Genomic DNA, 64,134 nt, shown 5'->3' on the forward strand with positions numbered 1-64,134 from the left:
CGCCGCGCACCTCACCCCCTTGGATTGGTTAGTTTGACAGATCATCTCGCCTTAACTCTGTGCTTACTCGGAGGGTAGTCGATAATGGCTTGCAACGCTTGCAACCGCACCGCGCGCCGCGAGAGTGTCCCATACTCCCCGATACTCCTGATAGTCCTGATGCGATTACTGCCCACTCCCGCTGATTACGCCATAGACATTACGCCTCGGTAATGTCGGCTGCTGCATAAATGCTGTAGCGTGGCGGAGTGTTAGCTACGGTCTTTGGTTTATCTGGGGAAAATGCTCTCATATGTACATAATTCCAAATGTTTGTGTGAAGAGCTTGGATGTTTTTTTTTCGAGGAAATGTGAGTGAGGTGGAAAATAATAATGATTCCTCTGACCTAGCCGGATGACGCTCGAGTCTCCACGCGCCTCAGAATTCAGAAAAATTATCACTGAAAATAATAAGCAAGTCACCGTTTTCAACCGGTATTTTAGTGACAAAATCCTGTATGCGAGATTCAAAAATCGCCCTCCTGATGGTTTTAGTCTTGAATAAAATGAATGAATGAATGGTTTGTAAAAAAAAACAATAGTAATTTTTGTTTATTTATTTACTTATTTTATTTATTGTGGGGCATCAACAGCAATACAAGAAAAACAAATGCTTATGTTAAAAAATACAATACAATGCAAGCCAATAAAAGATGTCATCACAAGAATACAATTAATGGCTTAATACTAGGTGGAAGGAAAAGTGAATAAATAGCAAGAGAAGCTAAAAACCAGAAACTAACAACTAGCACGCGTAAAACGGTGAGTGTATTGAATGTGTGAGAGGTATTCACGATGTGTCATGTGTGTTTGCATGTGTGAGTGGATGATGGGTAGTGTAGATAAATGTAGCAATACTGCATACATATATTAGTTAAGTTAGCTGTCGGTCTATCTTGCATTAATAAAAGTCGCATACGGTTCTTTAGTGATGTGCACTTTGTGCAGTCGAACAGAGATCTGAATCACTAGTAAATTTAGTATTATAAAGCTTTAATATACGAGATTTATTGTATGAACTTTTGAGCATATTTAGTGCGAACTTTATTCAGACTAAAAGAGCCAGCGTTCTGAGTGACGTGGGTTCTGATTGATGGCACCGAGAGTTTTATTTCCGCCAAGAGTAAAGAGCCAATATCTAAACGCGCTGAAATAATATCAAAGAGTATTTACACAGATATCCAGTAAAAGTCGCCTGTCTTCAAGACTTCTGGAACATGCGGTAGCGAATGCACCTACTTCTATGTCAATCAGTATCCCAACTCTTAAGTAATGAAAGTTAAGATGTCGAAGGAAAGAACGCAGAATTTTTTAAATCATTGATAATTAATTATAGCAACCGTCTAAGAAACACTTACAGATGGCTACACACAGCAGAGCTACTCAACTCGTGCGTGTAAGGATCTATTATTTTTTTACGTTGCTGATGCAGAGAACATGAACAAGTGAGATATCTTTCTACGTTTGCGACTTTCAGAGATTTTCTTGACGTTTCAGGCAATCATTTGAATAATGTAACTGAATGAAGGGTTAGTGTAATCTGCAGCGATGTTTCCAGTGTCAGGTCCTGCGTGATGCAGTTACTGCCGGTTACTGCACTCGGGCGCATCGCCATCGAGAGCTCGCCTTCACTTATCGAGTAGGTAAAACTTATCAATTAATTTTTTGAGCAAATTCTAGTTTTACATCAAAAAGGATTTTTCTAATTTACACATACGTTAAAGTAGAGTTTTTTGAAAATATATTATTTAATTTTTTTTATACAGGTACTAATATTTATGACACACAAATTAATTGAATATAGCGAACACCTCTTAGGGACGCCGAACGTCTTGCCGTGAACATTGCCTCGTCTTTTACATGCAAAATAAATGACGATCTCGTTGTCGACTTGCGGATCCCCAATAAAACTAATTAACTAACACAGATTCTTAGCAGTGAAACGATACAAAAAGTTGAATTTTCTGTTTTGATGTTATTTTTTTTCGTAACTTATCTGCCGATCGTTCCCCTGCCCGTGCGCACTGGCCATGTAGACTTAAAGACTAGTGGCAAGTCGCTCATGCTTCGTGGCGGTCGACACGCCACTCGTCACTGGTTCGCACTCGATACAGCGTGTGGATTCCATACGCATGCGAATAATGATGTATCCAGTTATATTATCTGATCATACTAATTAGTATAGGATAATCATTTTTGTTAAAAAATGTTATTAATCAAAGAGTAATTACTTTTTTTAATCTGGCCAAGCAGCAATGTATGCCGTTCAACTTAATCTTGACACGACATAAACGTCAGTGTAATAACTAGGCTTGGGACTTTTGGATGCTCGCTATGGTTCTGGCATCCTACGCAGAGTCGCCATTATGTTAAAAAATTTTTTTCGAAGTCAAAAGTCAAAGCCTGGAAATAAAACATGTTAGATGTCATGATCTATACGTATACCATATAACAATATGCAATTAATTTTATCACAAATCTATTACACACGTGTCGAAGTTCACACTTGAAGCGATATGCATAATATATACTACATATATACGTACGCTACGATTTACTTTTACTATGCATCCTCTTTGATACTTGTGTTTTGTTTGACAGACTACTGACATCTATTTCAAATAAAAATAAAAAACACTTGAGTAATAAGTTGTCAGTTCAGATGAAATATCGTTTACGCAATTTGTAACAAAATTTTAAAAATGAATAATTACCACGTCACCACGTAGGCCACGTCTTTTGCCTTTTGGCTAGTCTGTGGTCAAGAGTAAGCCCATCTATAATAAAAAAAAAAAAAAAAAAAAAAAAAAATTTACGACTTGCGAAATTAAATCCTGGTTAGGAGCCGTATCAGGAATTAAAATATGATGAAAGAAAAGTCTAGTATATTTTGCTCTCCTTATGTGATGTTTCATTTCCAAAGCCGGAAAAAGAAGTATTTGCATTATGCTAACCATATTAAAAAGTGTATCCTATCAAAAAAACTGTGGTGAATATAGCTTATTATTTAGATTGGATAGAGATATTTAATTGTTGTTAGATATTTTATTTCCAGGCTTTTGAATTTGACTTCGAAAAATTTTTTTTAACATAATGGCGACTCTGCGGATACACCAAGAACCATAGCAAAGCATCAAAAGTCCCAAGCCTAGAAATAACGTTTAGGTAGGTACGCTAATTGATGTGGACATACATTGCTTGCTGAATTATTATGTATTTACGAAAAAAAAATATGTCATCTATTAAAAAACCCATGCAGTGAGGCTCCTTAGGTCCGATACTAAACGTTATTGAAAAGTTTTAACGCCATGGGATACACACGCTATGTATATAAAAGAGCGATAGATATTGATATTTCTGTGGTCGAAGCTACACTAATTGTGATTGTGACCTTGGCTGGGCTGTTCTCTGCTTGCGAGGTGTGGATCGACGTGGGCGGAGACGGGCGAGATTTCCCCGGAGACTCCCGCGAGCAGATAATTCTGGCCAAGATTATATATCATGTATCCTCTGTTTGGCTTCCGTCTCATGTGACACACTGCGACGCCGTAAAATACAGATACAAATATCAGATTTGGCAGATTACAAGGAATACTAAGATAAATGAAGACCCAACAAGGGTTTCAGATGAATTAAATTAATAGTTATCTGAAACAACCATGAACTCCCTATTTCTAAACTTATAATAGATATCTAATCAGACTGTGAATCCAGCTGAGGTGGTTTTATTGTACAATTTCTTACTAATGGTTACTTTACCTACATGGCGCAGCCGGTAGGACTCTGAACCGGCGCCCTCGATTTAACTTAAAAGATTTCTCCACCACCAGTCCACCGTGGTGGGCTTGATCGCTTTTTCTTTAGTGTATGGTATCTATTTCAGTTTAAAAAGATTCTGCCAGACCGACCGGAGACCGCTCATGGGTCATTCTACGAGACAGCGATATTTGTCTTATTCCTCTGTCCTTTTTTATTTTTGAAATTTGACCAATAAGGACATAACTCTTGTGAAAATAGATTTATTTTTAGACATAACTATGGTTTGGCCCATATTTTTGTGAACTAATTCATAAAATAAATTCATTTAACTTTTTGGTCCAGAGGAATAAGAAATTTAGGCCCAGAGGAATAAGATAAGTCAGGATAGAGTTAACAAAGATGTTAAAACCGTATATTTATAAATTATATATTGTACTTTTGATCACAAAACTATCAAAAAAGTATTCTAGAATATTTTTATATTTATTTTTATTAATAACATTCAGAATGTAAATACACTAGGTGCTAAAAAGATCTAAATTTTTTTATTAATATTTTTAAAAAGATCTAAGTTTTTTTTATTAAGGTACTTTAAAATATAGGAAATCACTTGATAACTACTCTTCTTTTTGAAAGTCAGTTAAGAAAAACAAGAAAAATTTTGAAAATTCTTATTCCATTGTCCAAAATCCATAGGAATAAGGGACAGAGGAATAAGAAATTATCGAAAAAAAAACCAATGATTCATAATGTGTATATACAACGCAGCTGTCGTTAATAATATCAATAGATAGTACGTAAAGCAATTAATTAAGCAAAAAAGTACATTTTTAAAAGTTACACAAATCCCAAAAAATCGAACAGAGTAATAAGAATGATACCTGAACCACGGACAGAGGAATAAGATATTTACCTTCGTAATTCCGGAGCCACGTGCAACAGCCGACACTTCCACCTCGTACCACGTTCCGAGCGCGACTGATTATTCCCCGCGCGGGGGAAGTTTGTCTACAATCTTCAATACGTTTACGATACAGGCGAATAAAACCCGCACCAGAGAAATAAGAATTTTGTCGCGGACATCTCTTATTTCCTAAATTTTAAATACAAAATTATAGATAAAAAATACTTGTTAAATTTTAGTAATTTAGTAACTAATAATGTATCCATGTACTCAATCAAAATATTCGTTAAGTTGACTGAATTGAAGTTATCATCACATGTTTAGAGAAAAATGGAGAACGGACACGACAGAGTAGTAAGAATAACGGATATATTTTTTTAATATAAAAAATTACAATGACCTTATACTAAAGCTAATCGATGTCCCAGTCGACTAGAGATATAAAGTATCTCTGAAAAAAAAAAAAAAACAGGATTTAAAACTAAAGTTTTCAGTGAAATAAGCCTCCGGACATTGAAAATTAGGGTCTCGGAGAATCAGCCTCATAAACTCCGCACCCTTCACACACAACCAAAGCAAATAATTATGTTGCTGTCAACACTATTTATTTAAATTAAGAGTTGCGTAACCGACACAAATTGCTAATAGCAACCAAAGCCATATATAATTCCGTATAGACAGATAATAGATGAGATAGGTCCCGTGTGGTGACGGGTTAAGAATTTCACCACCCCCTTTCTTCCCGTGGGTGTCGTAGAAGTCGACTGTGGGATATGGGTTAAATTGTGGCGTAGGCGAGAGGCTGGCAATCTGTCACTGCAATGTCACAATTTGGATTTCTTTCAACCCCTTTTTGCCAAGAGTGGCACTGAATGAAACTTAGTAGTTCATGTGCTCTGCCTCCCCCTTTATGGGATACAGGCGTGATTATACGTATGTATAGACAGATAAAGTCTAAGAAAAAAACGTACCTCAGCTCAGTACCATACAGAAACAGGTACGGTGGCCTAGATGGCATAACACCTTTGGGGTACGCTCAGCTGGATGATGATGATGATGATGATGATGGAGTCCGACCGATTTCGGCCATGGCGACCACTTCGACCCCTAAATAATGTTCCGACGCTCATGCGCCCGAAGATGGCTGATGTAGCCTATCTTTGCGGCGAAACTCCGTCCACATTGAGGACACGTAAGTACGCCGTGAGTGTAATTATAGGATATGGCAGCGGGTGGGCGGGCCTTGAGCTGGTCGCGTCTAGTATCGAGGTCAACTTTACGTTGATCCTCGAAATTCCGCACTTTATTAAATATCAACCTGCGCCATTCTGGTCGTTGTGCTGCCAAATGCTCCCATTGAGAGGGCTCTATGCCACAACTCTTCAAGTGACGCTTTTGGACATCCTTGAACCGAAGGAGTTGTCCGCCATGCTTTCGCTTGCCCTCCTCCAGTTCAGAGTAAAATATTCGTTTTGCCACTCTCTCCTCCGGCATACGCGATACGTGACCACAATAACGAAGCTGCCGACGCATTAAATAGGCCTCAATGCCACCAACATTGGCCCGTCGCAAGACTTCGGTGTTGCGCACTCTGTCGGACCATCTGATCTTCATGATGGAACGGAGACATTTCAGGTGGAAACGATCCAGAGTTCGTATATGGCGACGGTATACACACCACGCCTCGGAGGAATATAGGAGGTTCAGCTGGATGGCGCTAATATTCATATTTGACATTTTAAAACCTATCAAGCTAAGAATATAGACCAAATTGTCAAAACTGAGGTTCAAAAGTTTTAAGCCTGTGTCAAGAGATGGCAGTCTGTGCACTGTGATTACACATTTTACTTCGACAGTAACTCTCTATAATACTCGATCCTATTTGTAGCAACTAATAGACTCCGCAACTTAAACACACAAGTCCAGAAACTTTGAATAACCGCTCGCTTTCATTTCGCTCGCGATCGCCGCGTGTGATGTCACTGTCACGACCTTCATCAAATGGCGGGAATACAAAATTAATATAAAACAAAAATGAAATGTCCGCTGCGGCCTGCATACAGAATCATACTCGTAAGTGTTAACGTATAGACAGATTCATCAATTAAATATACCTAAAAAAAAGTCTAATATAATGCATACATACATATAATCACGCCTATATCCCATAAAGGCGTAGGCAGAGCACATGAACTACTAAGGTTCAGTGCCACTCTTGACAAAAAGGGGTTGAAAGAAAACCAAATTGTGACATTGCAGTGACAGGTTGCCAGCCTCTCCCCTCCGCAACAATTTAACCCATATCCCACAGTCGACTGTGGGATATGGAATTAAATTGTTGCGGAGGGAGAGAGGAGGGGACGTGGGTGTCGTAGAAGTCGACTTCTACGACACCCACGGGAAGAAAGGGGTGGTGAAATTCTTAACCCGTCAGACGGGATATAATGTAAAATAGATTACTATTTTAGTCATTAGTTTAATCGTCACCTACTTAGGTAATAATGTATTTTTCCTCTCACTAGCTCGGAAACACGTGTATATATATATATATATATCCTTTAATACCAGCGGGTAAAAACACATTTTATCCACTAGTGGGTAAAGTGATTTGACCTTGAATAAAGTCAAATTAACTGCTTTAAAATTGATAAAAGTAGGGGAATCTAGTAATAAAGATGATTTACCACCTGTGGAACTACTGGAAGCAGTGATAAACGCATTTTTTGCGTTGTAGTTTCCTCGCTGTAGTGAGGAAAAGTTTTGTGTTACACTCGGGTGCAAATGTATTTTACTTCTTGTGTGTTAAAAAACTCGCAAGTTCAGGATTCTATTCTCGAACCACTCGCTTCGCTCGTGGTTCAACTATGGAATCCTTTCACTTGCTCGTTTTTCAATTCCACACTCGGCGTTAAAATACAACTTTGCCCCTTGTATAACAAATAACTATAATTTTTTCATCTGTTCATAAAGTCAGAACTTCAAAGAATAAATGAACTGAATTTTAATAACTTAATTTTACTTATAGTTTGACCAAGTAAACCATGCTTCATTTTGTTTTTTGAAACGTGTGTAGAGTTCGATCATAAAATGTAAGCGAACTCTTCGAATTTCTGCTCGTAGTGAAGGCATCTATAGTTACACGTACGAACATGTACGCCGCCCTTAGTTAAGTAGGGGCCAAATTTGGCGCGCAAATAAAAATAAAATGAGCTGCCTCGTTATCCGACACACGGTAATCCAATCTAGCTGATTCGCACTGACCCCTTTTGCGTCCGAGGGACGTAACACAACGTGCACTCGGGAAATATTGCTGCTAGGCAATATTGCCTGGCAAGTGGCAAGGTTACATTGCCGGACGACAGATCGCGCATGAGAAGAAGCGAAACGATTGTCGAGTTCGGTTCTTGTGGTGGTGTGTTATATTTATTTTTACATTGGTCTGGTTGATAATATTGAAGTGCTGCATAACGAACCTAAAGTGAAGTAAGAAAATATTGCCGGTAGGTGCAATATTATTTGTCACCTGCAGTGTTTGGGAAATACTAAACAATGGTAGGTTGCTTTAATGATTTATTTAAGTACCCACAGCGGGTAATAATGACTAATCGAATGTAGGTATTAATGCTAATGAAATGTTCATTACATATACACTGACCTCCTCAAGTTTAACAATCAAAATGAAACTAGAGGAAGGGAAATATTGCCAAAACTGTACCAAATCTTTAATTTACTTGATGATACGATTATAATTATAGTTTTTGCACCAGATTCTAATTATATGACTCTCGCCATCAAAGAAATTATAATCACACATTAACAGAATATTGCTGCTGCAAATGAAACATGGTAGCACATCACTGGCAAGGACGCTGTATTTATTTTTCACGAGATATCAACGAATGTAGCGCGAGACCGAGCAATTTAATGCAATGTGTATGTGTAAGGTGGTTCCGGACCACATGCAAATATGAGTAGGCCAGGGGCGCGTTATATGTATGTACCTACAGAGAGTTGATGGAGGTCATTTCATGGAAACGATATTTAAATATTATTATATTTTAACCTTTTAACTAAGCTGCTGAAAAAAATGTACCAACGTCGTCGAACTAGCCTAACATAAGTCCGTTTTCACATTATCCGATCCGATTTGGGATGTAGGACCGATATCCCATACATTGAAGCCACCATCTTGGATTTTTGCCTTTGAAATCCATCCGACATCCGATATCGGATCGGATAATGTGAAAACGAACTAACACTGCTGTTGTTCACACAATGTAATAAATTAATAATTGTCAATTTGCGGAAGATACTCAAATCTAATTAAATCAACATGCATCAATCAATCGTATCATATTAAAATATTGTAAATGAAATTTCGATCGCATAACTGATTCGTTATCCATCTCTGCATCTTACTATAGGTACTATTTGGTTATTACTTAACTAAAATATTAAAAGAGTAAATCCTACAAGCCGGCAAATAAATGGTGGAAGATGTTTAATACAAACAAGAAACGAGATACAACGCCCGCATTCCTATAAAAATGTCGGAGCGAATAACGAATATCATTCGTAAAAAGTTATACCAGAGAAATGAACTCGTAAAGCCCTTAGGAACTAATTCACGCGCATACGTCTCTCTTATTACGAGTGCGTGGATTCAATTTATCCGACAATATCTGGGTCTTTACTCCAGCCCGGCACCCGAAGCCGTGCCGACGGGGACTTTTCAATGCGAGATTCAGGGCGTGACGCGTGACACACGGCGGAGATACAGCCTGGCAAGAGTACAAAATAATAGGGGCGCCACCGTCTATGTAAACCGTTTTGCACGTGGAATTTCGAGAGATTTCGTGTTGCTTTGATAAAAAAAGTTCCGTTTATACTCTCTTTTACCGAGCTGTACTATTCGCTGAGTGCACGACCAGTTGGTACAGAAAGGGGATGTACAATTGTAGATATTGTACTTAACAGTGTCTGATACCCTCGTGATGCCTTCAGGTCCTTAAAATATTAGGTACTACTTACATTATTCAAGTTCCCTCAAATAAAATATTATACTTAGTATCTGGACAGCACCGTGTGTGACGCTCTTAAAGGTGGCTCACACTCCGCGCACATCAACACATCCGATGGAATGGAACGACAGACTTCCTACGACTTCGCCGAACGTACGCACACCCGCTCCTATCTGCGCCCCGGTGCGACCGTGTCACCTTCGCAAGAAGATCAGTTTTGCGTTGGCGCGGCGCTACTAAGATTGCCAACGCGCGCCGCCATTGCGTTTTTACGCGTTCCTTGACTTTCCTAATGCGCTCCGGAACATGCAAAGTTTCAATGAAAAATTACTGGCACATTTAATAACATTGAAATAATACTGCTTTGAAATTAGCATTCGTTATTTGTTTTACAGGTAGTTTAAGTGTAAATTGTGGCGGATAACAATGGGATTGTGTCGAGACCGCTGTATGGCAGCGAGGTGTTTTATTTTAATTAACGTTGTGTTACTTCCGAGCTAGTTTCACGGAATACTTTAATGCAGCTACGTGGGTTGGCGCTCGTAACTATTCATTTTTCTTAGCGAAACTCATTTTTATCAACAAAAAAACTGGGCAAGAGAGAATGGTGGGTTATTTTAAAATTTATTAAATTTTGTCGTGTTCGGCGATATAAAGTACTTCACCATAATAAGAATAACAAAATAGTTAGTTATTTGTTTTACAAGGGGGCAAAGTAGTTGTTTAACCGCACGTGCTAATATTGATACCCGAGCAAGCGAAAGATTCCAATATTGAACCGCGAGCGTAGCGAGTGGTTCAAAAGTGGAATCTTGAGCGTTGCGAGGGTATCAAGGCACGAAGGTTAAACAAACTTTGCCACCGAGTGAAACACAAAATTTTTCACCACACCAACACGAACAAAATACTGACTATAAAACATCAAAATAAATGAAATCTATCAATTTAATCAATATTTATGATTCAAAATCATCATTTATAGGTAAAATCTAGCAGCCAGATTAAGACATCGAGTTAAAATTTGTATGAAATTACTTTGCCCCCTTGTGAATAAAATGCAATTTTGCTATCTGTTTTCGAATAGCAAGGAAAGCCTTTACCAGTACTTTGCCAGTTGGTGTGGTGAAAATATTTTTGTGGCCTGTTTTTGTGAGATGTTATTCCCGGTGACTGTATATACAGGGTGTAAACCTAATACGGGCGAACCTCTTAACGGTGGTGAGTATAGGACATAAACAATGGAATTAGATAACTTTTACTTAAAATTGAAATATTTTTTTTATCCATACAAATTAATTCGGCCCGCAACGTAATGCAAACACACTCGCGTTAAACGCTCGTTGACAGAGTTGTCATTGATTGTCATAGCAACCACGTTTATAGTACATTGCTGCTGGAAATTTTTTCAAAAATTAATTATGGGCTGAAAATTAAGAGTAACTCAAAAACACCTCTTAATTAATGATAACAATATTGAATTATATATGTACCTGGTTTCATTTATCGCCCTTATTACGTTTACGCACTGTATAAGTACTATAAGTAGGTACCTAATTATTTATTGGAAATGTTTCCTAACTGTACAAGGAGTTGAACACGCCAAGTTTTCTTGCAAAGTGTCTCTTCTGATATGAAGCTTTATTTAGGTACATACATACATACATACTTATTGCTTAGTTAGATTATGCAAAATTGCCAAAGCGTGATCAGATCAGAGTAGATGAGTTTTGTGTTATCTTATCCAAACTGTGTAGTGTGTACTTAAGTATATTACTAAAATGTAGATTGGTAAACCGATATGCTACACTAACGAAAAGAGTCTTCTTTTCAGCCTGAATTCGTCTAGCTAGGAATATACACGTAGGTATAACGTATAAGCGAACATGTACCCATAGGTACATACGAGTATTAGGTATTTAAATTCTACATGGTATATTCTTTTGAAACGCGTCGCCGGGCTCGCAAAACGCCCGCCACAGATAAACTTAATTAAAAACGAAAAGCGGTGCAATATTTTTTCACTAGTCTCGTAATTTGAGCACGTAAAAGAACAAAATGGCGGAAAGTGACGAAAAACGAAATGCAATTAAACATCGCCTGAGCTTTCCGAGCGTTTTGGAAATTCTATTCGTACTGTTATTTAAAAAACATTATATTTCACTTAACAGTTTTGATCATTTTAAACCATAATACTGTAACTTAAAGCCTATTTTAGATTCTTTCTACGACTAAAATATTGCTTTGTAGAAGTTAGTTGACGTTGTGAGGTAACATTTGAGTTTTAGAAAGGTAAAGAGATTAAACTCATTTTAAATGTTTTACTTGCTTTTCAAATAATTCTAGTTTACGAACATGATTAGTTTTGAAAGGCTTAAAAAGTCTGCTGAATCTCAGATCTAAATGTAAAAGTATTCGCGATTAACTACTATCTATAGGTACCTAGAGTATTCGTACATACTTATATGTATACAGGGTGGGGCCTGTAACAAAAGCAAAAAATTAAACTGTAGGCTGTACTCCTTAAACTGACCAACATTTCTTCAGCGACTTTTAAAAATTATGAAGTCTTTAATCTTCTTATTTTTCATACAAAAAAAATATTAGCTTCAATGGACGCCATTATTGTTGTCATTGACGTTGTCAGTCACACTTTAGACTTAACAGAATTCGCAATACATTACCTCTTAGGAAAAACTTTCAACGGTGATAAATAACAAAATACAAGTTATTTTTAAAAGTGGCTGAACAAATGTTGGTCTGTGTAAGGAGTACAGCTTACAGTTAAATTTTTTGCTTTTGTTACAGGCCCCACCCGGTATGAATTTAGAGTATACAGAATTCTTTGATCACGACCTAACTGATAGCGTACCTTAGAGCTAAAAAATTCACGAAATGCCACCTCACTAAGTCACCACACAGTATTGCAGTGTGGCCAACTTCGTTGTTGCTGCAAATGTCAGAAACAATGTTTCTTCCCGGTAAATGTGTTTCCCATTGAATATAACATAGAATCGGCCTCTAGATGTCGCTACAAAACCTTTGTACATATCTTTTGGTATGTTTCTAAATACTTTTTAATTGGGAACAACTGTCAGGTATTATTAGAGCTCCGCATTTGTAGCGATATTTCAACTGTCAGCAAAAGCCGCGTTCCCGGCGCGAAGCCTCCTAACTAATTGAATCAAAACAAATTAGTGCCGGCGCCACGCCGCGAGAATACGAGCATTTTTGACGTTTCTCAACTTTCTCATAACTATGGTTAAAGACGGAATGTAGGTAGGAAATAGGTTTAGGATTTCTTATTCTTACGCGATACATATTTATAGAGGCTTATTGAACGCGCGTATTGATGTCGGAAATAATTCGTCACAGGCAAACAAGCAGACGGTTCCCCTGATACAATCGTAAGCAGTTTCCGTAGCCTATGGATGCTTGTAACTCCAGGTATTAAATAGTCGATGCCGACCCTACAGTCCTTACCCTCCTCGAAGCCTTACTGTAGTAGATATTAGGTAAACAATCATAAACACATCTCGTCGTAATCAGCTTATTGAGTGGGTTCAATAAGGCCTGCAGCGTGTGCTCCGCCGGACAAACACTCGCAGCCAGGGATGGACACTACTTATTCCAATAACTTTTCATATGAACATTCATTCGATAAAAAATGATTCAAGATTTTTTCATTAACGAGTAATTCATTTCTGATTAACATTTGGACGTTTTTTAAATGACGAATAGTTGATGAATGAAAAATATTTAAACTTTTTTTGGGTTTTCTGGTCGGTATTTCTATAATAATGATTTACTGCAAAGGAAAAATTAAAGATGCATTATGTGAAGTACAAATCTTGTCTCGTTCCTTCAGTCGTAAGTCTTTCTTTGAGTTATAGTTTAGTGTTTTTTCTCGGAATTTAGAAGTTAATCCATTAAATATTTATTAGCACAATTATCCCATGAATAATAAATACTTTATTTAAACACGAACATTAATTCGATAATTTTATTAGTTATTCGAATAAGTTTATCCCCTCTCTAGGCGTGGACAAACACTCGGGCAAACAGCACGCACAAATATTAGCGGATAACTCGAGTGGCTCAGAAACACTCCACACGGAGAAGGAAATATACTTTTCTATTTTCTATGTACATACAACCAAATCTGACGTGTAATGTATATGTGCAATATCAATAAATATGAATATGAATATAACTATGGAAAAATGGAATAAGTTTTTCAATCTGTTGTTATCAGTTGTTGTTGGTGAATGTCGCAGGAGTCCGCTGGATGCGGGTGGCGCAGGATAGGTCATTGTGGCAATCTTTGGGGGAGGCCTATGTTACGATAGTACTCTTTATTATACTGCGCCTATGTCCAGCAGTGGACGTCTTCCGGCTGATATGACGATGATGATGATCTGTTGTGTAGTCGCAACTCTAGGGTACATCCGATATCAGATATACCTGAGTGGCTGAGGTGATTATACTCGAAATTATTGCAGTCTTTAAGTTAGTCACAGAAAAGGGTAAGGGTCTCGAACCTAATCATGAAATGCGAATCGAGCTCCGATTTTACAGATCAGAAAATAGTGGATCTCTGATGTAGGTATGAAAAAGCTATTAGCGCTAAACCTCACGAACACACGGAAAATCCAAATCTCGATGTTTCTCACCGTCTGTCTCAACAAATGCTTACAAATGCACGCCGGGACTCGAACCCGGCATTAGGGCGCGATGCCGCCCATTCAAGAGAGGTGTTTCATCAAAGTCGATTTGCAAAGTGATCGGGTGCGGCCATGGTGACGATAAGCTTTAGTAAGAAGACGATACGTATTTACTACGAGCAGAAGATTTCACCGATGGTAAACAAATTACCATCGTTTATGGACACCTGTGACAGCACGAGTTTAATTAAGTAATATTAATGGGTATTTAGGATGGAAAAATACTCTCTTGAATGTTCGGATCGGAAGTCGTAGATATAGCTTCGAAAATACAAGGGCTACAGTTTCTTGCACAGTTTACCATAGTCATGTTAACTGACTAATTGCAAAAACAAATTTACTTAGGGTCACTTAAGAGTAGATATTAGGTACATACTTACTTGTGTTTGTAGTTGCTAGTAAGTTACACTCAGTAAAACTGTAATTGTATACCTCTCATTATATTTTTATTCCTGATTCCCTCGTAGCACCGCTACGAATGCTACGCCGTAGCTCGTAGCAAATTATAATACCACTCGCATTCTTAACACTTTCGAAACCGGGCTCTACGCGGCGCTACGACATTTTCGCTACATACGGGGAAACCCATGTAATCGGCTACGCTTCTACGAGCGGTGTACCCGACAGTCGGGTTCTTGGTAGCGAAAGTGTTAAACAGTGATCTAATCGCACATTCGAAAGTGCCATCGGCAAATATATCTAAAACATAAAACTGTTCCGCCCCGCTCACCGCTCCGCTCCACTCTGCCCTCGCCCGTAAGAGTCCGAGCACTTTATCAACATCAGGGCGACGCCATTCGTCTCCGATCCGAAGATAAAACACAAACTCCACACCTACACACACACACACACACAGCTATTACACGTGGCTACTTGTACTAAAACTGGCATGAAGTAGAGAGCCCCTTTACCATAAGTATATGTGACGTTTCGAGAAAAACGACGATTATAAGAATAGATTTTTATCTATTCTAGAAATTATTGTTTGGCTACTCGTTTGATTTGTGGCGAACGATACGAAAATATCTCCCTAACACTCTTCCATATTAGAGCGAGAAAGACATTGTTGTTACGATCGCTTGGACCATTAGCGATTGGTATCTTGGGTAAGTTGGGTAAGGGTTGAGTAAACACTCTGATAAGGTAGAATTTAAAAATTAAATGATACGTACGTTTGGCAAATTAAGTATAGCTAATACCGTAAAATTAAAGAAGTTGGTGCAGAAACATTTCTTATGTAAAAATTTACAAACACTTTCTGATCCTATTACCTACATTTATTTTACAACGTTACAAAACTTGACCCTGAATAATTAGCGTTGGAATAGCGAGTGTGTGTTTTAAAATGCTTAATCGCTTGAAACTATAAAAGTTGTTACTAAAAATGAAACTTTTGTCAAAAAAAGAACATTATTAACACCTCCCTAGTCACCTAGCGTTTGCGCAGCGTCACAAAGCTACCGCTGAATAATTGGCACGTGTTGTCTCCGCGATGTCGCCGCCTCGTCGCTAATTAGTTGCTAGTTAACTCCTCGTTATGAAGGTCGACTATACAGCCACTGAGATAAGAAAATGTGCCATGCAGAAAAATATCAGTACACCTTATATAACAAAGTTCCTTGACGCGTCTGTCTGTGAAAAAATATGACATTTTAAAAATGAAGCTGTAAAATGATACTAATGATGCTCAGCAGTGGGTGATAAAGGGCTGAGGTAATAGATGATGTAATTACGAGTAAATAAACATAATATTTGCTTTCTGATAACGGGAGAACGCTGTGTGCTTTGACGAAGGTTGCCGGAGTTCAAACTGCGGAGTGTTACGTTACGGTGCAACGCGCATACAACAAACCTGAAGTTGCAGGCGCCAAGATAAACGGCTAAGGAAGGAAAGTGAGAAAAGAAAAAGTGGAACACGTCTATCACCTTTATTTAACAAGTTCTGGAACTCGTAAAAAGCATATTTTGCATGGGATTTTATACCGGTACTAAATTATTCCGCATGCATGCTACTGGCATAAATAACAAATAGTTGAGTTCGTGCAGTGTTGCCCCCAGCCTTAAACCTATAAAACAAATGCAGCTAGTGTGCCCCCGGCCTTACACTGGTAAAACAAAATGCAGCTAGTGTGCCCCCGGCCCGACACAAGTACAACGGATGCAGGTAGTTGCGTGCACGAGGATAAACATGTTGTCGCGTCGTTATTGCTAAAGCGTCGACAACTACACCGAACTACACACTGCACAGAACCGATACGACTTAACACAAGGGGTTATTCGGAATTCATGTAATATTATTGGTCTAACCATGACTATACAGTTTCATTATCACGTTTCTATTGCAGTCGACTTTTTGCTACCAATGGGAACCCGGCTCCGCTAGGCATCTGTGTACTACCTGGATCTGATTTAACGTACAGGAGAAACTATGCCTGATTAAGATGTTTGTCACTGAAAAGCGATTGGGAAATTATTTATTTCAGGGAAGACCGGGGTTTTGCATCGGTGACGTCCGGATTGAAACTGCGCGCTCTTCATATATCTACACCATTAGATTTCAATTTCGGATTATGCGACGTTCTTGCCAATGTCACTTCTTCCTATTCGCAATTCTGGTCAATCTGAATTCTTCGCAATTAGTATTTCACCTCATTCGCTATTGTGCACAGTCATTACTTGTGAACAGTGGCGATTCTTCCTGTTCGCAATTTTGCACATTCTGAATTACACACAATAGTTTTTGACCTCATACGCTATTGTGTGCAGTCATTATTTGTGTACAGTAGCGATTCTTCCTGTTTGCAATTCTGCACAATCTAAGTTCCACACGATAGGTTTTTCGCTTCATTCGCTACTGTGCACAGCCGTTATCTGTGTACAGAATAGTTTCTTTCTATTCGCAATTCTACGCAATCCGAATTCAACGCAATAGGTATTTCGCCTCATTGGTTATTGTGCACAGTCATTATTTGTATACAGTATAGTTTCTTCCTATTTGCAATTCTACGCAATTCGAATTCCACACAATAGGTATTTCGCCTCATGCGATATTGTGCACAGTCACTACTTGTGTACAATATAGTTTCTTCCTATTCGCAATTCTACGCAATCTGAATTCGACCCAATAGTATTTCACCTCATTCGATTTTATGCACAGTCATTACTTGTGTACAATCTCGTTCTGCATAATCTCAGATTCCTCAATCCCCGCAAACACGCACACATAGAAAAGCAGAAATCTCCTAACATGAGCTATACGTCGTTGAGAAGTTTCGTTCTGATCTATTATCAGCAGTTCTACTTCATCAAATGTCAGAATGTGAACTATTATGACATGACAAATACGAACGTTTCCCGAAAAGTACGAAGGAAACGCTTTTCACACTACATCTGTAATTATTTAGTAAACATTGGCCTATACCTCTAGCCAGCAAAGGTTTGATTTTAACATTTTGTTTACAAGATATTGATACGGTGACTGGTTAGATTTATTTTATTTTGAAATTGGGTGTCAAAATTGAATACAGTGCTTGTAACAACGCCATCTGTAGCATGACACCTAAATATTATTTTTGCTGAGTGTGTACCGCCTAGTAGTTAACACATTCACTGCCAGACAAAAAATGGCGCACTACGTCTGAAACCGGTCGCACTTTTTAATCGCCCGCTTGTATGGCGAGGACCCGCTCAGCGGGTTCTCCGGCATCTAAGGAAACTTTACGAGTGCCTACCAGACGGGTTCTTGGTGTTGAATGTGTTAATATTAATAATGCTATATGGAGCTTTGCCTACGCTAGTGCGTCGCGAAGGTACTTTCTGCGTTTCTGTGTGTGCGTGTTTGCGGGAATTGAGGAAGCTGAGATTGTGCATAACGAGGTTGTACACAAGTAATGACTGTGCATGAAATCGAATGAAGTGAAAGACTATTGGTTGGAATTCAGATTGCGTAGAATTGTGAATAGGAAGAAACTATACTGTACACAAATAATGACTGTGCACAATAGCGCATGAGGCGAAATACCTACTGGGTGAAATTCGAATTGCGTAGAATTGCGATAGGAAGAAACTACACTGTATACAAATAATGACTGTGCACAATAACGAATGAGGTGAAATACCTGTTGCGTCGAATTCGGATTGTGTAGAATTGCGAATAGGAAGAAACTATTCTGTACACAAATAATGGCTGTCGCTACAGCGAATGAGGCGAAATACCTATTGTGTGGAACTTAGATTGTGCAGAATTGCGAACAGGAAGAATCGCTACTGTATACAAATAATGACTGCACACAATAGCGTATGAGGTCAAAAACTATTGTGTGTAATTCAGATTGTGCAGAATTGCGAACAGGAAGAATCTCCACTGTTCACAAGTAATAACTGTGCATAACAGCGAATGAGGTGAAATACTAATTGCGTAGAATTCAGATTGTCCAGAATTGCGAATAGGAAGAAGTGACATTGGCAAGAACGTCGCATAATCCTCAATTTCAACGCTTTTCGGAATGTAGCCCCATCACATACGCCTTTCCTGTTCTAAGCATAACACAAATACACAGCAAACTAAAAAGAGCGTAACCGCATTCCGCATTGAAGTTTTATACGACATTCTCCATTGAGACCCAGTGATATTAGTCGTAGTATTTACGTATGGAAAGTTTTAGCGCTGGCTGTCACAATGTAATGAAATATGGGGTGGAAGTGTTACGGCGGCGACCCGTTGTTTGTGTTGCGGCTTGCGGCGCCGGGCGCCGGCGGCCGCGGCCGGCCGACGCGGCGGTGCACGGCTTGTGCCGGCCCCTGTGCTCACGAGGATTTTACACCAACTCAAATATACAGGTAATGTTTAACTGTACTGTAGTTTCAAAAAGGACGTGATTCACTGTTCACTCTGGTAGTAGCATTGCACCGAAGAGAAGTTGCCAAACTAGTGAATGTTCTGATGGTCGGTTCTCGGTATTGCTCTGCGCACATTTATTGCTAAAATTTAGAGTCAACTTCTTTTGGCATTTGATGATTGATAATAAAGGCCAGTTTATAACTCAAAGATAAGATATTGTGTAATATACCTCGTAGTATTAAAGACAATTTTCTCATAAAATTGATCAGTAATTTACGGAAATTGTTAGAATGTTCTGCAACTTGTACATTGCTACCTGGGAGCAGTCCGGCTGTTTTAATGGGTATATGTACTATTTCAGCACTTTTCATTTTTCGTGTAGAGAAAACGCAATCGGCAGTCAACACTAAAGAGCGATGTCATCTAAACAAAAATTGGGTCATAATCAAAATGATATTTCGTACTTGTAAAAGCTTTTAACATTCACATTTCGAAACAAATAACTCCGAGGTTTCTTTGACAACGATCCGAATAATATTTAAACCCCCATCAGGGCGCCGGCTCCGTGGCCCCGGGCGGGGCGCATCAACTTCTCCCATAATCTGATCCAAAGACAATATCCAAGAAAAACTTACGGCGCTTTTTATGAAAGCTCGCCGCCGTGCGGGGCGGGGGCGGGGAGGCGGCGGCGGCCCGGAAACTATCAATTTATGTCGCTTTTGCTGGCGCGCCCGCTTTTTGCTGCGCGCAGATAAATATGAGCATAGTGGCGCGTTGGCGGCGCGACGCGGGCGGTGAGGTTTCAAAGTGAGCCACGTTCTGCTAGAGAATAACTATTTGATTTAGATAAACGTGTGTTTAATCTGTGGATAACATATTCAGAGTGTTAGAAACAGTAACATTATAATATGTATGATGACTGTTAAAGTACTTAGTTAAGCTACCTTCAACTTTTACATTTAGTGCACTGGTCCTATATATTATTATATCACTGCTGTGCAAGAAGCGGTTACAGCAAGAAAAGAGAAACGAGTTGGCGAGCAGCGGTACTCGAGTGTGTAAGGTCCGATGTCCGATAATTCGATCGTTTGGCGATAGGCAATGCGGCTGTATGAATTGTCCGCTGGGTTGTAACTTGTACTCGCAACACTAGTAGATCTCTCAGCACAAGTTCTTTCCACCAAGTGACCATAGCTTAGCGAGTACCTACGGTTGAGCAAACATTATAGGTTAAACTTTCCTGGATTTCTAAACGGCTTGGTGACCTCTGGCAACTGTGTTCGTTTATAATAATACTGACGTGAAAGCTAATCTCTGTTCAAATGCGTGAGCTCTCATTACTACTCATACAATGGCGTCGTTATGCAGTATGAAAGCCGTTGAACAACCAGAAATGAGAACAAATGCAGGAGCCATTATCGATTGTTTTTAATCAGGGCTGGCACCACAAGTATCAACTTGATTTTTCTGAAGCACTTTATGAACTTTTTTTTTTTTTTTTTTTTGTATCGGCCGAGTTGCTTCTGATTCGTGCCACCACTTGGGTGTTGCTCGGTTCGTGTGTCTTGTGCTCGTTACGATTTCTTGACGCGCACTCTCTATAGTCACCACTATGCGAGCATATACCGAGGTATTGTGTGATCAAGGCATACTTGGTTCCCTGTAGAATGGGATCCATGATCACCCTCGAGTCCCTCGACGTAAAAACGGGGCATTAGAGAGGACGACGACGGGGGGGGGGGGGGGGGGGGGGGTTAGAGGTGGACCGCTATCTATGTGTAGCTCTTAAACAGCAGAATCTATAGATTTTTGAGGCTGTAATTTTTTAGAATTGTTTCATCTGGTTGCATAACAAACGAGGTATTATAATTATCTATCTTCCATGTTGATCCAACAGAACCAGTTGCGTTTTGTTCGTTCAGTTCGTTCGCTACAGAGCGTTAAGGATTGTAATCTTGGCTAGACTCGCTGTTTATTTGAGTTATGATTTTTTTTTGTTTAACTATTTTGAATGATTGTCATGTAGACACCCCTAGCGCCCGGCACCTAATTCAGCGCTCGCTCGGCGCTCGCGAACAAGCAAACAAGCCGCCATTGCGTACATAATGTACGGCTGATTATGTGCGTTTAGCCGCCGCGCCGCTCTGCTCGCGATATTCCGACCAATTATCCCACGTGTCACACATTTCGGACAACAACATTTGATGTCATACTGGATACTAAATATGTCCAACGTGTTAAACAAGGGTATTTTAGAATACGTTGTCCACATTTTGGTTGAAAATTTGTAAACATTTCAGATGTCACGTAGCTGCGCGAGCGATAACACTTCATTAGTTTATGAAAAGGTTTTTGCGCTTATTTATTTTATAAAACACCTAGGTAATAGTTTAATTTTGTCTAAATTCGCTCTGTAATCTTAGGTTTAGAGATTCTTTAATCACTCATAAGATCATAAAATTCACTAAAAACTACTAATGACAGTGTATGATTATTACTCAATATTTAAATGATTAGATATTTATGACGCTGTCGTGATATATTTATATTCGTGACAACTGGCATCAAGTAGAAGGTGCTATAAAATCAACGAACCTACAACACAGCACTCACAGCAATAAATATTATCAAACATTTCCCGCATATCGCCTCTCACGATATATTATTATAACCCGTTGCGCCTAATTTGATGGCTTCCTTACGTTCCCTTTGTCGGGATCTAACAGCCCGTGAGACGTCAACTCGCGAACACGAATCAAATATTGATGGCCCGCGCTACAGGCCATGCGAACTGCGTTATGGGCCGCGGGCTTTGCGAAGAGAACATTAAAAGCTAGATGTAGGTCAAACTTGAGTTTTTTGAGTGGTGTTTATTTCGAAAACCAAAAGAACAGGAGTTAGTGCGTTTTCACATTATCCGATCCGATATCGGATGTCGGACCGATATCCCATACATTACAGGCGCCATCTTGGATTTTTTCTATTGCAATCCTTCCGACATCCGATATCGGATCGGATAGTGTGAAAACGGCCTTAGTGTGTTTAAATAATTTTATTCAAAATTTCAATACAGGAAGGTGCCTTACCCCGATTAGTCCGGTTGTCCTCGTCTATATGGATTCCAATTCTAATATCCTTAGCGGTGCGCGTAGCACTTGAAAGCCTAATTTTATTATAAAATGTTAAACAGGTATTTTTAGGTTCCTATTAAAGCGTTCTCGTGGTAAATTTTATATTCGCTTGCATTTCGCATACCTAATAATTCTCGTCATGACGATTACCTAATTTACTTGTCAGGTGTCAATCTGTCACTATATATTAGCGTCATGTCGCGGTGCCAGTCCTTAGATTAATAAATTAGGCCTACCTAGGCCTTACAGAAAACCAGCGTTGCGGAGTGTGCCATGTGGCCCATACCGTGACACCTAGCTGAGTAAGGACCATTTAGCGCAACTTATAATTTTTTGTTTGTAACTAGTTTTAGTTTTAGATAGTTATTGATATGTATTTTGTGCTAATAAATGATTTTTCTTTCTTTCTTTCTCTTTCTTTCTAAATTGAGAAAAGGTTAGTGCGGAAGGACGGTTTGGCGCAGTAGCGTCATGCAGGAAAACAAGATTGTAGTCATCATCCTCCTTGCGTTATCCCGGCATTTTGCCGCGGCTCATGGGAGCCTGGGGTCCGCTATGACAACTAATCCCAAGATTTGGCGTAGGCACTAGTTTTACGAAAGCGACAGCCATTGACCGTCCAACCTAAAAGGCTTTGTTATCCTTTGTAACAAGGCCTTATTGGAATTAGTCCGGTTTCCTCACAATGTTTTCCTTCACCGAAAATCAGCTGGCAAATATCAAATGACATTTTTCACATAAGTTCCGAAAAACTCATCGGTACGAGCCGGGGTTCGAACCCGCGACCTCCGGATTGAAAGTCGCATGCTCTTGCCGCTAGGCCACCAGCGCTTAAAACAAGATTGTAGTGTTCTTTATTTATTTATGTAATCTAAACTCGTGGTAGCTCGTCTTTTTCATTTTTTTAGCTCTAAATAGTTAAACCTTTTCCCCAGTTATCTGTCGGCTAGCCCGGCCTCAGGCCTAGCTTTATTAAGCCCAGAATCTATCGGCCGCCCGGAAAGCCTGCCAAAGCGCACCTATCTCTGTTTTTTCCTGTTTGCTTCCACAAACTTCAGTTGTGTTGACATTGCATTGGCGAACAAGGATTTCGGGGGAAATATGCTTTTGTAAAAGCAGCGCATTGTCTGTGTACATTTAATTGGTTTGATTTTGGACGTATGAAGTTTACACGCGTATCATACAGAGCCAGAGTCGTCATTTTTTTATGGGACGAGTGTTAGCAAAGCTCAATGTTTAGGCAATAGTACATTGTGCCACAAGGAGAGGAAGCTGAATATTACTAACGAGAGACGGCCTGCCGGAGCGATTTAAAGACTCGAGTTAGTAATATTCATACTCCCCGAGTTACATACAATGTTTTTCATCACACTCGCAATGTAAAAAATATGTAAATAGATGTAAAAAACTTAAGTACGGTACAAGAAATTTCATTATTCCCTTGGGAGAACGATTTTTCTATAACTCACGCTCCGTCTGCGTGCAGTAGCACATTTAAAGTGCGGGTGTGATGAAAAATACTTTAACTATGTGCAGATGTTGTTTTCCATGACCACCACCAGTAAAAAAAACTATTCCGGGATTAATTCTTTATCAACTGAAAGTGGCGCCGATCTTGATTAACAAAGTAAAGCCCAAGTAATAAAAAAACACCAAAAACGGTAATTGCTTGTGAATTATTCACCCGAACTCGTCGCTCGAAGCGTCCCGCAGACACATTAAGCGCGTGCGAATTAAAATGTAAATAAATACTAAATGTGCCAACTCAAACACCCGTCTCTTTAATTACGACATGGGCCATTCACCAAGCTTTGCTATAGGCCAGTGTGCGTAGCCGAATGGCACAAACGCTCACGAAGCGCTTACGAAACGAAACGCTCGTAGACATCTATCTCTACCGCTCTTGTGTATTGGCGCGACAGAGCAGACTACCTTTCGCGGCGTTTCGTTTTCGTTTCGCGTCGCACGCCATTCGGCTACGGCACCAGTAATTTTAAGAGTAAAGTGAGGCCTGAGTGGACGCTCGGTCGGCTTGGCGTGCAGCGTGCAGCGTGCAGCGTGCAGCGTGCAGCGTGCAGCGTGCAGCGTGCAGCGTGCAGCGTGCAGCGTGCAGCGTGCAGCGTGCAGCCACCCGACGACTCAGGACACTTGTGTGAGCTACAATCGTTTGACTTGCTCGCCGCACGCCCCGCCCCGCTGCACGCCCAACATGGGCGTGCGTGCAGCGTGCAGCAGCGTGCAGCGTGCAGCGTGCAGCGTGCAGCAGCGTGCAGCCACCCGACGACTCAGGACACTTGTGTGAGCTACAATCGTTTGACTTGCTCGCCGCACGCCCGCCCCGCTGCACGCCCAACATGGGCGCAGCGTGCAGCGTGCAGCGTGCAGCGTGCAGCGTGCAGCGTGCAGCGTGCAGCGTGCAGCGTGCAGCGTGCAGCGTGCAGCGTGCACGCCCGCAGCGTGCAGCGTGCAGCGTGCAGCGTGCAGCGTGCAGCGTGCAGCGTGCAGCGTGCAGCGTGCTCCGCCCGCTGCACGCCCAACATGGGCGTGCACTCAGACCAAGGATGCCAGAACTTAACCCATTTAATACCTCAGAGCATATAATACTTGGTAGCGGAGTCGCCGGCGGACGTCTCGCAGTACTTTGTTAGCTCATTGAGCATACAGTTGTCGTTGTGTGCGTGCGCGATGACACGACTCGCTGCTCGTTCGCATCTACACAGACATTGGGCGTCTATTGCGCAATATTCATTACTTAGAGCCGGCAACGCGCATGTAACTACTTCTGGCCCCGTACCCGAATGGCATTTCTGCGACGCGAAACGCCACCGAAACGCCGGAGAAAAGTAGTCTGGCTCTGTCGCGCTAATACGCAAGAGCGATAGAGATAGAGATGGCTACGAAATAGCGAAGAGAGATATATGATTGTGAGCGTTTCGTGAGCGTTTGTGCATTCGGCTACGCACACTGGATTTGCAGTCGTCCACAAGCTACGGAGATTGCGTACATCAGGCGGGCTGTATGCTTGTATGCCACTGATGTATAATATAAGAAACGTCCCAGTCGCGGCGCAATGTTTTGTGAACGTCGGTGAGTTTATAAAGGTATTCATTACGGCGCCAACGCGGCGGCGGCGCTCGTGGCGGCGCGGCGGCGGACGCGGCAGCGGGGGCGGCAGCGTTGGTGTTGTAAAGTAGTTTGTTGTTCTTTTTGAACCGCTTATCTATGAAAATAAACCAGACCAAAGATTATGTTTCCAACTTTATTTAAACGCCCCTTAAATAATTAATGGAATGATCACTGAAAAGATGATAATATTTTCAACCGATTTTGATGTGATTTTTATTAATTTTCGTGACACTTGAACTTTAAATGTGCTATTGTACGCAGGCGGAGTGTGAGTTATAGAAAAATCGTTCTCCCAAGGGAATAATGAAATTTCTTGTACCGTACTACCATACTACCGTACCAAAATTTCTTTACATCTATTTACATTGCGAGTGTGATGAAAACTCGAGGAGTATGAATATTACTAACTCGAGTCTTTACTTACTCGCGTTAGTAATAGTCAACTTCCTCTCCTTGTTGCACAAAGTACTATTGCGATGGTTCTTAGGAGGCTCACTGACCACCGGACGGCAACAGTTAGATTAGAAATCAAAATGTGACCGTGCCGAAAAACTGAGAGGCCTTTCCGTCATTTAGACTTGTTTTGAAAGTTATTTTCTTTATCCTTTGCCAAATTTTTATTTTAAGGATGAGATATTCTAAACTTTATTGAATAAGTTATGTGTCGAAACCGACACAGTTACGTAAAGACATAATTACGTAGAGTGGGCGTCAAGTAACAAAACCCCGGCTCCGCCAACTAAGTATCGGAATTTGTTTTAAGTAGCTCCGGCTTTTGAATAAACTCAGCCCAGAGAGAACACACCATCCACTATAACAGGAACGCCTTGATTTCTACTTGAGTTCCGATTGATCACATACACTGCGACAACTCGCGCCATGTAAATGTAAGTGTGCGTTTTTATAAAACTATACGAGGGTTTGTAGGGAAGGATGAGTTGGTTATGAACGAACCTATTTTTCATCGATTTACTTCTTTACTGTCGAAAAATGTAAACAACATTATAAATTATAGACAACATTATAACCACGAAGTATAGGAATAATGTTGCGTTGCAGTACTGCCGTGGAAATGTAGCTGCGTCCGGATTCGGTCTCTGTCACACTTCAATAATGTGAAATCACTCCTACGAGCTCCGCTGTAGCGGTAATACTACTAGCATACGTAGCATACCGTAGACAGCGGTGGGTGACAGATGCCAAACGAATTGCAGTTGTAATACAGGTACTATCAGATGCAAAAGTGCATGGAGAAATTATGAATGAATTCATTGATAAATTCACCATGCACTTTTGCAGCTGATAGTACATGTCGACCCTAAAGTGATCTTCTAATCGCACGTTATATCTAATTTAAACAGTTTGTTCCCCCAACACAAGAAGATATAAGTTAGAAGAAAGAGCGGAATGTATTGTGGACAGTGTTCGGTCCTCAAACAGCCCGCACGGGGTGGTAAAAGTGTTTGTTTTAAATACTCAAGCTGATAGAATTTCGACAGAAATTGGCGAAATGTAAAGTTTTGGTTTGAATTTCAGATGCCAATATTTTTAACTATTTTTGTTAAAAAGCTTTTGCATTCATACAGTTCAGTATGTACAAAATTACGCTAGCTTAAGAGTGCCCTTGTTAGAACAAGCAGCTAAGCCAAGCATCAGCACTAGATAGCCGGATGCCGGACCCATCCGCTGTAGGCTGCGGATAAAAAACTACGCGTTCCAATCTTTCTCAAACAAAGCGGTCGTAGGTCATTCACAAAGTGTTTATCGGCCTATTTACCAGCTATTATTTTATGACATGAGATGCGAATATTTTATATTTGAATGCGTATTGTTTTGTGTATGCTAGCTAGTTAATTTTTTTTTTTTACAATAATTGTAAATATAATTAAATAATAATAATAATAATATAATAGTAATAATAATAATAATAATAATAATAGTAATAATAATAATAGTAATAATTGTAATTGCTCAAATGGAATTGGGCAGGACACGTTTGCCGGATGCCGGATGACCTGTGGGCAAAAACAGCCACCCGTTGGTTGCCACAAATTACAAGGCCAAGGGGTAGACCACGTCAAAGATGGCGGGACGAACTCGAGGCCTTTGAGACACACTGGTGGGAGACTTCCGAGGATAGGGATACGTGGAAGAGTAAGAGGGAGGCCTTTGCCCAGCAGTGGGACAATGTGGGCTAATAATAATAATAATAATAATAATTGTAAATATAATTATAAATTATTAAGGGAATAAATCCAAAAGTTATAATGTTGACAACTTTCTTTGTTGACACCAAATTAAAGACAGATCTTATATCCAGCCACAATTATAGCTTTTTAACATAGTCCAGTTCAGATTAGAAAAGCTAAAAGTGGTAGGAAGCAGAGTTGTTAGGGAATAGTCTAGGATAGGGGCAGTCCGTCCGGCCGGGCTCAGGCCCGCGCCGCGCCCTCACGGATCGCGCGCCGGCGCCGGCCGAGCCTAAACCGCCGGGGATTAGAGTTGCCGTATGAGATTCCCGTTTCGGCTAGTTGCATATCTGTTTTCGGTTGAAGTTGCACTACTTGCACTCTAATATTAAATAGAATGACTTAAAATAGCAAAAACATACAGGTTTGGCGTTTATTAGCGGTAGTAGCCCTAACGTTTGTTTCAGCGGCTCGATGTCGAGCCACAGTACGTCGTACGACGACACGGAACTGTGTTGTAAGCATTTACCTACGGTTTGCGTCGTTCGGCATAATAGATCGCGATTCGGTACCTATTCGGCTAAAACGCATATTAGGGGCATTCCGAATGTATAATGTAATTCATTCTTTACACGTAATAAATTACCGAATGCGGGCAGCGATTACCGAATAAGTATGATCAGTTACACATACTTTGATTTTAATAATCTTAAACTTCTTAAAGTGCTTGTACAGTTTACAAACCTCAACTCAACGGCCTTGCGGAAATTTTTAAATACATAATTATCATGCCATAAATTGCAAGGCCTTCGATTTCAGATAAAAGTATGTATGATTAAAATTGATCATGATCGCATCTAATTTCATAATTATGTTTAAATTAGTTATAGTTAATTGTCCATTTAGAATATCAGAGATATAACTAATTGTAATAGGTATAAATCGATTTATTTATTTCCGATTCGGCCGGTGTTTGGTATAAAACGTGGAAGAGGTGACGGATAAGCATTACAAGCGAGGCTCTGGTCTGCTTGTGGAGTTGCACGCCGAGTCCCCGCCGCCCCCTCCTCCCCGCCCCCGCCTCCCCGCCGCCGCCGCCGCCATGTCGCCGCTCGCCTGCTCGCTGCTCGCGCTCGCCGCGCTGCTCGCCGCCGCCGACGGCAAATGTGCCACAAAAGATGTTGGTGAGTGTTAGGACGTTTCATTTAAACTAGTTTTCTTAGTCTGAACCTAAGATACTTCAAAGTCTTAGGATTAGAATCACGGATGTCTCTGCAGAAAGGCCTCAAGATGGCAAGAAAATAGCAACAATATTGAGGTGCATATTATATGTAATTTGTAATGTAATGTATGTTTATTTTCTAAAAAAAAAAAAAATATTTACCCAAAAGTAGGGATACTCGACCTTCAGTTGTAATGTAATACACTATGTAACATAATTGCCGAAGATAAATCCTACGGCTTATACATTACCTTCTATAGTACCTTTAATTTTCATGGTGTTTATTTTAAATAATTTTTAAGAAAAAAAAACCGCCTTCCTTTGGGGTTCTGGTGATAAATACTTTCAAATGTTGGATTATGTTATCAATTCGTCTGTATATTTTTTAATGTTTGTTATTCGATATCTCCGTCATTTCTGAACCAATTTTGAAATCTGGATGATTCTGAAGTACTTACAGATGAGAATGATTATCAGAACGGAACTCTAACCAGGGGCGGCTCACTCTTCATCAGCAGTTCCACTGCACCAAATGTCATTGTTCTGGACGTAAGTGCATGCTGTTCTTATAAAAATACCAAAGTCACTATAAGTGTGCCGTTCAGATTTGAGGAGTTCCGTTCTGACCATCATCAGCAATTCCACTGCACCAAATATCACTGTTCTGGACGTAAGTGCATGCTGTTCTTATAAAAATACCAAAGTCACTATAAGTGTGCCGTTCAGATTTGAGGAGTTCCATTCTGACCATCATCAGGAGTTCCACTGCTCCGTACGTAAATGCATGCTGTTCCTTTAAAAACACAAAAATCACCATATATATGCCTTTCAGATTTGAGGAGTTCCCTCGATTTCTCCAGGATCCCATCATCAGAACTGGGTTCTGAGAAAAATGGGACCAATCTGTATGCATATACATTCAATCAAAAAAAAATTTTCAAAATCGGTCTAGTAACGACGGAGATATCGAGGAACAAACATTAAAAAAAATAAAAAAAATAAAAAAAAAAACATACAGACGACTTGATAACCCCTTCCTTTGAGATTTGGAAGGCGGTTAAAAAAGGAAGTGGTATTCGTAACCGCTATTCGATACCGGTTATGCTCTTAAATGGGTCACCGGCATTAATGTTACATCCTGTATAGTTAAAAAAATATATGAAGCGTTAAACATATTTTATTGATTGTTCATCAGGTCAGAAGACGAAGGTCCCGGTCGCAATAACACCGACAAAAGTCAATCCACCAGGAGCGACAGTAACGATTTCGGTAAAAAATATTGTTTTTCTCTTACAGCGTGTGTTCCTTTCTGCCATTTGTCTTGAAAGTAGATGAAGCACGTTTGGCGTGCTGCTTCCCTGTCACACGGCCTGCGAACAACACACATGCCTGTAGCTTGTACAACTGCCGGCGTAGCCCGAATGACAATAACAATATACTTAACAGAAATGCAGTCTGGCTCTGTCGCGCCAATCCGCAAGAGCGATAGATATAGATAGCTACGAAACGACGTGAGCGTTTGTGCATTTGGCTACGTCCCCTGGCATGCCTGCCGCGTACAAATTACTGAACTGGCATGCAAGTATTTTGTACGTCGTTGGCATACCAGTTGTGTGAGCTACAGGCATGTGTATCTCAGGCCTTACATGCTAATGTACAAGTGTGAGAAAGGGTCAACACGTCGCACATGCGCGGCAGGTCCTTCACAATGTGCTAGCAGCGCCTTCCGCGCAGAGTTTTGCTCAACATCCCCTACTTACCAAACACCAATCTCGTGTGTTCAAGAGCTCCACGAGCTTCCACTTTCCTCATCCATCGGACTTTCAGTTTCCACTCTCACTTGGTAGATCTTCCACCAATTTGCACGAAGCGCTTTGATTCTTCTTTCTTATGTGCACTGACAGGGAGTGGAATTCCTTGCCAGCGTCTATATTTCAGCTCAGCTTATATGACCCACAAATCTTCGAGTCAAGGGTGAACAGGCACCCACTGGGATATCTCGCTCCATCGCGGGCTACGCCTTCGCCTCGTCTGTGGCCATGAGTCAGCCCATTTAGAATTAAAAAATCTTAGTGTTTTTCATTTTTAGGGTTCCGTACCAAAAAGGTACAACAGGAACCCTTATTGAAATAAAATATGGAAACGGATTATATCGCGTATAATGAATTTACAATTCATCCCGACGTTTACAACACTTTACAGCATTCCATTCCAGCCGCAGCCACAGCCATTTCCATAGTTTTACTTCATGAGTAACTATCGCGGTAACGGAAGACAATATATGTTTTTAATTTTTCTTAGAACGGCTGTGACCCGGGAAGCGTGATTGGCGAGACAGTACGAGTGTGTAACAATGACGACGACACCTGCACGCCCACCGTCGACATCGCCGATGGCCAGTACTCGCCGGTGCAGGTCGGCTGCGCCTGTCAGACCGCTTGCGTCCTGGACGGCACCCAGTTCTGTTGAACTCGGGTTCGACTCACACGCACAAGCTATTCACTGAGGTTCTCGCTAGATGGCAGCAAAACTATATTAATATAATTAATCTATTCTATCTCGTATTTTATTAAGTGATAAGTGTCAAAATTGATTATTTCGAAAATTCAAATATACTTAATAATAAAATTACATTCTATTTTTCATTATTTTAGCCTATAAACTTATTATTGTTTAACGTACGAGTTATTTTATGCATTTGAAACAGTTTGGTTCGAGTTCTGTGTTATAATTATGGTATTTTATATATAGATTTTTGAATATTTTCTAGTTATTAATAAAATAATAAATGTTATTTATTTATATATTTCAATAACGAATACTTATAGTGCTTCGTTTGTTTCACTACTTCGTTTCCATAGTTTTGAGTATAAATACGATTACCTTGCAATTTTGATCATAAGGGTTCCCTAATTCATCAGTTTGGGTACCTAAATAGAAGTAGTTTCAAACATTATTAGTCCCACAATGTTCGAAAACCTTCCATTCCGTTACCGCCATACAAAATATATGAAAAATGGTGACGGAATGGGAAAAAACTTTGGGACACTTTTTTAGGATTGAAAGAGCTCGCGATTCTGAGTGGAAACCACATAAAAATTCCAAATCCAAAAAAAGTGAAGTGGACAACATTGAAAAAAAAATGGCCCAGATGTAATTACAAGTCACCTACTTACTTAATTTTTATTTTGGGCTTATAGACTAGCCAAAGGCAAATACGTGGCTTACGATGGAGTGAGCTCGCCCAGAAGATGGCTGTTCACCCTTGATTTGAAGGTTAATTGCCACGTTATATGAGCACGGAAATATGGCCGGCAAGGAATTCCACTAATGTTACAAATATATTTTCTGGCACGAAGTGACACGTTTAGATGGTTTTGCGAAACATTAGGTCCAACATGCTTCTCCTAACATAAAGAGAAATAAGATCGAAATTCGCTCAATTATTGTACCTATATGGCGTGTTACCGACAACTTACAGTCATCCATGCTTCTTATTGTTAAACGATCGTTTTTGCCAGTAATACTACTAACATTTTATGACGCATATTTGAATTTTTGAACACAATTATGATATTCTTTAACCGAAAACCTTGACATTTTAATTAAACAACATGAGTGCAATGAAATCTTTATTTGTATCCACATAGTGCACTTTACTAAAAATAAGAGTAATAATTTTGAAACTTATTATGTATCTTAGAAGAGCCACAACAGTAAACAGCTAGTGCACGTTGCATTTATACAAACATAATAATACGAAACAAATCAAAAATAGACTATAAGTGGTGTCCGTTTGTCAATAGCCATAGGTATAAATCAAAACGAGTGATCCGTAGGCATACAGAACGTGAACGCTTAAAATGTTATTATAATCAGAGACAGTATTGGGTGATGGAACAGTCGCTTCCCATCGGATCAGTATTATTGACGACGAAGTCGAGGCTGCCCGCGAAGAACTCGACGTCGGGCGGGGGATACTTGCCGGACGTGGTGGAGTTGCAACAAATCACCTTCTCACCCACAGGCGGTTTCGAATATCCGCAAGCACCCTGGAACGACGCATCAATATTTTGAAAACACGTACTTTACAAATAATACCAGTGGAAAAATAATAAATAAATATTGGGGGCGATATCTAACACAGCTAGGTATCTGTGTTAGATATCGCCCCCAACATATATTAATACCTCTATACAGAAAACAATCATGACTAAAGAACAATATATACATGTTCACCACAAAAATAATTGCTCTCAGTGAGTTTTCAAATTATCCGATCGGATATCGTATGTAGGATTTCAAAGGATCAGGGAAGCTTAAATATGTGGATATATCGGTACTATATCTGATATAGGACTAGGCCAGATGAGTCGTCATTTCCATTTATTCTCAATATAGCTAGGTACCCAGCCAACGTCCCTTCGTAACTAGCTTTCTCTCTATCATCTCTACTTACTACTCTTGTGTACCTACTGGCGCGGCGGAGCTATAATAGCGTTTTGATCGCTACAACAATTGTCAAGTTTAAACTAAATCACAGTCATAGGCCCTGGATGGCTTGGATGAAGCAGTTGGCGTCAGTCGGAGAAAAGTTGCCCATTCTCATTTCATGTGATGGTATTTCCTCCGGTGGTAAGGACTCCAATGGTAGACTCGATCGAATGGCTTAACTGCCAATGTCTTGGCTCTCAATCCCCTGGGCTCAGCGGTTCGCGAGGAACACAGGAAGGCCACCTGCCGAGCGGCCGTGGCGGATGCCACACTGGCACAATGCTGACATGCCACCTGGCCCGCTCCACTTATGAAAGGTCAGTTTATTAAAGTTTATTTACCATAAGTGACGGAACCTTACATTTATTATAAAAACCTTACATAATCAGGAACTCGTATTAGTCCCCCCGGGAACGGTACGTGTGCTGGCACTAGTGGTACAGGATTATCGGTTATCAAACCTGGAAGTGAACAGTACAATAATATTATTGATCACGTAGGTTTAGGTCTTCCGTATACATATTAGAAATAAATACCTACTTAATTAATTTTGATAACCTACTTGAAGCCGCCTGCCGCCTGTAGCCGCCAGCCGCAGGCGGTAAATAGTGGCGGAAGAAAGGGGAGGCCTTTGGTCAGCAGTGGGAGTCGTGGGACACAATTATAGACAAGTAAAAAAAAATGTAGTCAAAAAATCTTCATGTTTGTGCAACAAAATAGCCTTTATATATAAAATATTTTGCTCACAATAGCCTCGGAGTGCCCACCATAAAAATTTTTGTTAGGGAATTTTGATTATTATTGTACTTGAGATTGAACTCAATTTCATGTGTTGGAAAGATTTTAGAAACAAAAAAAATATATATTTCATTTGTTTAAATGAAAGTTAAAATTCCATTGAAATTGAAACCAAATGTACTTTAGAAAGTAAATTGGGAGCCACGAGGATGGGTAAAAAAAAATATCTTCAACTCTTGCTCTCAATTCAGAAACGATCGTTCAATCAATCTGCTTCTATTATTTATTTACCTGTATGGTCTAATGCACTTGATAGCTGCGGACTCAGAATAAAGCATTTTAAAGAATTCCTTCTCAAACATATAACTACCCTGAAAAAATATATAGCAAAAACTTCGATGACTAGACTGAAGACGCCTGCATGCTGCATTTGCTTACATAAAAAATTCGCGAGAAGTGAGGAAGTAACACATACAAAATGAAATGACTCAGAAATTTAATGCAGAAAGGGTGGAAGCTGACGAGAGTAAGTTAAATCGCGACGGCTCTAGCGAATCTTGATTATCTCAAGATTCGCTTCTCAGCTTGTTGTGACAGACAATATAAAAATATAACACGCATAATTGCTTTACAAAGATCCCCGTCATGAGCAAGTGTGTTAAAATGATTGTGCAGTAGCTCAAAAAGTGTTACTTTTATTAGCTGTCCTACAAATACTTATTCTCACCCTTAGATTTTGTAACTTTTGTGGTGCATTGGCGGTACTGTGCGTCGGCGGTGGCGATCAGCGCGGCGAGCGCGAGCAGCGAGCGGGCGAGCGGCGACATGGCGGCGGCGGCGGCGGGGAGGCGGGGACGGCGGCGGCGGCGGCGGGGAGGCGGGGGCGGGGACTCGGCGTGCAACTCCTCAAGCAGACCGGAGCCTCGCTGATGGATACTGATATGCTGCCACTGCTGTCCTTTTATACCACGCGATACGCTTCAGACTCCTTAGTCACCGGCCATAGCCAATCATGAATACATAGAGATTGCTCAGGTACAGTAATTAAACAATCAATGTTATTTATCAAATAATGCTATTAGAGACGTCAATTAATTAATATGAATCAGAATTTTAATACGTTTAATTAACTCACCTGACGACAATATTTTGGTTATTTTTTATGGATTTAACATTCAGATTTGTTACTAAAACAAAGTATAAAAATTATACACGTATATGACTATGACTACTAAATGATTTATTATTTTTAGTTAGTATGTCTCTTTTTACTTGTCTAACGACTAACCCTAATTAAATTACAATGGTTATTTTATTTTCTGATTATCTATCTAACATCTAACCTTCTAAGCAGAGTTGAGCAAAAAGTAATCGACTCACGATTAACCAAAAGTCGTCATGGGTGTCGTCAAATAGGTTCTCGGGGATACTGATTCCAAAATTAATGACCAAACAGATAATTTGACCAAAGTGGTTATTGTTGACTGTCACTGACAGACGTTAAAGCACGTACTTTTCGATCGCTCCGGGAAATTTCGAAATCATGTATATAATTGACTGTCAACGGTATATAATTAAGTGACTTACATCAAATAAGTGCGAGAACGTTAACGTTAAACAGAATAATTACAGTTAAAAGTCGATCCAACTGACTTTATAAACAACGATTGTGCGGGTCAGCTGACGAGCTGTCAACGAATCAGCTGCGAGCATCTTCGCGCGCCCGTTATCTCGCTGTCAGTGACAGCCATTGAAATCTGGACGTTATCACCAACGCACATAAATCACTTTGCAATGGCAAGCTGTGCTGGATGTTTAAACACAGTAAACGGCAAAAGTTTTTTAAATTGCTGTAACTGTCTTCGATCTTATTGTCTTGAGTGTGCAAATGTTTCCCTAGACTATTTACAAACTATTATAGACCAAAAGTATACGTGGAAAGAATGTAAAAGTGCCGAACCCAGGTCGGACAACACCAACACACCGGTGCGGAGCGCAATGGAACACATAACAATGCACCGAGGCGCCGCCCGCCCTAGGACAGTGACCCATGAACCTGACAACTCAGCCATGGAAATGTCATTCACGGACAGTCATCACGATTCCACCAGGTTTGACACGACAACAAACACTGCGTACGTACCGGATGTTGGGCAATTAGTGGGGGAATTCCGTTTGCTTCGCGAGGAAATGCGGAAAATGAATTTAAATATTCTGGCTGTTCATACAAAACTAGCTAGCATGTCGTCAAGGATGGACAGCTGTGACAGCCGTATTGATAATCTGTGTGCGCGGATTGAAGCACTGGAGACCAAGACCGCGTCTCCTAGCGGTCTTAGCGGTAATGGTACTGATGCTTCTTTGTTAGAGACAATAGCTCAGCTAAAAACTGATTTAAATGATCGAGACCAGGACCTGCTACACAACGATCTTGAGATCTCTCGTGTCCCAGAACAAGCGGGGGAAAATACAATTCACATAGTGAGTACCTTAGGGCAGAAGCTCGGTGTCACGCTGTCTGAACATGATATCGTCGACGCGACTCGCGTGGGTCGTGCGCCGCTGTTGGAGGAGGGCGTGCCGGCCCGCCCGCGGCTGCTGGTGGTGCGGCTGGCGCGCCGCGCCGTGCGCGACCGGCTGCTGCAGGCGGCGCGGGTGCGCCGCGGGGCCACCACGGAGGGCACCGGGCTCCCGGGGCCCGGTAGCCGCTTCTATGTCAACGAGCGGCTGACACCCTTCAATCGACGGCTATTTCAAAGGGCACGGCAGCTGAAGGAGCAACACGGCTGGCGATACGTGTGGACGCGTGATGGCAGGATCTATCTGCGCCAACGACCGGGAACTGACTCTCCGAGACATCGCATAAGGACTGAAATTGACTTGGCTCGTGTTTTTGGTTCTCTTGACGTTTGCTCTCAGGCATAAATATAATTTAGGTACTTGTACTGATATAGAAATAACAGTAGCATCAACTAAGCATGTATTTCAACCGTTGTCTTATGTATTTTGTGTTCGCATTTTATATATTTTTTTTCGCTTAATAATAGTTTGTATGTTATGTAATCTCTTTTTATGCTTTTCACTGGCGTGCATTGCAACAACAACAAATATGATAGCCCTATATACACATTCGCATGTCATTTATTTTTTGTTCAACACGTTCACAAACACTTTCCACGTCACAGAACACATATTTAACCTTAATAGTAAACATTTCACCTCACTATTTTTAATTACACACGTAACGAAACCGGGTCGTGACACCATATTGGATATACATACAGTTTTGATTTTGTGTGCATGTAGGCACCTATTATCTAGTTTTTTCCCTAGTCACGCCTAAAACTAAATTACTTAAATTAGCTCTTTACAACCCGGGCTCGTTGTCAACAGGACAAGATGATTTTTTGGTCGCAATGAACAGGTTTGACGCCGATATAGTGGCGATTTGTGAGACTTGGATCAGACAGGGACAAGAACAACGCGCGCCGCGTGTCCCCGGATACAAATTTATAAATGCTCCGCGACCCACATCGATGCGCGGTGGCCGCGGCGGTGGGGTAGGCTTCTATATCAAAACTACCGTGCGCGCGCGGCGTTCTACCCACCCTGCTGCAAATATAGAACAACTGTGGCTATCTGTTTCCCTTAACGGTCAAAGTTACATAATAGGTACTGCTTATCGTCCAAACTGGGTCAACGTTGACATGTTTTTCGATGCCCTTACAGACTCTTTAACATACTTCTCTAAGCACGACCGTGTTGTTTTGATGGGTGACTTTAACATCAACGTGCTAGACACAGCAAACAGTAATACGTCTAAGTTTAAATGCTTTCTCAGCTCCCAAAGTTTAGAGCAAGTAGTAAAGGAACCTACTCACTTTTCTGTGGATAATGACACCCTTCTAGATGTTATCTGTACTAACGCGTCTGTTACCAATGTATGCGTCTCTAATATAACTGGTTCTCTCGGTCATGCCATGGTAACGATTACTTTGGCAATAAAACGACCCAAGGCACCGCCGAGAACTATCACTTATAGGCCAATTAAGGACATTGACTTGGCGAAGTTTGATAGGGATCTGCAGGCAATAGACTGGGAGCTGGTATTAAAAACCGATTCCGTAGATGCCATGGTGGAGACTTTCAATTTGTTACTGCTGACCTTATTTGACATACATGCTCCTAATAAATCAATTACAATCAGGCGTAACACCAATCTACCGTGGATCACTGATACTATCAAAATTATGATAGAAAAGCGTAATGAGGCTCATATTGCATATCGTAAGTCTAAATCGGAAATCCACAAACATAGCTATTGTGAATTAAAAAAACTAGTTGCTCAAAGTATATATTTTGAAAAACAAGCCTATTATAATCACCATATTAATTCAAATTGTCATAATTCAAAATCACTTTGGAAGAATCTTAAAAAAAATGTTTTAACAGACTCTAATAAACGAGATTGTCTTCCTTGCCATTTCAACGATCCAAATTTGATCAACGATAGTTTTTTGAATGTTCCTGGTGATGATAAGGTTGATATAAACACACAAATGTTCTTTGAAACTCGACGATTAGGTAGTACCTCGTTTAGCTTGAAGCCAGTCGATGAGAGTGATGTAGGTAAATATATACTCTCCATTACTACCAATTCAGTTGGTGTAGATGCAATTAGTAGGGACATGGTTCTGCTCACCCTTCCACGGACGCTGCGAGTGATAACATCAATCATTAATCGATCTTTACTGCATGGCCAGGTGCCAGCAATGTGGAAATCAGCTATGGTTACACCTTTACCTAAAGTGGACAATGCACGTGAGCTCAAGGACCTCAGGCCCATAAGTATTTTGCCTTTTCTCTCGAAGATTCTGGAAAAAGCTGTTTATGACCAATTATATAAATATGTAGAGGGTAGCAATATTTTGCCACAATTACAGTCAGGTTTTCGTAGGGGTATGGGAACTGTGACTGCCCTGATAGATGTTGTTGATAACATTATTTCGGAACAAGACTCTGGCAAAGGCACCTGTTTGGTGCTGTTGGACTTTTCTCGCGCGTTCGATTGCATAAATGTTAGCTTATTACTCTCAAAATTAAAATACTATGGCGTAGATTTAAAGTCTCTCTCGTGGTTCAGTAGTTACCTGGAAGGCCGCGCTCAGTCAGTCAAGATATGCAAAGAAGACGGCACTTTGTTAATATCTGATTCTAGACCGGTAAATCGTGGTGTCCCTCAAGGATCGATACTTGGTCCTTTACTTTTCATTTTATATAGTGCTGATATAACTAATGTTATTAAGCATTGCAAATATCATTTATATGCGGATGACGTCCAATTATATTATTCAGCTCGTTGTAATGAATTTAGTAATGCTATTTTTAAAATTAACGAAGACCTCGTAAACATCTCCAATTGGGCTGAAAGAAACTGTCTGCTGTTGAACCCTCTTAAGACCAAGTACATGATTATGGGCACCAAAACACAAATTTTTCGTATTTTAAACTGTGATCTTCATTTAAAAATCAATGGTTCCTCACTCGAACGCGTAGAAGAGGCGAGAAACTTAGGTGTAGTGGTTGATAGCCAGTTGAGGTTCGAGAAACACGTAGGTGAATTGGTCAGGTCATGTTTCTTTCGCTTAAAAATCCTGTACCAGATTCGCAATCTCTTAAATGAGAACGTTCGCATGATTTTGTGTGAATCGCTGGTTCTATCCAAATTAAATTACGGTGATATCGTCTATGGACCACGCTTGCAACAAAAGACTCGCCGCTTGATACAGAGAGTACAAAATGCTTGTTATAGATTTATTTATTCAATACCTCCAAGAAGCCATATATCTCCGTATCTGAACAAATCGTCCATTCTCAATATGTCTTCTCGGAGACATCTCCATCTTGCATGTCTACTTTTTGGCGTTTTAAATAATAAATCACCGGAATATCTCTTTTCCAAAGTATCCACATCAACTTTTCATAACCGCCATGGTACTAGGTCAACTCGACGTTGCCTTTTGGAAATGTATCCACACAGAACAGTCGCATTTACTGGTTGTTTCCGATATCTCGCGACCAAATGCTGGAATGATATCCCTCCACCTGTAAGACAACTAAAAAGTAAGAAATCTTTCAAATTGCACTTTAAAAAGATATTACTGGAGAAACAAAAAACAGGGATACCATACGGATTTTTGGTCGCGGATTTTAGGATATAATTATTTTTACGGTACATTCTTAACGGCACGTTTGCGCACTTTATAACACTTTATAACACAAGTATTACTTACACATTTTCTATATTCTTGTTGATCATTAATTGTATATGTATGTATTATTTCCACTTTAATTTGTATTTCATTTCACAGCAATGTATATAATTATATTTATAATCATAAATTGTTTTCTCACCTTACTTTAAAATTACCTTAACCTATTTCTTCATTTATACACATTTCTTTATTTATTTAACTGTAACGTGATCTGGGTGCCGGCAGAATATCAGTGCCTCACTCGAAAGGGTGAAGCGTATAGCTGAGTCGGAACCCTTTTGTTTTTGCTGCAATGCACACAGTGTTGGTAAGCATTTTTTTTAATGTTGTGTACGTAATTTTAAGTCAATTGTATGTTTTTTTTCTTCTTCTCTTCTTGTTGTTCTGTGTTGCATTTGTAATTGTGTGTTATTGCAGCATTCAAATAAAGCTTTTATCTATCTATCTATCTATCTATCATACTCGAAATTTGCCTAATTTTGGTGGATTTTTTTAGTTTTGTAATTTTTGTTGAAATTATGTACTGATGTTACATAACTAATTATTACCAATGTTATGTATCAATGACCTTTCATTATAATAAGTAGTTTTAGAGAAATTACGATTTCAATGACATGGTCGCCACCAAAATTGGTCTACCCACAAAAATAAAAAATAAAATCAAAAATAAAGCCTTTTATTCATTTTTCTATTATTTTCTACTTGAAATAATAAACTTTTAACGTGTAATAAATACCTTTCAAATAGAAACAAAAACGTTACTGCCCTCAATTTGTTCACCACCAAAATTTATGCAATTTTGGTGGAAAAAGTATTACGACCCACCAAAATTAGATATTTTTGTGTGGGGCGGACCAATCCAGCAAGGTATGACACTTGTGTCATGTCTAAATGCAGGAACGAACCTGAATGGTCATGTTACGACACGTTTGTTCGTCTTGCTGCGTCTCGTTTAACCATAAAAATGATTTCAATACTTACCACCAAAATTGGTTCTTTCCCCCGGACAACTTTTGGTGCTCAGTTATAAGTGTCAGATTGTATAATAATATTGACTTATGTCATCTTAAAATATACTTAATGTAATAAAGAATGAAGTTATGGCAAGTCTTCTTTATAGCTGCGGATTTACTGGATTTACCATAGCAATAATCCGCTAAAAACAGGCTCTGGACGCTACACCAAAATTAGAATTTCGATGGAAAATTATTTTTAAATAAATATACATAACACTTGTAACAATTTGCAATGTTGCCGAAGGTAGTATTTTAGGATAGGTTTTCATAAAAAAAATAAAAACCCGGAAACAATTAGCCCACACAATGAATTTCAGCTCCGCCACAAAAAAATCACGCTGAGAAATTCACCCAAGTTTGAAATCAGCACCCCTCGAAAACCTAGTTGGTGACACCCATGACGACTTTTGTGTCGAAAGTGACAGTCAGCAATGTAAGATTCTAAATTGGTAATTAATTTTGGTATCAGCACCCCCGAGAACCTATTTGACGACACCCATGACGACTTTTGTGTCAAGGTAACAATCAGCAATGTCAATTAACCTGACTTTCCGTAGAAATTGACTACCTGTCATATTTCAATCGATAATTAATCGTGAAATCAATCGATTAAGATACGGATTAAATCAATTAGACTTATATTGACCGGGATATAGACCGTGATTACCTTTTTGATTTTTGTCGAGCTCCCGATATTTCGACGCAGTTGCATGCATCAATCATGATCACGGAAAACTGACGAAGGCGGGTGGATGTTAAAGTTGCATAGACAGCGCGCGATCTACCCTCCTTCGCGCGCGTCGGCTGCGTTCACTTTCAGCGTTACCACTTGTCGCATTCACACTCGATGATCAATAAATCAATTTCAATCGTATATTAGGTCGATTAATTTAATCACGAATAAATTGTTGACTAATTTTGACAATTTTTTTAATCGATTAATTAGTCGAATAAAAAGTTAATCGATTAATGCCCATTTCTGCTTCTAAGTATAACCATTGCTTCCGTGCGATAATTCTTATAATAGTTAGTTAGTACACGATCTCAGGCTTTACACTAAACTCGCTGTTTACAAAACATTAATTCTGCCTGTGTTGCTTTATGCTTCGGAGACCCGGTGTCTGTACGGGAGACATCAAACGTCTCGACACCTTCCACCTAAAGTGTCTTCGAGCTATTCTTCGGCTGAGATGGCAGGATCGTGTTCCAAACTCGGAGGTTCTGTGTCGTACGGGTATGCCACCATCAATATTGCCCAAAATTGTGTTTTACTCAAGGGTCTTTCCTTCCATCGGTGATGATCAAAGTTTGCCTATAATTTTTTGTCGTAGCGAGCAATGGCTGTCAGACTTTTTTGATGCCTACATAATTATATTGTAGGTACTCGTAACATGTTGTTGTTGGTGATCGTCCTAGGGCACCCCATAGGTGCATAAGGCCTCCACAAGATCCTTCCACGCCTTTCTATCTTGAGCCACCGCCTTGGCCTCGTTACAACTCAGTCCGAACTCCCGCAGCTCGTTCTCTACGTTCCTCCAGGTGTGTACGGGGCGTTTGCGGGCTCGCTTTCCTCCTTGAGGCCACCACTCAAACGCGATACTGGCGCTGTTGGTAGCTTCTCTTCGAAGGGTATGGCCGATCCATCTCCATTTCCGCTGAGCCACTTCCTGTGCGATCGCAGGTTGTCGGCATACACACAAATCCTCATTTCTTATGGTCTTCGGCCAGAAGATACGGAGGATCGACCGGAGGGACTCGTAACATACTGCTCAAATAAAAAAGCAATGAAAACAGTTTAACGCTTTCTACCTAAACAAATAGTTCGGGTTAACGCAAGGCTGGTGGGCAATATCTGAGGTACAAGGATGTCCTAAAGCGCCACCTGTCACCATCGGTATATCGTGTGAATCATGGAAGGAGCTTGCAACTCAGAGATCAGACTGGCGAACTGCGATCAACACTGGTCTCAACGACTTCGAAAGTGCACGCCTCGAAGATCTTGACGCTAAACGCCCGATCCAAAAATCTCGGCCCAAGCCCTCCTACACATAAACCTACGACGCAAATGGTGAGCTTTACTGTATGACTTGCGACCGGAAGTTTAAAACAAAACTCGGCTTCGCAGGTCACGTTCGAGCCCATGCACGTCAGGACTTATTGAATACTGAATTGTCCGTGTCGCCGTCGACGGATACGTCTGGGAGGACATCATCATCATAATTTTTATTTATTTTTATTTATTTTACTTTATAATAGTTAACGCCCATGAATAATGAACCTTCGTGAAAGACAGCTGCGTCGGTGGGTTCAGAAATGGCAGCTACGGAAACATGTAAAAAATTGCTAATTCAGTCATCGCCTCCCGATTCATATTTTGTTAGATAAGTAATTATAACATAAGTATGAATGAAAATAAATACTGAGAAATATAAGTATAATGAAAACAACCGCGAATCATTCAAAACTCTGATTGAGATAGACTAATCACCGCAGAATATATTTAGATTAAATACGTTCATCTATGTGCCCCTATAGCTATAGGGCCCCACAGTGTCACATTTTTTAACTGACTTTGTTTTTAGAGACACAACATGGGTCGAACGCGATAGAATACATTTTTCATCACATTTGCTGTTTAAAGGTCTCATTGCGTCTACGTCTCTTTGTTCCCAAGGGAGTACTGGATTTAGTTTTAAACATTAATACAATCCGTATAATAATTCAGACAAAGGATGCACAACTAAAACTTGATTATTAGGTATAAAAAAAATACGGTATGAAAAAGGCATTTTTATTTATGTTTTACAATTATTTCAGTGTGTTTTACATTTATTTGTAAATTTCATTCAGATAAATGGTTATAATTTAAAATCGGACAGGAAATTGTGACGGCCATCTCGATTCGCACTTGACTGCGTTGCCATAGCAGAAACTGAAAAATGTCGACAAAATTTTTTTGACAGATACGTAAAATAAGTTACATTCAGAATTTTAAGTGTTTGTTTGTGCTCAAAAAGCGTTTGTAATAAAAAACTATGGATTTATATGAAGAATCCGATATGGGTAAAGATAGACTACTGATCGCAGCGGCGCCGCCATCTATTGAAGGTTTTGCATTATGATTTTTTCCTCTGTATTTTCCTCTCAAATGTGATGAAAAATATTGTGTGTAACTCAGAAGGTAAGGATTTTGTAAACTTGTGTCTAATATAACTCTCTCCAGCCTGCGGCTGTCGCGAGTTATTAATACTCGTTGAAAAAATCCCCCTTGCCTCCCTTGTTGCACAACTTTTTATCCAACGTTTTGGCCAGGTTGCACTAGCCGTGGTGGTTCGTTCATAAAAACGAATATCGGAAAGATACACTTCAAGTGTTATATTGCAAACTGACTTTGATTATTACCTACTGATAAATATGACTTGAGTTTTCACAATTTTTATGTAATGTTGCAATATAACGGACAAGCATTTTTTGTTTTTGTAGACTTCGGTGCATCAACCTTCAAAAATTAACGCCCGAAGGCTGCAAGCTGTGAGTAAAGACGGACAACTTGTAGGGGGAAATTAGCTAAAATTACGGCATAATTAATGGAAGGTTTTTTTTAAATGAAATATGTACCTTATAGACCGAAGTTATTTTTCATCAACCCTCCCCACTCCTCCCCCTCTGCGTCACCCCTCTACCCTCCCTTAAAGTGCCGAAAATGCGGTTTTTCTCGATTTCTGACAAAGATGTTGAAGATACAGAAAAAGCGCGTAGGAACAAAGTAATTCAAAATAAATTCTTAATAAATTCTTAATAAATTTACTACAAATCATTCATTAACACTTTGGTTCTAGCACTTATAGTTTTCGCGCGATCCGTCACGAAAGTTGGTCCTTTGCTGCAATTTTCTTTAATGAATGTTAAGTTTTCGCCCAAAATGCTTACGAAATCGTCGAAATTTGTTTGATATGACTAAAATATTGTAACTCATGACTAAAATAAAATTAAGGGGGAAAAATCACTACCATGGGTGGAATTTCCAATATGTCTTGGAATTCCAGTAACTATTTAAGACGTAATATTTTCACGGTAGTAGTCGCTAGGAGTACCATTGATCCATATAGTATATCGATGACTGGGGATGAGCTTTTGGTAGCTGTTGGTAGAGCCCTGGAGTATCAATCCAGAAGCCGTGAGTTCAAGTTCCACCCATGGTAGTGATTTTTCCCCCTGAAATTCATTTTCAGTTTATAATATTTTAGTAATATCAAACAGATTTCGTAAGCAAATTGGGAGAAAACTTAACATTCACTAAAGAAAATTGCAGCAAAGGACCAACTTTCGTGATGGATCACGCAAAAACTATAAGTGCTAGAACCAAAGTGTCAATGAATGATTTGTAGTAAATTTATTAAGGATTACTTTATTCATACACGTTTTTTCTGTATCTTCAACGGTTTTGTCAGAAATCGCGAAAAACCGCATTTTCGGCAATTTAAGGGGGGGAAGAGGGGTGACGCAGAGGGGGGAGGGATGGGGAGGGTTGATGAAAAATAACTTCGGCCTATAATGTACATATCCCAATCAAAAAAAATCTTCCATTAATTATGCCAAAATTTAACACGACAAAATTTCCATTAATTTGCAACGTACTATAAGCTCGTTTGACACGCTAAGTATGTTCGTTAGCTTGGTACCTAAATATATATGAAATCTGTGCTAACCACAATCTTTAATTAAATAAAATAACTGCAATGAAACCTTTATTTGAATACATACTATGACATAATCTTCACAGGGCACTTTACAAAAAATAAAGTAACAATTTAGAAAAAGTCAAAAGTGAATTTGAGTAATTCCAGTATAACAATAACAATAAAATTATTCTGTGAGTCTTAAACAAAGAGTCACAGCAGTAAACAGCTAGTGCACGTTGCATTTATACAAACATAATGACACAAAATAAATTAAAAGTAAACAAAAGTGGTATCCGTTTATCAATAGCCATATCTAATATACATATCTTATCTATCAATGAAAACGGGTGATCCGTATATAAGACGTGAACGTTGTATATCTTATTATAATCAGGGACAGTATTCCGTGATGGAACAGTCGCATCCCATGGGATCAGCAAGACGAACGTCGATGCCGTCAGAGATTTCGATGTCGGGTGGAGGATATTTGCCGTTCGGGGTGGAGTTGCAACACTTTATCTTTCCACCTGCAAGTATCCCATTTTCGCAGCTATCCTGGAACGATGAAACAATATTTTTAAAACACATACTTTTAATTTTTGTAGTAGTCGAAAAATAATAAATAAATTATTGAGGAAGACATCTAACCCCTCGCGGCCGTGGCGGATGCCACACTAGCACAATGCTGACACGCCGTCTGGCCCGCTTCACTTATTTCACCAGCAACGGAACCTACATTACAATTATTACAAAAACCTTACATTAGGAATTCGTATTAGTCCCCCCGGGTATGCTACGTGTATTGGCAATAGTGGTACAGGATTTCTAGTTGTTGTACCTGGAAATGAAACGCATAAATATTAGAAACAGGTCATTAATTTTGATAGCCTCAGTGTAGTCGGAAAAAAACTAAACGTTTGTGTAACGATTTTACTCATAGTCAGGACCCGTAACTTTCATGCCGATGACATAAATTTGACGTCACGCAACATGTAGGATGATTGAAGAGTATTATTTTATACTTAATCATTAGATATTGCATGTCTGCATGACACAAAACTTATCAATTCATAATACGTGAAATAATGAATAGTAGATATTAATTACTACTACATACGTGAAAAGTAAATTAAATTATTTGTTTTTCTATACAGACATTTAAAATAAATCGTTTTTAGGGTTCCGTAGTCAACTAGGAACCCTTATAGTTTCGCCATGTCTGTCTGTCCGTCCGTCCGTCCGTCCGAGGATAATCTCAGTAACCGTTAGCACTAGAAAGCTGAAATTTGGTACCAATATGTATATCAATCACGCCAACAAAGTGCAAAAATAAAAAATGGAAAAAAATGTTTTATTAGGGTACCCCCCCTACATGTAAAGTGGGGGCTGATATTTTTTTTCATTCCAACCCCAACGTGTGATATATTGTTGAATAGGTATTTAAAAATGAATAAGGGTTTGCTAAGATCGTTTTTTGATAATATTAATATTTTCGGAAATAATCGCTCCTAAAGGAAAAAAAGTGCGTCCCCCCCCCTCTAACTTTTGAACCATATGTTTAAAAAATATGAAAAAAATCACAAAAGTAGAACTTTATAAAGACTTTCTAGGAAAATTGTTTTGAACTTGATAGGTTCAGTAGTTTTTGAGAAAAATACGGAAAACTACGGAACCCTACACTGAGCGTGGCCCGACACGCTCTTGGCCGGTTTTATTTTACCATATTTCAATAAATTATAAAAACAAAATTGTTTCGTATCACGTATCAAGTAGGCATTAATTATTCCACGTATGAATAGCTTATACTTTTGAAGTAATTTGTACACGACTAAATTGATTAAGTAACTATAACAATAAAACTATTTGAATCAAATCTACGTCAAATTGATGTCATCGGCATGAAAGTTACGGGCCCTGCTGATAATAAATACAAAAGCTGCAACTCTTGTTCTCGATTCAGAAACGATCTTTCAATCGATTTTCTTCTATTACTCGTATTTAGAGGTACATTTACCTACATGCATGGACTGATGAACTTGATAGCTCGACTAGGGTTGGCAACTTTTATTTAGTGACATAAAGATTATTAGTTATTATAATAAGACATAAAGATATATATTTTAGACAATGCCGTCTCAAAAATATATTACACTATGGTTAAAACTTGGAAGACATAGACTGGAGGAGGTTTTATGTTGCATTTGCTTACAAAGTCTGCCTAATTTCTTCCACAATCCCTGTTTATTTATTTTTTTGTTCTACTGATGCACCATCTATTTTTGCGTTTATCTTTGTGTAACTGGTTTTAGGTGTAATCAGTATCTAGTACCTTAAATGTTTAGAGAGTAAGTTGTTCTTATGTAGAATGGTTTATACAATAAATATTTTTTTATCTTTTATCTAATTTTGCGAGAATTGAGGAAATAAGTGAAATAACACATGTAAAATTACTTACAAAAAGCGGCTCTAGGCAATCTTTAATATATTGAGATTTCTCAGCTAGTTGTATCCATTTAGTTTCTGGGACTTCATGAAGTTATAATCGCTCTAGAAAGATCCATACCACGTAACGCAGTTTTTAAATAAAATAGTTGCTCAAAAAGTGTTACTTTTATTAGCTGTTCTACTACTCATTCTCACCCCAAGATTTTGTGGTGCATTGGCGGTACTGTGCGTCGGCGGCGGCGAGCAGCGCGGCGAGCGCGAGCAGCGAGCGGGCGAGCGGCGACATGGCGGCAGCGGCGGCGGCGGCGGCGGCGGGGGCGGGAGACGGGGGCGGGGAGGCGGGGACTCGGCGTGCAACAACAAGCAGACCGGAGCCTCGCTGATGGATACTGCTATGCTTCCTGTGCTGTCCTTTTATACCACGCGATACGCTACATTAGACTCTTTACAACCACTGGCCATAGCGAATCATGATTTCTCAGTTATAGTTATTAAACAATCAATGTATTTTATCAAATAATACGTCCAATGTCCATGAATTAATGTGAATCAGAAGTCAGATATGGATCATTAATCCGCCTGACAACAATGCCTGATTATTTTTAAAGGACTTAACATTCAGAGTTGTTACGAAAACAAAATATAAAAATTATGCAAAGCATGCTAAGGAATTAGTTTAATAGGCAAATTCTACTAAATGATGATGATTTTGGTCAGTATTTCGCTTTTTACTTACGACTAACCCTTAACTTCGTTTAAAAAGTCTAAATTAGAAATGGTTATTTTATTTTCTGTTAATCTTTTTAATCTTCTAAGTACAACTTAGACCGCGGGCCAGGTGATAATATGGGTGATCATCGTTTCCCATGATTATGATGTTCAATTATTGAATCTTCGTGAAAATCAGCTACCGTTCTGATCATTATAAAGTCAGTATTGATGATAAACAAGGTAAGTATTAATTTGCTACCAACTTATAAAATTTAATTTATTTATTTCAGACATACGTATAAGTCCATACTACAGAAAATAAAATACAGAAACACAACATACTACAGAATATAAATAAGTTATGCAAAATTTGATGTCCCGGGCAGAGAACGGCAACAAAGATTTTTAACTTCTGATTAGCAGAAACGTCTGCAATCGATGCCACTAGGCTTAGAATAAATTTAAAAGTGGAAAATGTCTGCCTTGGGTGAGACTTGAACTCACGGCCTCTGGATCGATACTCCAGCGCTCTGCCAACTGAGCCACCAAGACTTCAACCAAGCCAGCGAAATTTTCCACTACTAAGGTCAATGGGACCCGTAGCGACATCTACCGTAAGAGTGTCAAACTTCTTAAACGGCAACCGGAGTTCCAAGTCATATTGGAAATTCACCAGTTACGATGCGCTAACCATGCAAAATTTTTAACTTCTGATTAGCAGAAACGTCTGCAATCGATGCCACTAGGCTTAGAATAAATTTAAAAGTGGAAAATGTCTGCCTTGGGTGAGACTTGAACTCACGGCCTCTGGATCGATACTCCAGCGCTCTGCCAACTGAGCCACCAAGACTTCAACCAAGCCAGCGAAATTTTCCACTACTAAGGTCAATGGGCGTTTAAGAAGTTTAACACTCTTACGGTAGATGTCGCTACGGGTCCCATTGACCTTAGTAGTGGAAAATTTCGCTTAGTATCTCTTATACGGCACTGTATTATCTTCAACAGGATTTTTGAAGCTTGTGATATTAAGCTAAGGGTTCTATGTTCCTCACACTTCAAGGTATTTGTTTTCTTTGGCAACATTACTGTTTTAGTCGTTGTAAAATCTTTAGGTACTTTTCCTAAAACGTACATTCTTGATACTAGCTTGAAGACTTCCTCGGCTAGGATCGGGTTGTTAGCATATTTTATCATTTCTATGTATATGTCATCTGCTCCTGCGGCTTTTCCCTCTTTTATTTCTCTTAAAGCTTTCTCAAATTCCTCTCTGATAATTTCTGGCCCCATTTCCTCTGTAGGTACTTCATATTCTTGCTCTATATCACCTTCATCTAGTCCATTTCCTTTGTACAGCTCTTCTACATATCTTATCCACCTTTCCATAATATCCTTAGTGTCTGTTATAATGCATGCATTCTCATTTAGTATTATCTTTGACTTTGATTTATGCTTACTATGTAGTTCTTTGATAATCCCGTACGCTTTATCGGTTTGTCCTCGTTTTATAAGACTTTCAATTCTGTCACAATCCTTTTCCATATCTTCTACTTTTGCTTTTCTACACAGCAATGTTATTTTGTTAGTAATTTTCCTATAGCTTTGCATACTTTCCTCGTCGTTTTTGTTTCTTAAAGTTCTTCTTTCTATCATTAGGTTTATAATGTCTGGTGTAAGCCATTTCTTCCTAGGATTTAATCTATTTTTCGTTGCAGTAGCTTTGGCACTCTCCTTCATTATGTTCTTTATGTCGTCCCATCTCTCATTTATCTTATTAATAGAATTATCATTTATATATTTGTCTTTATACTCTAATAATTTATCTCCTATTGCGTTACTATATTGCACATTTGTTTCAATATCACATTTCAACTTTCTGAGATCAATTTTCTTTCTTCTATTTACTCTTTTGATTTTTTTAGGTTTGACTTTAAGGTTGCACATAACCAGGTTGTGGTCCGTATTCACATCAGCACCTGGGTAGCTTTTGCATTTTGTCACCCACTTCCTGTGTTCTCGTTTTAGCAGTATGTAATCTAGTTGGTACCTATCTCTGTCACCCGGCATTTTCCATGTGTAACGTCTTCTATAAGGTTGATCGAATAACGTATTTGCTATTGTTAGGTCGTGTTCATTGCAAAATTGTACCAGTTTTTCTCCTCTTCTGTTTCGATTCCCCAGCCCGAAACCTCCAACTGTCTCCCCGTCCCTACCTTCTCCCACGACTGCGTTAAAATCTCCTATTATTAACAGCTGTTCATTTTCTTTATTTGTGTCGATTAATGTGTCAATTTGCTCGTATACACTTTCTACTTCGTCTTCGGGGTGTGCGCTAGTCGGCATGTATACCTGAATTATTAGCATATTTTGCGGTTCCGCCTTGATTTTCACAGCTGTAACTCTGTCGCTAATATGCATCGTGTTTTCAATTTGTAATCCCCACTTCTTATTAAGTATAATGGCCGTACCGTTCTTTCCTCTATCTGCTCCCGTAAATATTATTCTGTAGTCGTCTTTCCAATAGTCTCCACTTCCTTCCCAGCGTGTTTCGCTTATGCCTAGCATGTCTATGTCTAATCTTCTCATTTCACTCAAAAGTTCTTCCAGTTTACCGTCAGGCAGCATCGTCCGCCCGTTCCAGGTTCCTATCTTCATATCCTGACAAGGGTTTCGCGGGATGACGACCGAGGCAGCCTTGTTTCTGCCCCTGCCGGACTCGGACCGCCACGGGATGTTACTTCGTGGAAGCCCGTTGTCAAGGACTGTATTCTTTATTGTACTGTTCATCTTTGCTACGGGGTGAAGGGAGTGTAGTGAGGTGGTTTCCCCTTGCCTTCCTCACCGCAGTTCAACAGCCGTGGGTGTGCCTGTTGATGTCCATTTCGAGCCCTACCGGAACCTGCTTCCCCGGCCTCTTCATGGTACTGTTGTTGCTGCTGCCCAACTCCAGGGGAACGCTTATTTAATGGCGGCGTTTTTTCGCCATGTCACGAAGCCGTCAACGAGCCTATGTGGTTTTTTATAGACAAGCCTGTCCCACCAGACTTCCCACCACGCTCTGGTAGCTCCGTCGCTGTTTGGTCGGGGACTGCTTATTGGATATTCGCAGTTAACCATCATATTTGATGGCCGTTCCATTATCCGCCGGCTATGGACCCCGCTAGTAGCGTACAGCTCAGCCCTAGGGGTTCTTCAAGAAGCAGGTATTTAGGGTTCTCAAAGGTCGGCAACGCATGAGTGGCTCCCCTGATGTTGCTTATGTCCATGGGCCGCGATGACTGCGGCGGGGGCGGGGACTCGGCGTGCAACTCCACAAGCAGACCGGAGCCTCGCTGATGGATACTGCTATGCTTCCTCTGCTGTCCTTTTATACCACGCGATACGCTTCAGACTCTTTAGAGCCACTGGCCATAACTAATGGTGAATACATTTATATTTCTCAGTTATAGTAAATTTTATCAAATAACACCATTAGAAACGTCCATGATTTAATACATCAATCAAAATTATAATACGGATAATTAACTCATCGACAACAACGCCTAGTCAATTTAATGCCATAAATACAAGTTGAACACCTTGGAAGGATCTTGCACTGTCAACATCTCCTGAGAATGCCTTTAGAGAGCTAGAGAGGCGAAACACACGTCGAGTTTTGTATTTTTAACCGACTTCAAAAAAAGGAGGAGGTTCTCAATTCGACGGAATGTTTTTTTTTGTATGTATGCATGTAACTCGATATATCCGAGAATCATGAATCAATTTTCAAAATTTTTTTTTCAATCGATCAGGTATAACCCCGAGAAGGTCCCATTGGCACCAAGTCGGGGTCTGATGATGGGATCTTGGAGAAATCGAGGGAACTCTTCAAATGTTATAGGCACATGTAATGTCTTTAGTGTATTTTTAAAAGGTACACCAGTATTTACGCCTGATGGTAATAATTTTATGTGGCTGAGCTGATGATGGAAGGTCAACTCCTCAATGGCTAGGAGTTAAAGGATAATTCTTTCACTACATACATACATATAATACATACATATAATCACGCCTGTATCCCACAAAGGGGTAGGCAAAGCACATGAACTACTACTACTAAGTTTCAGTGCCACTCTTGGCAAAAAGGGGTTGAAAGTAATACAAAATTGTGACATTGCAGTGACAGGTTGCCAGCCTCTTGCCTACGTCACAATTTAACCCATATCCCACAGTCGACTTCTACGACACCCACGAGAAGAAAGGGGGTGGTGAAATTCTTAACCCGTCACCAAACGGGGCACTCTTCACGGGCAATTCTTTCACTACTGTACATGTACCTATTCGGACTGATACATATAATATCAATAGGAACCACTAAAAATCAACAAATAAATAAACGTTTTAACAAAAAATAAAACCGCCTTCAAAAATAAGCACGTTACAAAACACGGAGAAACTAAAAAGCAAAAAATAATAAACCTTTGAATTCAGATTTCTTATCGGATTGCAATAATCTAAACATCCAAATTATAAACAAATCAATTATTTTTGGAGTCGGGGCCAGCCTGCGTATGGTTGGGTGGGATAAACAGGAAATAGCAAGGCGACGAACAGGTCTGGTACCGACTACAAAAATAATTGATTTGTTTATAATTTGGATGTATAGATTATTGGAATCCGATAAGAAATCTGAATTTAAAGGTTTATTATTTTTTGCTTTTTAGTTTATCCCATAGCTGGGCACCGTTAATCAAATAGTTAACTTCGTTAATCGCTAATCCGTTACTAAAAAAGTTAACTTCGTTAATCGTTAAAGCGATACATTTCAACAAATTTAACGTAAGATAAAGTTAATCGTTAATCCGTTAACACGTGAAAAAAAAGAACTTTTCTTTAAATATTTAGTTGCATCAGTATCGACAGTATCCACCGTAACGTATTATATTTCTGTAAAAGGCCGAAGTACAGCTAGCCTATTGAACTCTAGGCTGCACGTGGAAGGCAGTGATCGCCTGAGCTACTGCCAAGAGCTGTGTCAGGAGAGATGCTGGCGGTGACGGGACTGTTGTGGCACTTTGGGCGGTAGAGGCTAGGGAAGCGAATGTGGTCGTAAAGAGGGCTCGAATTTGCTGCCCTATCACTACAACAGTCGCCATGGTAAAGCTTAGGATTCACCGAATCAAAGTTAGTAAAAGCAAATCCACGTGAAAAATAATTTTTTAGGTAATATGTATTTTGGACTTATAGCAATCGACATCGGTAAAACGATCGATTTGCCGTACTTCGGGCTTTTATAGTAGCGTTCAGAACGTGTTTTTCGCAGCGCAGATGGCGCCTGTGCCCTACTAGATTAACGATTAACGGACTCGGAGAAATTTAACGGAAGTTAACGAGTCCGTTAACATTTTTTCAAGTTAACTTAAAAGTTAATCCGTTAATCGAAATGTTAACTTCGTTAATTAACGATTAACGGATTAACGAGTTAATGGCCAGCTATGGTTTCTCCGTGTTAATTTATACTAAAACCTTATGCCGCGTATTATTTTTTTACGTGTGTGACCATGCAGTCCCTCATGAAATAAAACTATGGAAACGGATTAAATCGCGTATAATGAATTTAAAATACCTCCCGACGTTTCGAACTCTTTACAGCGTTCGTGGTCAACGGGTGACTGAGGAAAAATTAAAATGTGCAAAAGCTACCCACATACAAGAAATATTAACGAACCATGACCACAAATAATATAGATTTCTAAGGCAGGTTCACACACTATTAATAAAGCTAGTTATACAATATTCAAAAAATTTACCATTATTATGTTAAAAAATAATTAACCATTTAATCTACACAAAATTGACAAAGAACAAACTGCAAATGTCCAACACCATACAACACAAATGCCTCACAGCCTTCGTCGTGCTTGTTCCATTATCAGATGTACTACTGGATCCCAAGCCGGTGGTAAAGTAAAGCCATCCTCTCTATTAAAGTTTGGATATTTCTTGATCTCAATGGCCTCTCGCAACATTCTGGGTATATATCGCTTCTCCTTAGCAAGAACCAGAGGCTTGTCAAACTTTATAGCATGATTGACTTTATCCATGACATGTTCAGAGACTGCAGACCTTTGCCGACGGTGCTTGACATCCGCTATGTGTTCCTTCACCCGTGTGGAAGTGCTTCGCTTCGTCTGTCCCACATATGACAGGCCGCACTCACAGTCTAGCCTGTACACTTCCGCATTTTGTAGAGGAGTTTGACATTTCACAGGCCTCAGGAATTGGGACATCTTCTTCATAGGCTTGAAATAAGTTTTAATAGAAGCCCGTTTCAAGATGTGGCTGATCCTATCCGTGACCCTTCTGACAAAAGGGAGAATAGCAGGCCGGCGCTCGACTGTAGGGATCTTCAAACGGGCCTTCTGCTTGACACGCGGTATCTTGAGCTCGTTCGCCAACAGCGCCTGCCTGGCATGTCGAAGCTCCGAAGATATTTAAAAGATACGTAGATGACACTTTTACTATACTTCCTAAAAGTAATGTTTCAACCTTCTTAGACCATTTAAATTCAATCCATAGTAAAATACAATTTACTATGGAGTTGGAAAAAGTCTGTTCTCTTCCCTTCTTGGATGTTCTCATTTTGAGGAATCCTGTGTATAGAAAACCTACTCATACTGATAGGTACTTAAATGGCAAATCCCACCACCATCCCAGTCAACTAGCTACTGTAGGCAAATCTTTGTTTCAGAGAGCCCAAAAGATATGTGACGACCAGCATTTGGCCGCGGAGCTTCGACATGCCAGGCAGGCGCTGTTGGCGAACGAGCTCAAGATACCGCGTGTCAAGCAGAAGGCCCGTTTGAAGATCCCTACAGTCGAGCGCCGGCCTGCTATTCTCCCTTTTGTCAGAGGAGTCACGGATAGGATCAGCCACATCTTGAAACGGGCTTCTATTAAAACTTATTTCAAGCCTATGAAGAAGATGTCCCAATTCCTGAGGCCTGTGAAATGTCAAACTACTCTACAAAATGCGGGAGTGTACAGGCTAGACTGTGAGTGCGGCCTGTCATATGTGGGACAGACGAAGCGAAGCATTTCCACACGGGTGAAGGAACACATAGCGGATGTCAAGCACCGTCGGCAAAGGTCTGCAGTCTCTGAACATGTCATGGATAAAGTCAATCATGCTATAAAGTTTGACAAGCCTCTGGTTCTTGCTAAGGAGAAGCGATATATACCCAGAATGTTGCGAGAGGCCATTGAGATCAAAAAATATCCAAACTTTAATAGAGAGGATGGCTTTACTTTACCACCGGCTTGGGATCCAGTAGTACATCTGATAATGGAACAAGCACGACGAAGGCTGTGAGGCATTTGTATTGTATGGTGTTGGACATTTGCAGTTTGTTCTTTGTCAATTTTGTGTAGATTAATTGGTTAATTATTTTTTAACATAATAATGGTAAATTTTTTGAATATTGTATAACTAGCTTTATTAATAGTGTGTGAACCTGCCTTAGAAATCTATATTATTTGTGGTCATGGTTCGTTAATATTTCTTGTATGTGGGTAGCTTTTGCACATTTTAATTTTTCCTCAGTCACCCGTTGACCACGAACGCTGTAAAGAGTTCGAAACGTCGGGAGGTATTTTAAATTCATTATACGCGATTTAATCCGTTTCCATAGTTTTATTTCATGAGTAACTATCGCGGTAACCGAAGACAATATCATGCAGTCCCTGTTGTCTATTGGGATAGCCTAAACACGATCTTTAATAAAATGAAATAATTGAAATGAAATCTTTATTGAAATACATTATACATACATTATACCCTTTACAAAAAATAACAGTAACAATTTAGAAACAGTCAAAACTTAAATACAGTATAATAATAAGTAAGACCTGTGAGTCTAGTGGAACAGCAGTAAACACAGAATAAATCAAAACTAAACAATAGTGGTGTCCTTTTGTCAATAGCCATATCAATCAAAACGAGCGGTGCGTTTGCAAAACGTGTACCTTTAAAATCTTATTACTTAAGAACAGTATTGGATGATGCGACAGTCACACCCCGTTAAGTCATTGGGACAATAAACATTTATGGGTGACAGTAGGGGGGGGAGTGCTAAATCGAAGTCGGGTGGAGGCGCGTTTTGATTGCTGGTGTTGCAACACGTTACTGTTTCGCCAACAGCTTGTCTCTCATAGCCGCAAGTACCCTGGAACGATAAATCAATGTTTTCTAAATACGTAATTGTAATCTTCTCCACGTATACCTAATTGTTAAAGGAAATAATATATATCTATGGGGAAAATAAATCTATATCAAGCAGTATGTAGTATAGCTTGATACCTTTATGTTTTAGTTGGCACCGGCACGGCAGCAGTAGCCCTTGAAGTACCGAAATAAGGACTGATTCGTAACAAATTTGACAAATTCAGAGTGCTTCTTCTTGGATAATTCCTAGTTTACTTTAAATTATACATTCCACCATTCAAGTGGCCAGAATCACAAATTATTATATTTAAAATCATTTTTAAAAGCAAATCTCAACTAACTAGATAAATAAAATTAAAGTGAACTCTGAAAATAATTCGGCGACAAACTGCTGTCAAAATCTTGATTTCTGTTGACGAAACTTGCATTTAAATAATTTTCAGTACAGATGGTGCATTTTTTACGCACTAGTGCGAGAAGTGGTTCATTATATGTCAGGTCGAAACTTCGGATGGCCATCTGTACTGAAAAACGTCGTTCGATACACGTGCGAAAAGGAAATTCGTAACTCGAGTCGATTTAAAACACTCCCTTTGGTCGTGTTTTAATTTATCGCCACTCGTTTCGAACTTCCTTTTTTTCGCACTTGTATCGAAATGTACTATTTCAACACTACCGCCAGCAACATCATGGGGGGGGGGGACCCTTAAACTGGCAACAATTTTCTTTGCCGACAGCGCTCCATCTAACAATCTGAGCGACATGGCTGCCAAGCGATCGAACTAAATAGGCAGCCAAGTTGCTCAGATTGTCAGACTTGTCAAATTTCAAGTCATTCATTTCATTGTGAACTGTGGCTCTTCAAAGTTTAGATGTTTACGCGAATTCTTGGTTATTTGTTACTGTTATTTATTTCGGTATTGTTTTGTTATTCATCGTTGTGGTTTTTTGTTAAGTTTTACTTGTTTTCAGCTGTTGTTTTTGGTGTTTCAACATGAGTAAAAGATTCTATTGTATCTTGTTTTAATCAGTAAAGTGATTTAGAACATTATTAAACTTTTATTTAAATTATCAATGCGAGATAGATTATTTGAATTGTGATCTGTTGTTGATTTTTAAACATTGTCATAAATCGGCGGAAACATTGCATATAAACTCGTTAGATCACAATTCAAATAATCCAAGACACGCACAAAGTCTACGCCTATAAATGATACTAAACGCACACAGCTGTATGCGTATTTGCACACGTACGCACACATAGACAGCGTGTACGTGTGAAATGTCAATTTTAGTTCGAACTCCAGTGGCTAGAGGCAGCACGTTCCATACGTGCACATTTGACCATAGAGTTGCCACTCTTTCTCTATATAATAATAATACTCTTTGAGCAACATTATACCACATCTGAAAGGCAATTTCTTTACTAAATTAATATAATATAAGGATCTTACATCAGGAATTATTACTTGTCCTCCAGGGTACGGGACGTGAACTGGATTTAGAACTACAGGATTATTAGTTACTTGACCTGAAAAGAAAAGGTAAAAGATGTCGGTTAATAACGTTATCGAATCACTTAGGTTGCTTACAAATGTTAGAAAAAGGTAAACCAGATAGTAATTAATTTTAATAACCAAATTGTCATGAAATAAATACATACATACGATGACACCTGTTTCCCAGAGGGGTAGGCAGAAATCACGGATTTCCATTTACTACAATCCTGACAAACCACTTTCGCTTCACACACTTTCATAACGTTTCTCATACACGCTCGTCAGTTTCGAGTATACTTCTGACCTGGCCTTTTTGCAATATTTCCCCGATTTGATCAAGAAAAGTTCGCCTAAGTCTACCACTTCCAACTTACCCTTTCCACTCTTTTTTCATATACTTTCTTCGTTAATCTCCTCTCCTCCATCCTCTCTACATGCCCGAACCACCTTAACATATCCATCTCAATCTTTGTCACCACATCTACATCCACTCCAAACTTCTCTCTTATCACGCTATTTCCGATCCTATCACTCAACTTCGCACCAGCCATGCTTCTTAAGTTTCTTAACGCTCTCATTTCCATGGCATTTACTTGAGGATGTCTTTTCTCTTACACCAAACTTTCACTACCATACATAAGTGTAGGCACTAAAACTCCTCTATGTACCACCAGGCGTGCTTTTTGAGACACTTTCTGGCTGCCCATAAAAGCGTTTAGTGCTCCATTCACTGTATTCTTAGTATTCACTCTCCTTTCAATATCTTTTCCATGTTTACCGTCCGTTATAAACAACGTTCCCAAATACACAAATTCTTTCACTTGTTCCAAACTTTCATTACCGTTTTTAACCTTGTCTCGTATTTTCAATCCCAACATACTCCGATCTGCTGCCCGTTGAAATACTTGTTGTAGTTTATGTATTATGTTCTTATTTAGAGTCCAGCTCTGACACCCGTAGAAAAGCGTGGGAGAGACGACCGTGTCGAATGCTTTCTTCTTGAGGCTAATGGGTAGGTTTGATTTGAAAATGTCTTTTAACGACCAATATCTTTGCCAAGCGATTTTAATTCGACGTTCTACTTCATCTTTAGTCTGATCTTCAAATGTTATTTTCCGTCCCAAATATACATACTCTTCCACGTACTCTATTTTTAACCGACTTCAAAAAAGGAGGAGGTTCTCAATTCGACTGAATGTTTTTTTTTTTTTATTTTTTTTTTGTATGTATGTTACTCGATATCTCCGAGGATCGTGGACCGATTTTCAAAATTTTTTTTTGATCGAACGGGTATAACCCCGAGATGGTCCCATTGGCACCAAGTCGGGATCTGATGATGGGATCTTGGAGAAATCGAGGGAACTCTTCAAATGTTATAGGCACATGTAATGTTCTTAGTGTATTTTTCAAAGGTACACCAGTATTTACGCCTGATGGTAATAATTTTATGTGGCTGAGCTGATGATGGAAGGTCAACTCCTCAACGGTTAGGAGTTAAAGGATAATTCTTTCACTACTGTACACATATTCGGACTGATACATATAATATCACTAGGAACCACTAAAAATCAACAAATAAATGAACTTTTTAACAAAAAATAAAACCGCCTTCAAAAAAAGCGTGTTACAAAACACGGAGAAACTAAAAAGCCAAAAATAATAAACCTTCGAATTCAGATTTCTTATCGGATTGCAATAATCTAAACATCCAAATTATAAACAAATCAATTATTTTTGGAGTCGGGGCCAGCCTGCGTATGGTTGGGTGGGGCAAACAGGAAATAGCAAGGCGACGAACAGGTCTGGTACCGACTACAAAAATAATTGATTTGTTTATAATTTGGATGTTTAGATTATTGCAATCCGATAAGAAATCTGAATTCGAAGGTTTATTATTTTTGGCTTTTTAGTTTCTCCGTGTTTTGTAACACGCTTTTTTTGAAGGCGGTTTTATTTTTTGTTAAAAAGTTCATTTATTTGTTGATTTTTAGTGGTTCCTAGTGATATTATATGTATCAGTCCGAATATGTGTACAGTAGTGAAAGAATTATCCTTTAACTCCTAACCGTTGAGGAGTTGACCTTCCATCATCAGCTCAGCCACATAAAATTATTACCATCAGGCGTAAATACTGGTGTACCTTTGAAAAATACACTAAGAACATTACATGTGCCTATAACATTTGAAGAGTTCCCTCGATTTCTCCAAGATCCCATCATCAGATCCCGACTTGGTGCCAATGGGACCATCTCGGGGTTATACCCGTTGGATCAAAAAAAAAATTTTGAAAATCGGTCCACGATCCTCGGAGATATCGAGTAACATACATACAAAAAAAAAAAAAAAAAAAAAACATTCAGTCGAATTGAGAACCTCCTCCTTTTTGAAGTCGGTTAAAAATAGAGTACGTGGAAGAGTATGTATATTTGGGACGGAAAATAACATTTGAAGATCAGACTAAAGATGAAGTAGAACGTCGAATTAAAATCGCTTGGCAAAGATATTGGTCGTTAAAAGACATTTTCAAATCAAACCTACCCATTAGCCTCAAGAAGAAAGCATTCGACACGGTCGTCTCTCCCACGCTTTTCTACGGGTGTCAGAGCTGGACTCTAAATAAGAACATAATACATAAACTACAACAAGTATTTCAACGGGCAGCAGATCGGAGTATGTTGGGATTGAAAATACGAGACAAGGTTAAAAACACAGAAATAAGAAAAAAAACCAAAGTAATAGACGTAGCTGAGTTAGCCTGCAGGCTAAAATGGCGATGGGCAGGTCACGTCGCCCGCGCGCAAGACGACCGCTGGAGCGAGCGCATACTGCACTGGTGGTTCGTGATTGACGAGCCGCGACGCAGAACTCGCAGGGGACATCCGCGCCGACGCTGGAGAGACGACATCGAAGACTTCGCCGGTGGTACCTGGACTAGACTCGCTCAGAATAGAAAATCGTGGTCGTGTATGGAGGAGGCCTTTACCCAAAATTGGGTCCCCAAAAACGATGTAATAATATAATTCTAATAATTTAGATAATTGTATTCATTTAAAGAAAAATAATATGCTTAAATTTTAATTAAGTTATTATTCACTTTCAAATTGTGCATGATACGAGAAAGTTGTAAATTTTAAGTTAAGAGAATATTGATAAATAATTTAGTTTATTTTAAATTACTTAAAAATGAATAATTTCAGAAATTTCTATTTTGCCGATCTTAAATTGTAAATTCTTAATGTTATTATGATTTTTTTTATTTTTTTGTTTTTGTTGCATGTTTTATAATGTTTTTGTGGGAATAAATGGCTTTATTATTATTATTATTATAATGAAAGTTTGGAACAAGTGAAAGAATTTGTGTATTTGGGAACGTTGTTTATAACGGACGGTAAACATGGAAAAGATATTGAAAGGAGAGTGAATACTGGGAATACAGTGAATGGAGCACTAAACGCTTTTATGGGCAGCCAGAAAGTGTCTCAAAAAGCACGCCTGGTGGTGTATAGAGGAGTTTTAGTGCCTACACTTATGTATGGTAGTGAAAGTTTGGTGTAAGAGAAAAGACATCAAAGTCAAGTAAATGCCGTGGAAATGAGAGCGTTAAGAAACTTAAGAAGCATGGCTGGTGCGAAGTTGAGTTGATTATCTAAATTATTAGAATTATATTATTACATCGTTTTTGGGGACCCAATTTTGGGTAAAGGCCTCCTCCATACACGACCACGATTTTCTATTCTGAGCGAGTCTAGTCCAGGTACCACCGGCGAAGTCTTCGATGTCGTCTCTCCAGCGTCGGCGCGGATGTCCCCTGCGAGTTCTGCGTCGCGGCTCGTCAATCACGAACCACCAGTGCAGTATGCGCTCGCTCCAGCGGTCGTCTTGCGCGCGGGCGACGTGACCTGCCCATCGCCATTTTAGCCTGCAGGCTAACTCAGCTACGTCTATTACTTTGGTTTTTTTTCTTATTTCTGTGTTTTTAACCTTGTCTCGTATTTTCAATCCCAACATACTCCGATCTGCTGCCCGTTGAAATACTTGTTGTAGTTTATGTATTATGTTCTTATTTAGAGTCCAGCTCTGACACCCGTAGAAAAGCGTGGGAGAGACGACCGTGTCGAATGCTTTCTTCTTGAGGCTAATGGGTAGGTTTGATTTGAAAATGTCTTTTAACGACCAATATCTTTGCCAAGCGATTTTAATTCGACGTTCTACTTCATCTTTAGTCTGATCTTCAAATGTTATTTTCCGTCCCAAATATACATACTCTTCCACGTACTCTATTTTTAACCGACTTCAAAAAAGGAGGAGGTTCTCAATTCGACTGAATGTTTTTTTTTTTTATTTTTTTTTTGTATGTATGTTACTCGATATCTCCGAGGATCGTGGACCGATTTTCAAAATTTTTTTTTTGATCGAACGGGTATAACCCCGAGATGGTCCCATTGGCACCAAGTCGGGATCTGATGATGGGATCTTGGAGAAATCGAGGGAACTCTTCAAATGTTATAGGCACATGTAATGTTCTTAGTGTATTTTTCAAAGGTACACCAGTATTTACGCCTGATGGTAATAATTTTATGTGGCTGAGCTGATGATGGAAGGTCAACTCCTCAACGGTTAGGAGTTAAAGGATAATTCTTTCACTACTGTACACATATTCGGACTGATACATATAATATCACTAGGAACCACTAAAAATCAACAAATAAATGAACTTTTTAACAAAAAATAAAACCGCCTTCAAAAAAAAGCTTGTTACAAAACACGGAGAAACTAAAAAGCCAAAAATAATAAACCTTCGAATTCAGATTTCTTATCGGATTGCAATAATCTAAACATCCAAATTATAAACAAATCAATTATTTTTGGAGTCGGGGCCAGCCTGCGTATGGTTGGGTGGGGCAAACAGGAAATAGCAAGGCGACGAACAGGTCTGGTACCGACTACAAAAATAATTGATTTGTTTATAATTTGGATGTTTAGATTATTGCAATCCGATAAGAAATCTGAATTCGAAGGTTTATTATTTTTGGCTTTTTAGTTTCTCCGTGTTTTGTAACACGCTTTTTTTGAAGGCGGTTTTATAGTTCCCATAATAATTGTGTCTATTTTTGTACTATTT

The 64,134-nt window shown here is 39.5% G+C and overlaps 3 protein-coding genes across 3 annotated transcripts; 1 reads left to right on the forward strand and 2 right to left on the reverse strand.

The window, feature by feature from the left end:
* The first annotated feature begins 19,127 nt into the window (after positions 1 to 19,127).
* LOC125227593 lies at positions 19,128 to 31,583 on the forward strand. Its single transcript, XM_048131934.1, has 4 exons — positions 19,128 to 19,283; positions 28,725 to 28,914; positions 30,148 to 30,221; positions 31,254 to 31,583. Exons 1-4 carry the CDS (start codon positions 19,128 to 19,130, stop codon positions 31,419 to 31,421), a joined length of 588 nt encoding a protein of 195 aa, XP_047987891.1. The 3' UTR covers positions 31,422 to 31,583.
* Positions 31,584 to 32,571: 988 nt separating this feature from the next.
* On the reverse strand, positions 32,572 to 35,088 carry LOC125227340. The gene is made up of 3 exons (XM_048131630.1): positions 34,912 to 35,088; positions 33,828 to 33,907; positions 32,572 to 33,004 (listed from the first exon to the last, which is right to left on the reverse strand). Exons 1-3 carry the CDS (start codon positions 35,009 to 35,011, stop codon positions 32,828 to 32,830), a joined length of 357 nt encoding a protein of 118 aa, XP_047987587.1. The 5' UTR covers positions 35,012 to 35,088; the 3' UTR covers positions 32,572 to 32,827.
* An 11,122-nt stretch (positions 35,089 to 46,210) lies between these two features.
* Positions 46,211 to 48,918, reverse strand: LOC125227341. Its single transcript, XM_048131631.1, has 3 exons — positions 48,798 to 48,918; positions 46,919 to 46,995; positions 46,211 to 46,712 (listed from the first exon to the last, which is right to left on the reverse strand). Exons 1-3 carry the CDS (start codon positions 48,886 to 48,888, stop codon positions 46,548 to 46,550), a joined length of 333 nt encoding a protein of 110 aa, XP_047987588.1. The 5' UTR covers positions 48,889 to 48,918; the 3' UTR covers positions 46,211 to 46,547.
* Positions 48,919 to 64,134: the final 15,216 nt, after the last annotated feature.

This window comes from Leguminivora glycinivorella, chromosome 6 (assembly GCF_023078275.1).
Source record: "Leguminivora glycinivorella isolate SPB_JAAS2020 chromosome 6, LegGlyc_1.1, whole genome shotgun sequence".
NCBI classification, from domain to species: domain Eukaryota; kingdom Metazoa; phylum Arthropoda; class Insecta; order Lepidoptera; family Tortricidae; genus Leguminivora; species Leguminivora glycinivorella.

Excerpts from the sequence above, each read along its gene's own strand:
- LOC125227340 (XM_048131630.1), bottom strand. The coding sequence starts at position 35,011 with ATGTCGCCGCTCGCCCGCTCGCTGCTCGCGCTCGCCGCGCTGATCGCC. Across the intron at positions 33,908-34,911 it reads AAAAGTTACAAAATCTAAGG|GTTTGATAACCGATAATCCT; the intron begins GTGAGAATAAGT and ends GTTCACTTCCAG. Across the intron at positions 33,005-33,827 it reads TAATACGAGTTCCTGATTAT|GGTGCTTGCGGATATTCGAA; the intron begins GTAAGGTTTTTA and ends GCGTCGTTCCAG.
- LOC125227593 (XM_048131934.1), top strand. The coding sequence starts at position 19,128 with ATGAAATATGGGGTGGAAGTGTTACGGCGGCGACCCGTTGTTTGTGTT. Across the intron at positions 19,284-28,724 it reads ACACCAACTCAAATATACAG|GTGACGGATAAGCATTACAA; the intron begins GTAATGTTTAAC and ends AACGTGGAAGAG. Across the intron at positions 28,915-30,147 it reads ATGTGCCACAAAAGATGTTG|GTCAGAAGACGAAGGTCCCG; the intron begins GTGAGTGTTAGG and ends ATTGTTCATCAG.
- LOC125227341 (XM_048131631.1), bottom strand. The coding sequence starts at position 48,888 with ATGTCGCCGCTCGCCCGCTCGCTGCTCGCGCTCGCCGCGCTGCTCGCC. Across the intron at positions 46,996-48,797 it reads ATGCACCACAAAATCTTGGG|GTACAACAACTAGAAATCCT; the intron begins GTGAGAATGAGT and ends TTTCATTTCCAG. Across the intron at positions 46,713-46,918 it reads GACTAATACGAATTCCTAAT|GATAGCTGCGAAAATGGGAT; the intron begins GTAAGGTTTTTG and ends TCATCGTTCCAG.